The following is a 72,089-nucleotide window of genomic DNA, read 5'->3' on the forward strand; positions in this document are numbered from 1 at the left end:
CAATCCATCTGTGTGTAATCAAGTCTCCGTATAAATGCACCTGCACTGTGATAGTCTCAGAGGTCCGTTAAAAGCGCAGAGAGCATCATGAAGAACAAGGAACACACCAGCAGGTCCGAGATACTGTTGTGAAGAAGTTTAAAGCCGGATTTGGATACAAAAAGATTTCCCAAGCTTTAAACATCCCAAGGAGCACTGTGCAAGCGATAATATTGAAATGGAAGGAGTATCAGACCACTGCAAATCTACCAAGACCTGGCCGTCCCTCTAAACTTTCAGCTCATACAAGGAGAAGACTGATCAGAGATGCAGCCAAGAGGCCCATGATCACTCTGGATGAACTGCAGAGATCTACAGCTGAGGTGGGAGACTCTGTCCATAGGACAACAATCAGTCGCATATTGCACAAATCTGGCCTTTATGGAAGAGTGGCAAGAAGAAAGCCATTTCTTAAAGATATCCATAAAAAGTGTCGTTTAAAGTTTGCCACAAGCCACCTGGGAGACACACCAAACATGTGGAAGAAGGTGCTCTGGTCAGATGAAACCAAAATTGAACTTTTTGGCAACAATGCAAAACGTTATGTTTGGCGTAAAAGCAACACAGCTCATCACCCTGAACTCACCATCCCCCCTGTCAAACATGGTGGTGGCAGCATCATGGTTTGGGCCTGCTTTTCTTCAGCAGGGACAGGGAAGATGGTTAAAATTGATGGGAAGATGGATGGAGCCAATTACAGGACCACTCTGGAAGAAAACCTGATGGAGTCTGCAAAAGACCTGAGACTGGGACGGAGATTTGTCTTCCAACAAGACAATGATCCAAAACATAAAGCAAAATCTACAATGGAATGGTTCAAAAATAAACATATCCAGGTGTTAGAATGGCCAAGTCAAAGTCCAGACCTGAATCCAATCGAGAATCTGTGGAAAGAACTGAAAACTGCTGTTCACAAATGCTCTCCATCCAACCTCACTGAGCTCGAGCTGTTTTGCAAGGAGGAATGGGAAAAAATGTCAGTCTCTCGATGTGCAAAACTGATAGAGACATACCCCAAGCGACTTACAGCTGTAATCGCAGCAAAAGGTGGCGCTACAAAGTATTAACTTAAGGGGGCTGAATAATTTTGCACGCCCAATTTTTAAGTTTTTGATTTGTTAAAAAAGTTTGAAATATCCAATAAATGTCGTTCCACTTCATGATTGTGTCCCACTTGTTGTTGATTCTTCATAAAACAATACAGTTTTATATCTTTATGTTTGAAGCCTGAAATGTGGCAAAAGGTCGGAAAGTTCAAGGGGGCCGAATACTTTCGCAAGGCACTGTACCTGACCATCGCTCCGGCTAGCTAGCTTTTGCAATTAGTAATGTGATTTATTTTTATCTTACTGAACCATTTGTCTCAAAAAAAGGGAAGGGAAAAATAGCCATGGCGTCATCGAAAGTTGTGAATCGCAAGACCTTTATTGGCTGGCCTCTTTGGCTTCTATTTCTGTGGAGTTTTGCTATCTGTTTGTTTAACTGTTCTATTTCTGCTTTCTGACAGACCACAGAGACTGCTGAAAATAAGACGAGCAAATAGAACACAAAGAGCAAACTCTGATCTGGCCCTATGGCGACAAGAGCTCCACCAGGCGGCATGCTGTGATCATGTTTCTGCCTACTTTGCTTTTACACGTGCAGCAGATTCAACCTCCTCACACAGGGGGTGCTGTAGCAGATCCAGGGGGCTTTAAGTCAGCTACATTATTCCATATCTACAAACACAAGCATACAGGTCATTCCTCTTGCACATACAACGAAGCCCGTGTGCAACCCATGTGCAGATATCCCTTTAAAAACACACACACATGCACACAGACACAGTACACAGAGCCATGCTGGAGGAGACACAGCATCTGATCTGCAGAGCACAGGTGTCCACCGAGACAGAATACAGCCGTGGGCATGGTGACAGTAACTCATGTCAAGCCCAGTAGGGTGTATACCAAATACAGCTCAAGGATGAACCATATAAAGACTGGATTCACTCAAAACAAAAGCTGTCAATCAAAATGCATGTTCCCAGTGCCTGAACACAGAAACAGACAAGGCATTGGTTGGATATACAAAATCCTGTTTTTTTTGGCATCTACATTTAAATAAATATTCAAAAGATAGACACTTATAGTAGATAAGTGTGTACTGCAGGTCTATTTCCTGTAATGCACATTGTTAGTTCACGGAAGCATTATAATATATGTCACTGAGCAGATGCTTTTATCCAAAGCAACTTACATACCTATTCATTATGGGTGTTCCCTGGAATCAAACCCACGACCCTTAGCATTACAAACGCCATGCTCGACCATCTGAGCTACAAAGGACCACTCTATTGTACCATTTCCCCAATGATTTTGACTAAACTGAAGTATATTAACCATGCCATATCTCATTGTAGATCAAATACACCATGTATAGCAATAATCATAAAGCCATTCTAGTCACCCTAACATAAGCGCTGGAACATTTCACCATGTGTCAGCAACAGTGGAATATCACGACATTGCATAACGTCATAAAGAAACAGAATGTGCAGTATATTCACCAGCAGATGGCAACATTGAACAATACTTGTATGTACTTACTAGAGAGGATTTTCGTATTGCTTATACAGGTCATTATAAACAACACGGGATATATGTCCGTGGTAGTACATGTCATATACTATGTTAGGCGAAAAGATGGATGCATTATACACTGACATGTTTAGAGAGGGTCGTGTTGAGGAAATGGAAACGCAAGAGATGTTTTCACATTTATCTAACCCCTATAGAATGATTCAAAGTCAAGGAGACTCGATATGCTGTACATAACAATTTATTTGAATTAGCTATATTTTTTTTCATTTCTACTTCCTTCTGTCTGTATCTTTTTTAGTACTTTGATTGGATTATTTTATGATATAGAGCTACACAAATAAAGTTATTATTACAAATGTGGATCATTAACAAAAATGTATTAGGATAACATATTGTTTTCACATTATATTACACCCTTAGCCAGGCTTTATTCTATTTGTCAAATGCTCCAATGAATGCCCTGCAATTGAAAGTACTTCTCCTTTCAGCCCTTTAATTAAAAAGCACAGCAGAAGACCGAATAGCTGCATCAACAACGAGACGATGAGAAGCTCTGTAATGAATCATTCACAATGTAGTACAGTTCCAAGAAACCAATCTTTCCCCTTACTGAATATCAAACAGAGGGTTCAGCGGAGCGGCAGAACGTGTCTGTCACGGAGGTCACTTCTGAAGTCAGACGTTCGGTTTCCTTGAGAACCTGATGAAGAATAGCCTGGTCTCAGTGACCATTGTTGTTACGACGTACAAGCCACAGAGGCGTTGACGAAGCACAAACAGGTCTAGGACCAGGCTAGTTAAAGATCTATAAGGGTCTACACATTGTTACAGTAATCACAATTGGGATAATACTGTACTACTGTATATATCACAGTGAGCAGTCTTCTTTTCCTCATAGTTGTTAAACTGAATCCCCCTCCACTTTAGTACAGGTCTCTCATGATCTCCTGCAGTAGGGGATGCAGACACACCTCCAGCTCCTGCTTCTTGAGCAGGTGGATGAGGCGGACGTGGTTGGCCACCAGCTGCCGCAGGTCGGTCATCTTCTGCAGTAGCTTGGCGAACAGCTGGGGGCAGTCTGGGTGGATGGTCTTCAACTGCAGCTCCAGGGCCTGCAGCACTGTCTCCTGGAGGTCCTCAATGGGCTTCACGTTCACCAGGCCTGGACGGTCTACAGTAGAGTACAACGTGGTCAAGGTTAGTCACCAGAGAGTGGGAGAGGGAAATAGAGGAAGGTTGGACAAACAGTATACAGCAAATGATCTGAAGTTATAATGATCTACCCGATGAGCAAAGACCAAGTCCAATTGAAAGGATACAGCACAAAAGAGGACCCCATTACTTTATATCTGGTCTCAAGCCCAATCAAGTCGTCTCTGAACAATAAAAAAGGCAATCTTGCAGATCCTGCATATAAATGCATACATGAAAACTGAAAAACAATCACCTCCACTGAGGATGATGACGGCGAAGAAGAGCGCCATATCACTATCGTCCAGCTCCAGCACGTTGAACTTTACCGCAAACTCAAACTTGGGCTCCATCATCTCACAGAAAGGCTTCCTCAGGCTCTTGAGGAACTCTCGGGTCATGAAGATCTGTCCATAGGCAAACAGTGTGCCGTCCTTGTTCATGAGCGGCGCCAGCATGGTCGTCATGACCTCGATGACCCCGTACTTCAGCAGGATCACCTGGTCGTTCATGTCCAGCTCTGTGAACCCAGGGATGCTCTTGGCGAACTCTGTGACCTCTTGTACGGCCTCTGCGGAGCGGATCTGGATACGGCGGAAGACGGAGAGCTCCAGCTCCCCAGCAGGCTCCTCAGGGGGCAGGACGGACCTCTGGCGCTCCAGTACTGGGAGCTGTCTACAGTTTATAAAGTACTGACCCGCCGTCAGAGACTTCATGTCATGGATGACAAACGGCTGGAAGAAAAGAGATGCATCCCCATAGGTAATTAACCACGTAAAGAAGCATTTCCATCCATTGTCATTCATTCTCTCGGGATTTAGTAGTGATTCTAGTGTTAGGCACCTTGCTTGGTGCGCAAGGGGTTAATCTACCTAGGAAATAAAAGGTCAATTCAAATCCTGACTTTTGTGTTTGTTTCCTTGAGATCCAAAATTCAATCTGTTTCTCTAAAATATAAATAACGGTCTATTAGTCATTTCCTCTTAGACAAACTAACATGACCCAATATTACTGCTTCCTATAGAACTTTGATATTTTGCTACCAGTAAATCAGCACAGAGTGGATCTACCAAAAACTGTGATATTCAAATAAATAGAACCAAATGTCTGGTGTGTGTGTTTGAGTGTATGTGTGAGAGAGAGCGAGAGTGTTCGGTGAAGTGGCTTTCAATGGGTCTGTTCTGATTGATCTCACAAATTTCCCATGGACATCAATGCATCATTCCCGTAACACTGTGTGTGCATGTACAGTACCTCAAGTAACAACTGGGCCCTTACTGAGTTTCCGTGGGTCTTTCCAGAGAGGATGGCCTTGGCCTTGCTCTTGGTCAGGGGAAAGTGTCTGTGGTAGGACAAGCACAGCTGTCTGGACAGGGCTCTCAGTTCCGCTGACTCTGGGTTCCTGGGGTCCACATCCATAAACTCAGCCTGCAGCTTCTCTCTCTCCACCTGGGGCATCCGGCCGAAGCGGATGGCTGCATGGGGGCATCAGGGAGGTTTACAGTCAGTGCATTACATTCTAGCCTGGGCGCCAGTCAGACACTTTCTGTATTAAACCATGCTTGCCCGAACAAGACAATGACAAATAGGTTGGCTAAAGAAGGACTATACTTCATCCCACTGTGTAGAAAACTTTCCAAAGTCTAAAGGCCCTTTTCAGACAGACAACTGCTGTTGAAACAGTTCATATTGAATATGTGTAACACCCTTGACATTAAATAAGTGTTATCAAATAGGACAACTAACCCTGTCACCCCTTTGTGAGTGGGCGTTACTCAGATTGTGATTGTATAATAAATATGGCTGCAGAAGGGCTCATTAACTTTTACAATAGTTCTCATGGTCTCCATTTGGAGCCCAGCCCATCTGTCTAAGCATTTTATGTCGTGGCCACATTATCTGTCTTAATTCATCAATGATTACACTAAAAATATTTAACTGAACAAAAATGTGATGATTCCTCGACATTATATGGATGAGCTGAGTCAAAGTTGCGTGCACATTTTGTGTAACCGAGCAATGTCAACTGATGGTAAATCGAATCGAAGTTTACACAGATTTGCAGGTGTTATAGCAGGTGCAGTGAAACGCTGGCGTTAACAGCTCTAACAGTGCAGTAGAATGTCTAGCAAATACACACATTAAAAATCAAGTTAAGAACAAGAAACATCAGAACGACATGACAACATCTCCTGAGAGCTTTGCTGTGTCTGCCAGCAGTTGTCCCATCACAGGTAATAAAAGAGTACAAAGGTCACTGTTATACAAACTAACATATAAATCACCAATAGCAAGCTGTCGCTGAGATTGTGGACGGGCTGCATACCACTGACATACAAACAGATTTTTTCCCCCAACATAAGTAGGCTATATTTAAAAGCACATCAAATGCAATGTTCAAACACATCATGTGACCAGCTAAGGCAGACGGACAGGAATGTGCTTATGGTTGCTATCTATCTCTTCCAAATTTAGTGCAAGACAAGCAAAAGAAAATGTCTGAGCTTTAGGCAAAATGAATTGGAGCAGCCAAAAAACGTTACATAATGCTCAGCTTTGGCGTTATCATCTATGACAAATCATGACCCTTACAAACCTTTGTAGATTTTTTTTTTTTTTTTACATAACAATGCTTACCATCGTGTGACATGCCCACAAGCAGACATTTCTGAAAGCGACAGTACTGGCACTTATTCCGGCTCTTTTTGTGAATCCGACAGTGCAGCTCACAGTGGTCATACACCAGTTTTAACCGCACGGTTCTGCGGAAGAACCCCTGAGAGCAAGGCAGAGAACATGTTGATTGTAGAATCCTACAGCAGCAGTTGGCTGTAATTATTTTACAGGAAAAAATAGAAAGAAATGTTAACAAAAACCATGAGCTTTACACTAATCCAAGGGCCAAGGTGCGTGTTTAAGTTTCAGGGTAAATCCTTACTAATATGGCCCCATGGAGGTCACAGAGCAAGACATTTCTATACCTCAAAGCATTCACAAGCCAACAGAACCAAAGGAGGTAGGTCTCAGTCCTACCTTGCAGCCCTCACAGGCATGGACGCCATAGTGGAAGCCTGAGGCCTTGTCCCCACACACTCTACAGTCAATATTGAGCGGAGAGCTGGCGTCTGTGTAAGTAAGGGGATTGGAGTGAGGCCGGGGTCTGGACAGGCTGACAATGTGACAGTCGCTAGACTGAGAAGGCGATAAGGGCTTATCGTTTACTGAACCTAAACAATATACAGTGGGGCAAAAAAGTATTTAGTCAGCCACCAATTGTGCAAGTTCTCCCACTTAAAAAGATGAGAGAGGCCTGTAATTTTCACCATATGTACACTTCAACTATGACAGACAAAATTAGAAAAAAATTCCAGAAACTCACATTGTAGGATTTTTAATGAATTTATTTGCAAATTATGGTGGAAAATAAGTATTTGGTCAATAACAAAAGTTTCTCAATACTTTGTTATATACCCTTTGTTGGCAATAACAGAGGTCAAACATTTTCTGTAAGTCTTCACAAGGTTTTCACACACTGTTGCTGGTATTTTGGCCCATTCCTCCATGCAGATCTCCTCTAGAGCAGTGATGTTTTGGGGCTGTTGCTGGGCAACACGGACTTTCAACTCCCTCCAAAGACTTTCTATGGGGTTGAGATCTGGAGACTGGCTAGGCCACTCCAGGACCTTAAAATGCTTCTTACAAAGCCACTCCTTCGTTGCCCGGGCGCTGTGTTTGGGATCATTGTCATGCTGAAAGACCCAGCCACGTTTCATCTTCAACGCGCTTGCTGATAGAAGGAGGTTTTCATTCAAAATCTCACGATAAATGGCCCCATTCATTCTTTCCTTTACACGGATCAGTCGTCCTGGTCCCTTTGCAGAAAAACAGCCCCAAAGCATGATGTTTCCACCCCCATGCTTCACAGTAGGTATGGTGTTCTTTGGATGCAACTCAGCATTCTTTGTCCTCCAAACACGACGAGTTGAGTTTTTACCAAAGAGTTATATTTTGGTTTCATCTGACCATATGACATTCTCCCAATCTTCTTCTGGATCATCCAAATGCTCTCTAGCAAACTTCAGACGGGCCTGGACATGTACTGGTTTAAGCAGGGGGACACGTCTGGCACTGCAGGATTTGAGTCCCTGGCGGCGTAGTGTGTTACTGATGGTAGGCTTTGTTACTTTGGTCCCAGCTCTCTGCAGGTCATTCACTAGGTCCCCCCGTGTGGTTCTGGGATTTTTGCTCACCGTTCTTGTGATCATTTTGACCCCACGGGGTGAGATCTTGCGTGAAGCCCCAGATCGAGGGAGATTATCAGTGGTCTTGTATGTCTTCCATTTCCTAATAATTGCTCCCACAGTTGATTTCTTCAAACCAAGCTGCTTACCTATTGCAGATTCAGTCTTCCCAGCCTGGTGCAGGTCTACAATTTTGTTTCTGGTGTCCTTTGACAGCTCTTTGGTCTTGGCCATAGTGGAGTTTGGAGTGTGACTGTTTGAGGTTGTGGACAGGTGTCTTTTATACTGATAACAAGTTCAAACAGGTGCCATTAATACAGGTAACGAGTGGAGGACAGAGGAGCCTCTTAAAGAAGAAATTACAGGTCTGTGAGAGCCAGAAATCTTGCTTGTTTGTAGGTGACCAAATACTTATTTTCCACCATAATTTGCAAATAAATTCATTAAAAATCCTACAATGTGATTTTCTGGATTTTTTTTCATCATTTTGTCTGTCATAGTTGAAGTGTACCTATGATGACAATTACAGGCCTCTCTCGTCTTTGTAAGTGGGAGAACTTGCACAATTGGTGGCTGACTAAATACTTTTTTGCCCCACTGTACATGACATCGAAGGCAAAGGGAAAGAGTGTCATTCAAAATGTGTGGCAATTGCTTTAACACAAGATTCAATTGATGTGAATAGATAATTAAGATATTACACTTTTAGTTGTAGGAAATGACAGATTTATTGACAATCCCTTACAGTAGACTTACTTTGATACACACTGTATGTGTAGTTGTATGAGTGGCTTTTGTCTGGGCTGTGGTTAAATGAGTGGCTTCTGTCTGACCTGTGGTTGAATGAGTGGCTTCTGTCTGGGCTGTGGTTAAATGAGTGGCTTCTGTCTGGGCTGTGGTTAAATGAGTGGCTTCTGTCTGACCTGTGGTTGTATGAGTGGCTTCTGTCTGGGCTGTGGTTGATTGAGTGGTTTCTGTCTGGGCTGTGGTTAAATGAGTGGCTTCTGTCTGGGCTGTGGTTAAATGAGTGGCTTCTGTCTGGGCTGTGGTTAAATGAGTGGCTTCTGTCTGACCTGTGGTTGTATGAGTAGCTTCTGTCTGGGCTGTGGTTGATTGAGTGGTTTCTGTCTGGGCTGTGGTTAAATGATTGGCTTCTGTCTGGGCTGTGGTTAAATGAGTGGCTTCTGTCTGGGCTGTGGTTAAATGAGTGGCTTCTGTCTGACCTGTGGTTGTATGAGTAGCTTCTGTCTGGGCTGTGGTTGATTGAGTGGTTTCTGTCTGGGCTGTGGTTAAATGATTGGCTTCTGTCTGGGCTGTGGTTAAATGATTGGCTTCTGTCTGGGCTGTGGTGGTGGGGACTGTTGTGGCTGTACTCTAGAGAGGGGAGATACGGGTAGTCCAGCGTCGACAGGGTCTCCATGTCAAAACTATTCATCTTGTTGTCCATCTCTGCCAAGTCCAACGTGCCCAGCCCAAAACTCAGCAAGGACCACGCTGCTCTCCGTGTCCACCATCTCTGGAGAAGAAGACACTAGACAGCAGTGTTAAAAGAAAAAGGTCATCCAACAGTATAACCATCTCCATTCACTGTACATAGAGCTATCAAGGAGATAACAGAAAAGGAAAACCATTAATTACCTCCGCCGTTGTAACTGGACTCTAACTTTAGCCTGTTTAAGACTAAGAAACAGAACTGGACTAATTCTACACTCACGCTGATATGGATCTGGTTATGGACTGTACATTACATTCGGGGCGAAACACAGGAATTCAATTTAAGAATGGTTTCATTGAGCTTGCAGTAGTGCTTAACAGATAGTGACAACTTATTCGTCCGCCCCCCTGGTAGGAACTCTCAGCCCCACTGTCAGTGAACTCACCCTTCTGTATGATTTCAGCGGGACAGTAAGAATATCTTAGACGCTAGTAAAATGTCTCCTCTTTTATAGAACACACAGACAGATCTTTAGATGCATTAGTAGAGACAGGTCAATATATAGCCATGCTCACTTCAACTCAAAGAAAGACAGGTCTAACTACTCTATCTCTCTCTCTGCAGAAATCGAGATATGATTCAATAAAACATCTCTGATTGTAGGATGATAAATTCCCTTTCTGTTATATGTAGCTATTGTCTTTCAAAAGTCACGAGAGAACTTTAATGGGTGGCATTGGCCATAAATCAAGAGGCAATGCATCATTTGATAATACATTTGTGGGAAGAGGGCCAGGCTTTCAGTGTGATGCATCAAATGCTCATTCTAGTAGGTTTGTTTTCTAATAGACTTCCATTCCCAGTACAAGACCTAATTACAACCTCTAACAGGCTCAAATAGGTCTTGCACATGCTCAAACCTGTGTTGTGTGCAATATAAAATGTGTGTGTTTTTGGTTTTACTATCCTTGTGGGGACCAACAGTGAGGAAATTTCGCCACAAGGAAAAATGATATTTTAGGCTTAGGGGTTAGGTTTAGGGTAACAATTAAGGTTAGGGTTAGAATTAGGGTTAGGGGTTAGGTTTAGGAGTAAGGGTTAGGGAAAATAGGATTTTGAATGGGAATCAATTGTTTGGTCCCCACAAGGATAGTATAACAAACGTGTGTGTGTGTGTGTGTGTGTGTGTGTGTGTGTGTGTGTGTGTGTGTGTGTGTGTGTGTGTGTGTGTGTGTGTGTGTGTGTGCGTATGTGCATCATAATGATGATAAATGACCTACACATACCTAAACAGAAGACTGACAAAGTCCTGTGGAATAGTCTTGTTACCACAGTGGAATGATTTTAATAGTTAGTGTGTTGGAAGTTGGTAAACTAGGAAACACCTGCATTTTGGTGATCATATAGAGGTCTCGATTATACAATAATATAAAAATAGTAACATAAATTGAAATAAATGACATCTTTGTCAAACTGTCAAAAGTTGACAGTAGCCTTTTTCCAGTTTGAATTACAGACAAAGTTAACATTTACATTCACAACGGAAATCTTTATTATAATTCAACAACGTTTTTTTTTTATGCCAATGCAAATAGGTCTAGATAAATTGTCAAATTAAATAAATTAAAGCCTTTGATCAATCTAAGACCAGTATCAGTTTATGCAAAGCATTGTCAGAAAATCAGTTTCACTTGTTCACCTTTAGCCTGAGCCAGGCAGTCTACATTCTCACGTATCAGAATAATTCAAGGCTGATATAGCCTAGCCTACCTGTCCTGGTCTTCTACGCAAAAATAGCCTTATAACGCTTCACCGCGCACTTGTAGAGCTTCATTCACATATTCCACCATCTTTCTTCCTTTTTCTTGATCTCGTTGTAGCTGAATTATAGGCCAGGGCACTGCAGGTTGCATGTGGGTCATATGGCCAGTATCTGAATGACAGACGTTTCCTTCACCCAGTAACAGCCTGCATACTTCCCTTCCCCCATCAATTTGCGGGATGGACTTTGGAATCATTACTTCACGAAGACCGGAGACAAACCTGTTGCTCAAAGAGTGATTATCTGATTTGATAGGTAGGCTGGAAGTGTACAATGATGTAGGCTACTGTAGACTCCTTTATGAGAGTGTTTGATTCTCGTAAGGTGTGAAGCACTGTATTCAGAGCAGCAGTACACAGAAATCCATAGGCCAACAGGGGTCCATTTTGACATAAGTAAAAAAATAAAAAGTCATAATTTCAAAACAAATATTTTATCCTTCTGAAATGTTTTAACTTTGTCAAGCAATTACCCTGAAAAATTATATAAATGCAAGATGTAAAGTGTTTGTCCTATGTTTCATGAGCTGAAATAAAAATAAATTTTGTGCACAAATTTGTTTACATCCCTGTTAGTGAGCATTTCTCATTTGCCAAGGTAATCCATCCACCGGACAGGTGTGGCATATCAAGACGATGCACCTTGTGGTGCACCTTGTGCTGGGGACAATAAAAGGCCACTCTAAAATGTGCAGGTTTGTCACACATGCCACAGATGTCTGAAATTCTGATAGAGCGTGCAATTGGCATCATGACTGCAGGAATGTCCACCAGAGCTGTTGCCAGAGAATTCCATGTTAATTTCTCTACCATAAGCTGCCTCCAACGTCATTTTAGAGAATTTGGTAGTATGTCCAACCGGCGTCTCAACCACAGACCACGTGTATGGAGTACCCAATTGTGGCGGTGGGGTTATGGTATGGGCAGGCATAAGCCACGGACAATGAACACAATTGCGTTTTATCAATGGCAATTTGAATGCACAGAGATACCATGACGAGATCCTAAGGCCCATTGTCGTGCCATTCATCCACCGCCATCACCTCATGTTTCAGCATGATAGTGCACTGCCCCATGTCTCAAGGCTCTGTACACAATTCATGGAGACTGAAAATGTCCTAGTTCTTCCATGACCTGCCAGACATGTCAGTCATTGAGCGTGTTTGGGATGCTCTGGATCAACGTGTACCATGTACCTGCCAACATCAAGAAACTTCGCACAACCATTGCAGAGGACTGGGACAACATTTCACAGGCCACAATCAACAGCCTGATCAACTTTACGCTAAGGAGAAGGCAAACGGTGGTTACACCAGATGCTGACTGGTTTCTGATCCACGCCCCTACCTTTGTTTTTAAGGTATCTGTGACAAACAGATGACCATCTGTACTCCCAGTCATGTCAAATCCACAAATTAGGGCCTAATGAATTAATTTCAATGAACTGATTTCCTTATATGAACTGTAACTCAGTAAAATCTTTGAAATTGTTGCATGTTGCATTTATATTCTTGTTCAGTATACCGTTACCTGTCCAAAATTGAAATGAGTAACGATTAGCCAAACTCAGTAATGTAATCTTATTACTTTCTGTTACTTTTCTATTACTTTCCCCTTAAGTGGCATTAGGAGAAGACAAAAAGGATCCATCAAATGCATTTGATGTGTCATCACAGTGGTCTCTGACTTGAGGTCAGACTCTCTCAGGTGGAACAAACTTAAACTTGTGCCCTTTTTCAATGCTGAATTGAATGTCATTGATAAAATTGAAAGGTGTCATAATGTATTTTTTTCTCTCGCCGTAATCCTTTCTGGATTTAAAGGTAATCCAAGAAGTAATCATCTAGTTTTTCAAACGTATCTGTCATCTGCTTACAATATTTTAGCTGGTAATGTAACGGATTACAGTTACAATTTTTTTTGTAACCAGATTACATGTAATTGGTTACTCCCCAACCCTGATCGCCCATATCGGTGGGAATTTTAGGTCATACAGGTATGTCAGATTAGCTCAATCGCCAATTTCTGAGCCTATGAGTACCACAGAAACACAACTTTGAACGAATAACAGACAAGTTTTCATAACAAGTGGCCATGGATCCAATTGATAAAAAATACACGTTGAAACATATATTTTGAAACATCAGATTTGACTATAAAATGTGACATTTTTCAAATACAGTGCCTTGCGAAAGTATTCGGCCCCCTTGAACTTTGCGACCTTTTGCCACATTTCAGGCTTCAAACACAAATATATAAAACTGTATTTTTTTTGTGAAGAATCAACAACAAGTGGGACACAATCATGAAGTGGAACGACATTTATTGGATATTTCAAACTTTTTTAACAAATCCCCAAAGCCCCTTTACTTTCAGTGCAGCAAACTCTCTCCAGAAGTTCAGTGAGGATCTCTGACCGATCCAATGTTGACCTAAATGACTAATGATGATAAATACAATCCACCTGTGTGTAATCAAGTCTCTGTATAAATGCACCTGCACTGTGATAGTCTCAGAAGTCCGTTAAAAGCGCAGAGAGCATCATGAAGAACAAGGAACACACCAGGCAGGTCCGAGATACTGTTGTGAAGAAGTTTAAAGCCGGATTTGGATACAAAAAGATTTCCCAAACTTTAAACATCCCAAGGAGCACTGTGCAAGCGATAATATTGAAATGGAAGGAGTATCAGACCACTGCAAATCTACCAAGACCTGGCCGTCCCTCTAACCTTTCAGCTCATACAAGGAGAAGACTGATCAGAGATGCAGCCAAGAGGCCCATGATCACTCTGGATGAACTGCAGAGATCTACAGCTGAGGTGGGAGACTCTGTCCATAGGACAACAATCAGTCGTATATTGCACAAATCTGGCCTTTATGGAAGAGTGGCAAGAAGAAAGCCATTTCTTAAAGATATCCATAAAAAGTGTCGTTTAAAGTTTGCCACAAGCCACCTGGAAGACACACCAAACATGTGGAAGAAGGTGCTCTGGTCAGATGAAACCAAAATTTAACTTTTTGGCAACAATGCAAAACGTTATGTTTGGCGTAAAAGCAACACAGCTCATCACCCTGAACACACCATCCCCACTGTCAAACATGGTGGTGGCAGCATCATGGTTTGGGCCTGCTTTTCTTCAGCAGGAACAGGGAAGATGGTTAAAATTGATGGGAAGATGGATGGAGCCAAATACAGGACCATTCTGGAAGAAAACCTGATGGAGTCTGCAAAAGACCTGAGACTGGGACGGAGATTTGTCTTCCAACAAGACGATGATCCAAAACATAAAGCAAAATCTACAATGGAATGGTTCAAAAATAAACATATCCAGGTGTGAATGGCCAAGTCAAAGTCCAGACCTGAATCCAATCGAGAATCTGTGGAAAGAACTGAAAACTGCTGTTCACAAATGCTCTCCATCCAACCTCACTGAGCTCGAGCTGTTTTGCAAGGAAGAATGGGAAAAAATGTCAGTCTCTCGATGTGCAAATCTGATAGAGACATACCCCAAGCGACTTACAGCTGTAATCGCAGCAAAAGGTGGCGCTACAAAGTATTAACTTAAGGGGGCTGAATAATTTTGCACGCCCAATTTTTCAGTTTTTGATTTGTTAAAAAAGTTTGAAATATCCAATAAATGTCGTTCCACTTCATGATTGTGCCCCACTTGTTGTTGATTCTTCACAAGAAAATACAGTTTTATATCTTTATGTTTGAAGCCTGAAATGTGGCAAAAGGTCGCAAAGTTCAAGGGGGCCGAATACTTTCGCAATTTGATTATTTTAGGGATCATAAACCATTCACTGGGGTTTCAAAAGGCTTTGCAATCATTACTGCTTTGAAGCTAAACGTATGTTGCCTCTTTTAGGGGTTAATATAACTACAAGTGTAACCTATTAATTCCATGGGTTACATCTGCATTTCTAATGCAGAGAATGAGTAGGCCCTCTAGAGTCACATTGCTTATTGATGCATGGTAACTTTATTAAGAGTTGTAGGACTGCAGAAACCATCAGTGGATATACTCATGTCAACAATAATGTCTACAAACAAAGCCAAATGCCTATCACAATACCACTAAAATAGAACTCCAGATTGAACAGTTTATGTCGACACAGATAACCGGGAATTAGTAAATTATGGCTATGGATTCCCGTCTCTGTAGAAACATGCAGTTAGTTTAGTCAATTAGTGATTTGAGAGCATATGTCAAAATAGGAGAGACTTTAAATGAGTGTTGTAATCTCCTTATGCTAATGACAGACCGTACACATTCAAACTATTAAACACATTTACAATAAAGCTACAACATTCAAAAGTCATAAATGCACATTACAGATGGTTTGATCCTCTTCTGCCCAACAGTGACACCCACACTACTGCATGATCAACACAAACTTTACGTCTCTCGACTTGCATCTCAAGAAGTCCTACCATCAATTGTAGTGCTGTAATGATATAGCATGCACAGTACGTATGTATCTAGATAAACAGGAAGGAGGTTAACTGTAACACTTTGTGAAGTCGATGACACAGAGACAGGTTTCGGTACCTCATTTTTCATTCCCTCTGTTTCAGGGATTTTCAACCCACACTGCGTCTAGTCAGAGAACAGACTTACAAAAGACTTCCTCAAGTTGCGCATGGTCTCGGCTTTGGCCACGTCTTCACTGGCTGTACGAAAGAAGGATGTTTCCTTCAGACCAAAGGCATTGGTCAGGGACTGAGATTTACTGGAAAACAAAATAAAATAGTTGATTACAATCTGTAGAACGTCAAAGGTGTTGTCAGAACAAATAACCTCACAACTGGACTGTAGACCATTGTATTTATTAGATACAGGCTCTTCTTTTTGGCTAAAACTTTTAGTTATGTCGGAACTATGTTTTTTTTAAATGTTGCTGCCAATGTGTTCTTACTTCAGCGATGGATGTGCCTGTGCTTTTTCCTCTGCTGTTGGCTGCTCTACCACTGGAGGCTGGCTCTGCTCAGGGCTCAGGTCCTTCTGTTGTGCCCGAGTCGTTGGCTCATTTTGGGGTTGGGCCAGTGGCTCAGGCTGGGGCAGGGCTGAGGCCTGTGGAGGTGCCTTGAACTCGGGTTGGAGCTGAGGCGCTGAGTTGCGCTGTCTTGGGGGTGCAGGCTTGGCAGGCTGTGCTGGAGGTGTTTGTTGAGCCCCCAGGCCTCCTGGTCTGGGCTTTCCCTGACTCGCTGACTGGGGCTGCTGTGTGGTTGGGGTAGGCCTCTGGCTTGAGTCCTTAGCAGAAGCTTTAGGAGTTGACTTTGGATCAGGTCTGGGACTTTGGGGTTCCACCCGGCCCCCTAATTTTAGTACAAGAAACACTTTATGATATTATCACACTTTTGCTGTGGAGAGAGGATATTGAAAGTCTTTGAATTTGAGTCTGTATTTTTTCACAGTTGTATGTGAAATTTTGTCCCTCAAACCATCTGACAAAAACAGTAGACACAGTCTAAAATCGACACTGGTCAAGGGAGGAAGTAAAAGCTGCGAAATGAAGACACACAAAGCAGGAGGGGATACAATATTACAATACTGCAGATACATTATCTCTCATGCATTAGAAGCAATGCAATGTGGGGCACACATGCTTTGAGGGTATAGATGGAGGGGTTGTGACCAACCAATCAGTTTGCTCAATGATTCTCCACCTCAATAATATGACATGATAGATAAAGAGTTTAACTATCATTAGTGGGTCTAAAAATAGAAGTAAATGGATATTGTTTTCTGACCTTGCTTCACCTGTGTTTGTTGTCGGTCTTCTTGCTCCAAATATATTTCTATAAACTGACATTTTTAAGGAGTCTCTCTAGCTACTGTATGTACATAGTGCCACAATATAGGGTGATTTGCTCGTTAATATTGTCTTTTTATACAACCCTAACAAATATGGCGACACAGACTGAGCATATACCGCAAAGGAAGCTTTATTGCCAGTGACAGGGGCAAAATATCCAGTTAGGGAATTTTTTTCCACAATGTATTGTTATCTGTACTGAATTCTTTCAAACAATTCAACACTAGTTCCAAGAGAACACACTTAACAGTTGGTGGCCACCCTGGTCCCAAATAGCTGCAACCCAGCCGGTATGAAAAACTAAGCCAGCAAATGAGTTTCACCTGGGCAGGATGGCTGATTTTGAGTTTCCACTGACAATAGCGCCTTTGATCAATTAGTTACACAACAAATACCTCACCATGCAACTATTAAGGACCTTGGTGCCTCCACTCTATCCTCCCTTTTATAGGAACGTCATGGCAGTTTGCCCCACAAACCACAACACAAAGCCACAGGTAAGGCTTTTTAAACAGGGTTACTCTCTGGGTTATCTGCACAGACACAATGGCATTTCATACACGTTGGAACATAAATTGCACATAGAGCTTGCTAACATAGTTCATTTGTACAATTCTGTTAGTAACAAACAAAAGTGTGTTTTAGAATGTGACACACATTTACAATGGTGTTGATATAGCTGTATTCTTAGTTGTGCAGTATGACCATTGTACCAAATAGGAGACATGCATGGATTCTACATTATTTACTGCTACTTAATGCAGGTGTTTTTAATGGGAAAATGTTTGTAACCCACTTGTGAATGTAGCTGTATGAATAAATTATGGAATAATATCTGGTAATAAAAATATAAAGAATATAGAGTTAAAAACATATATATTGCACTCCATTAACTCAGAGGAGCATAAGGCAAATATGTCAAAGAATCCTTAAATGGCAGTAACATAAGCATAACTCCACGCACATCATCACTGCAAAACAGAGCACCATCACTGTTGTCATGGCAACACCAATATGGTTGTTGATATTCTGCACGGACGGTGCACTTATGGTAGAATCAGAAACCTCATACCTAATATTTCAGATATATTATGTAACACGTTGACCATTTAACTGAATCCCAGTTTCGTTTTTTGACTTGACAACATAATTTAAAGTGACAGAACTAATTTGACTACTTCCTGAAATATATATATATATATATATAAATAAAAACAGATTGACACATTAATCGTTGGCCAAAGAGGCAACGGTTGTTACTGGAATCTTATTAGTTGACAAACAAACCTCTATAGTCATTATGTTAATGTTTCTTAATTATTGGAATGAATGAGAGCGTTTGAATATATCATAGTTAGTTACTCTCTAACTCTATCACATAAAATCTCTCCTCTCACGATCGCAACTGCAGCTGCCACAAACCAATCCCATATACGTGCTTGCGTAATAAATGAGTCAAATATGTATTATTAGGCTAAAAAATGGTACACTAAATAACATCCTGTTGTTTTTACAGTAATTTACTGGCAGCCAGGTACCTGTAAGTTTCTGTAAAAAGAAAGTACACTATGTTGCCATCAATTCTAAAGAAACTGGTTTAACAGTGCATTACGGTAAAACATACTCATGTACTGTTAAACCAAAGTTTATTTTGAATTTACAGTAACATACTGTACTTTTGTTTTACAGTAACTTACAAGTAACTGTCTGCCAGTAAGTTACCATAAAAACAACAGGACTTTTTTTTTTTTTTTACAGTAGTCTATTGTAATTGTGTAAGTTATCTAATATGCTTGTCCTCATACACATGAAAACAGCTATGGCTGTGTTCTGTGCATAAGAGACAGGTTAATAAACTGTCAAAGAACTGTCTTTCTAAGCGTTGGTTGTTATAGCAACATTCACTGATGGAAGTATCTTGATGGGTAAGCTATCTGCTAATAATGGACAAAGACAAATCTATATATCATGTCCTTTCAAACAACGCATGGAATGAAAGTTTACATAGCAGTGATCTGGCTGGCTGTATGTATGCAGGTACTCATCAGCTTTCTTGGCTCTAACATTTGGTTGTTTATGCATACATCTATGTTGTTTAACTTTTACAATATGCATTTGTTATGACACATTCACAATGCATAAATCACAAGGACCATAGTTTGGATCAAAAGAATAATAGTGGTGTCACTAAAGAAACATCCAGAATGAGAAGGGAAAAAAAACATACTGTTACCTGCCTGAATATCATTCATGCAAAACAAAAATAAATATCTATTATATTAGTATATGTATGAAAATAATTACCACTACAGTCATACGCACCAACATGTACATATTGACATATACACAAACGTCAAACTGCACAACAAACCACAGTTTGAACAATATCTAAAAGTACACACCAAAATGGAGAAATAAATGGGGGGGAGGGGGGGGGGGGTTAGAGGGAGGGCAAATAATGAATAATGACTGAATCAAACATTGGGCACACACAGCAGCACTGGACTCAGTGTAGGCACAATCTGCTTATTACACTGTCAACAACAGCCCCAAAGAACCACGGCTACAGAGAAACAGAGGCGACCGTTACAAGCACACTAAATCAACAGGGAAACACGTTAACAGTACATCTTGACACTGCATAGAGGAAAAACACAGTCCAGGCCAGCACTACACTCTGGCCCAAACTAATACCAGCCAGATCTCAGTTCGTCTACCGTCTCTCCCCCCAACACCCTCCCCGCTTGTGTCCAGCTAATGTACGTCATCATCATTTCGATATTAGATAGACTTCCTCCCTGGCGGGCTACTCAGTTGGCCTGAACGGGTTTTGGCCCCACTGCAACGCCATTACAGTCGAGAATGTACTGCAGACAACCTTGAGGAGGGTGTGCAGTGCCAGTCTTGGGATCAACCACGAGGTCCTTCTGGCCACCACTCTGCAAACACACGAAACACAGTGATACTCCCAGGGACACTACAGTAATAGTGTCCACGACAAGTAACATTCTTTAATGCAGAAGTCATTATGTCCTTATGATACAATTCTGCTGTAAAGAATGTACTTTTTAAACAGGAATATATTTTATACAAATATAGCTATACTCTAGTTACTAAGAGACAGTAATACACAACCTGCTGCCCTATGTACATAGACATGGAATCACTGGTCACTTTAATAATGTTTACATACTGTTTTACCCACATCATATGTATATACTGTATTTTAGTCAATGCCACTCCGACATTGCTCGTCCTAATATTTATAGATTTCTTAATTCCATTATTTTAGATTTGCGTGCATTGTTAGATACTACTTCACTGTTGGAGCTAGGAACACAAGCATTTCGCTACACCTGCAATAACATCTGCTAAATATGTGTATGTGACCAATAACAATTGATTTGATTTAATATGGCTGTAACACAATAAACTCTCATATAGGCGGAGGCTCTCAAACCGGATTTCCTACAAAGCCTTCCTGTAAGACTATGACTGATCACATCCCCCCATACAGTGGTGTATGTAGCCTACTGCACCATACCTGTGATGGCTGCATGGTGGTGGGTCTGTTAGGGGACCCAGTGGGTGTCCGTCCTACTGCCTGGTTCATCTTGGCTACCACCATGTCAGTGATGAGCTGCCTGTCCTCTGCCTGATGCTCTCCTACCAGTGGCATGGAGGACCCCACCACCTGACACACACAGAAGATGGTATTATTACCAGAGGAAGAGAAGGTGGAAGTGGAGTAGGTTATGAAGGGTGGACACTTTTAGTTGAAATTAGGGAAAAACTGAATTGCTGGGAAAATAGGTAGCCCAACAGCTAAGGAGTTAGACCTGTAGCCAAAAGGTCACCTGTTCGAATCTTGTAGAGGCGTCGGAAAAAAAGGGACTGCTGGGTTCATATCCTAAAAACAATCCCCTACCGTTGGGCCCTTGAGCAAGGCCCTTAACCCCAAAACATGCTCTCCATCCAGGGGCACTGCAGCTTGACCCTGTGCTCCTCTCAACTGTGTGTCTGTGTGAGCATGAACATATAGTTACAACCATATCATGTGTAGGCTGCTGTTCCCATAGCAACCAGATAGACTCAAAATGACCTGACAAGGATGTGGAATACATCAATACATTGATTAGCAAAGATGTTGAATCTTCCATTATATTGCGTCGGTGTGTCGAGAGCAACTACATAATGAGGCAATACAGCATAAGAAATTTGTGCAATACGTCAAGCACTGTACATTGAAATATTTCCACGCTTACTCCAACTGCATGAAGCTCATACCTCCGTTATGTAATCTTTCCCATCCTTCCCATGAATGGCTTTGACAGCACAGATATCCAACCCTCCGAAGATCACTGAGCAGGTGTCAACCCACAGCTTGTACCTGAACACAGGGGGAAGACGGATAAGACGCTCACAAAAAGTGGTCTTACATAGTGTCACAGTCTATAGATTCATGCAAAAGACAAGTGTTATTGCTATTTAGCAGAAATAAATTGCATGTAGCAATGCAATTACTCAAATGGCTGTTGGTCAAGTGTGTACCATTCAGAGAGAACGCAATGCAGTGCTAACTCGGATCAATACACACGTTTACATGGTCTCTTAATGAGCTACGTGACTCTCGTAATGAGACAGGGCATTGTCCTATTAGAATGGATGCATTATCCGTGGTGCTGTACTGCTGTTGTTCAGGACTCATACCTGTCAGTCATGGCCACTTGTTCCAGCATGGCTGAGCCTGTGTTGGTCTTCCAGTTGCCAGAGATTGAGGTCCTCCTATAATGGATGAGGCAGACATTACACATGTATACATATTAAAGTCTCTGGCAAATTCAAATTGTGTTGGATTAATTTGATTACACTGCTGGATTATTTTGAGAAACGGACGATCCTTAAGGTACACTGTGGAAAATGTGAAGCTTTTCAGAAGCATATATCATACACATAAGACAGGTGAATAATTAGTACGTACATGTAAGCTTTGTAGTCATTGCCAATCTTCTGGATCCTGATGTCGTACTTGGAGTCGATGAGAGGCTCAGTGGTGGTGTAGGTTTGGGTGAGAGCCACCACACTGGCAATGTCCTGGAATTTACTGTGGTTATCTACCCTCACCTGGACACAGCACACACACACACACACACACACACACACACACACACACACACACACACACACACACAAAGTACAGTTAGAAACCCATGTATATTTTTTGCTAGTATAATCTTTTTTGTGAAGCAATTGTTTTTGTAAATGACAAGAATGACAAACATTCTTACCTTTCCTACTCCTGAGTGAGCGTGCCCAATTTTCACAACGACAGGAAACGTTGGCATGGCAACCTGGGTGATAAACCGTGTAGACGTTATTTTTTTACGTATGCGTGGTTTCAGCATACAACAAAGCAAAAGAAGTCACACATTAAATGCTACATTTCAGAGCAGGAGATGATTAGGTTCTTACCATATCCTTGTAGTTGGGATAGAAGGTCTGTTCAATCAGAGGGAACTTCTCTGCACCAAGCTTCCTGTAGGTGCTTATTAGCTGTGCAAACTAGAGTCAAACATCAGACATCCATTAGTCAAATTATGCAAACTATGTACTGTAGGCACAAATACACAAGCATCATGCATGGCACCCAGCCAGTCCTCTGTCTACCTACCGCCCAGGGCTTGTCACACAGGTTGTAGATGGACTCCAGGGAGTTGATACTGGGGATGCCCCCATACTGCAGACCAATGATCAGGTTACGGAAGTCCTCATTCTGGGTCATACTGAAGGCATGCTGGCGGATAAGGACAAAGTCAGGCTTGAATGACCTGCAAAAAAATGAATATACAGATGCTTTAGAGAGAAATGCGATCACATGTTGATTTTGTACCCCCACACCAGACACGATCAGCACACGCAGGTCGAACTATCAAAACAAACTCTGAGCCAATTATATGAATTTGGGGACTATCACGCTGTATAATGAAAGGAGACAGGAGCAGGAACATGTAATAGGGTTTTTTATTTCTCCACCCAAAATAAAGTACGTCATGAAAACAATGGGGACATATCCCAAAACAAACACGTACTTTTGTGTGTGTATATATGTGTAACGATGTGAGCTGAGATTCGGGAAGCAAGTTCAGGGAGTGAGTGTTAATCAAATAAATGGAACATAAAACAAAACAAGAACCTCGAAGAATGCACAGACATGAAACAGAAACAATGATGCCTGGGGAAGGAACCAAAGGGAGCGACAAACTCAGCAAAAAAAGAAATGTCCCTTTTTCAGGACCCTGAAAAGGACAGATCTTCATTGTAAAGGGTTTAAGCACTGTTTCCCATGCTTGTTCAATTAAACCATAAACAATTAATGAACATGCACCTGTAGAACGGTCGTGAACACACTAACAGCTTACAGACGGTAGGCAATTAAGGTCAAAGTTATGAAAACTTAGGACACCAAAGAGGCCTTTCTACGGACTCTGAAAAACACCAAAAGAAAGATGCAGGGTCCCTGCTCATCTGCATGAACATGCCTTAGGCATGCTGCAAGGTGGCGTGAGGACTGCAGATGTGGCCAGGGCAATAAATTGCAATGTCTGTACTGCGAGACGCCTAAGACAACGCTACAGGGAGACAGGACGGACAGCTGATCGTCCTCACAGCGGCAGACAACGTGTAACAACACCTGCACAGGATTGGTACACCCGAACATCACTCCTGCAGGACAGGTACAGGATGGCAACAACAACTGCCTGAGTAACACCAGGAACGCACAATCCCTCCATCAGTGCTCAGACTGCCCACAATAGGCTGAGAGGGGCTGGACTGAGGGCTTGTAGGCCTGTTGTAAGGCAGATCCTCACCAGACATCACCGGCAACAACGTCACCTACAGGCACAAACCCACCGTCGCTGGACCAGACAGGACTGGCAAAAAGGGCTCTACACTGACGAGTCCCGGTTTTGTCTCACCAGGGGTGATGGTCAGATTCGCGTTTATCGTCGAAGGAATGAGCGTTACACCGAGGCCTGTACTCTGGAGCGGGATTGATTTGGAGGTGGAGGGTCCGTCATGGTCTGGGTCGGTGTGTCACAGCATCATCGGACTGAGCTTCTTGTCTTTGCAGGCAATCTCAACGCTGTGCTCTACAGGGAAGACATCCTCTTCCCTCATGTGGTACCCTTCCTGCAGGCTCATCCTGACATGACCATCCAGCATGACAATGCCACCAGCCATACTGCTCGTTCTGTGTGTGATTTCCTGCATGACAGGAAAGTCAGTGTTCTGCCATGGTCAGCGAAGAGCCCGGATCTCAATCCCATTGAGCACATCTGGGACCTGTTGGATAGGAGGGTGAGGGCTAGGGCCATTCCCCCCAGAAATATCCGGGAACTTGCAGGCGCCTTGTTGGAAGAGTGGGGAAACATCTCATGGCAAGAACGGGCAAATCTGGTGCAGTCCATGAAGAGGAGATGCACTGCAATACTTAATGCAGCTGGTGGCCACACCAGATACTGACTGTTACTTTTGATTTTGATCCCCCCTTTGTTCAGGGACACATTATTCAATTTCTGTTAGTCACATGTCTGTGGAACTTGTTCAGTTCATGTCTCAGTTGTTGAATCTTGTTATGTTCATACAAATATTTACATGTTAAGTTTGCTGAAAATAAATGCAGATGACAGTGAGAGGAAGTCTCTTTTTTGCTGAGTTTATATAGGGCAGGTAATCAAGGAAGTGATGGAGTCCAGGTGAGTCTGACGAAGCGCATGTGTGCGTAACGATGGTGACAGGTGTGCGCCATAACGAGCAGCCTGGTGACCTAGATGCCGGAGAGAGAGCACACATGACAGTACCCTCTCCCCGACGGCGGCTCTATCTGCAGGGCGCTGACCGAAATGACGATCCAGGGGAACAGGAGCGGACCGGTCACCTCTGCAGAGGTGCAGGAAACCTGTCAATCCGGCTGAGACGCAGGAGTATGGTGACCTAGAGCGCCGGAGAGAGAGCGCATAGTTGATGGTACCCCCTCCCTTGGAACGTTTGGATCCAGCCTCAGGGACGATCCCGTGGATCAGGAGCGGACCGGTCACCCCATGCTGATGCGCGGGAACCTGTCGCCGGCTGGAAGCCTGGCGGGGGAGCCTGGCGATCCGGTTGAGGCATGAGAGCCTGACGAGGCAGTAGAAGCAGGGGAGCCTGGCAATCCAGTGAAGGCATGAAAGCCCAACGAGCTGGCTGAGGCAGGGGAGCCTGTTGATCCGGCTGAGGCATGAGAGCCTGTAGTGGCTCCCGGACCCGACGTCATTCCCACCTAGCCCAAAATACAAAAACCACTCCTTGATACTTCCCTTAGGTGCGGCGTCATTCTGTAACGATGTGAGCTGAGATTCGGGAAGCAAGTTCAGGGAGTGAGTGTTTAATCAAATAAACAGAACATAATACTTAACAAGAACCTCGAACAACACACAGACAAGAAACAGAAACAATGAAGCCTGGGTAAGGAACCGAAGGAAGTTACATATATAGGGCAGGTAATCAAGGAAGTGATGGAGTCCAGTCTCACGATGTGCAGGTGCGCGTAACGATGGTGACAGGTGTTTGCCATAACGAGCAGCCTGGTAACCTAGAGGCCGGAGAGGAAGCACACGTGACAACAGGGATGTAAACCCAAACTAAAGAGCAAGTTGTAAACCTCTAAATAATACACGGGACGAGACCCGTAATAACAAGTGCACAATAACACGTAGCAGGAAAGCCAATACAACAGAGCACAGGTACTCACAAGACCAAACGGCATGGGACAATAATCGACAAGGACAACGGGGAACAGAAGACACATACACATACTAATCTGGGGGGGAATGGGAACCAGGTGTGCGTAATGAGACAATCAATCCACAGATGAGAAAGGAATTCAGTTGACCGTTTTATCTGTCGGAGTAGAGGACCTTGTGCATTTCAGGTAAAATAACAACTCAACGTTTATATCCCAGGACAAATTAGCTAGCAACAGTAAGCTAGATAAATTGCCATAAATGTTACATGCGTTTCGACCTGTCCCCAAATTAATATCGTTGGTTCAGAGTTCGTTGAAATTCCTGCGTTGAAATATCAAATCTGGAAATTTGCCATGGTTCTCTTTACATGTGAAGGTCAACTAATGCTGACCACACCACTTGTGTCGCGTGCGCAAGCGTTGAAAATAACATACATGTTATTCAATCATTGTACCCACACTGCTCGCGCACCTCAGAGAGTCTGCGTGTGCTAAAATAGATTATATTTGCCTCTCCCATCTCCTCGTTGGTTTTTAGGAGCACATACCCACGTGCCATCATTGGTGTAATGCACCGTAAAGTTGGTTGCCAACCTCTATATAAAGTCCAAAGAAGTAAAAAAAAGAAGCCTGAGGGAGGAGAGATGATGAGTGAGGAATTTGGTTTACCATTTTGTCATCTCTCCTCCAACCTCAGGATTCTTTTTTATTTTTTTTAAACTTTGGACTCTATATGGTTGGCAACCAACTTTATGGTGCATTACTACTGGAGTGTGGACATCAGTTCATCTTTGAGAGGCAGGACTTGCAGCGCGTTGAGCGTCACAAATAGCACCAACTTGTCGCAATGTCATCGCTGTCGCAATGATTGAATAACATGTATGTGTACATTTATTTGGCAACGCTCTCGCATGCCACAGGAGCGGTGTGGTCAGCATGTAAGGCTTGAGTGTGTTGCTTAAATAGCCTCTCAGAGCAATGGTGAATTGTCAATGAGTTCAGATGCTACAGTTTGGCGTGTGTGTGTGTGTGTGGGCGGGCGGGCACGTGTGTCCACGAGTGTCTCACCTGGCCACCTTGGTACCATTTCTCAGAACCTGCATGTCCACATTACAGCTCCCATTGGCATGAGCTATGATGTTGATCTCACTGAACTCAGCCTGCAAGGCAGAAAAACAGACAGGTACATCTGAAGAACTGAACGTAGGCACTACAACAATAGGAGTCATATATACATATTCAGTTTCTAGGTAGAGAATTCTGAGACAGGTGCCAAAAGTTAATCTACGCAGTTTGCCTAATGAGGCTTACCTGTTCGACTTTGACGTCATAATCTCCATGCACTTTCTTCCCTCTGAAGAGTTTGGCCCTAGGCAATAGAGAAATTCATTGATTATCCTTTTGATGACATTATGAGATAACACTGTGACTCATTGTGATTGTGTTTCTCTGTGGATGCCTTCCATCAATTTACAATCAGGTACGGCTTCAGTCAATATTGAATAAGATACACTTCATTGAATTTAATATGCATCAATATACATTTTATGGCGCGAACACATGCATCTTAATGATTTAATTACACACCACACCGTTACCCAAACATTCCGTCTTTGTGGCACATATCCCCTCAGATAAATGTGACTTGGAGAACTGTTGCTAGTAATAAAGTCAAGGTGGTGATATATTCACTCCAGGGCCATACTAGCGAACATTTGAAAAACTACGTTTAGACTTTTTCTTAGTCTCAAAAATGTGCATCAGCCAATTGAAATCATTGACGTAGTCGCAAGTGATAAAGCGCTACAGGTTAGCTGCTACCATTACATAACCTGGCACATTGTAACGGCTGTCTTGGGAAGAAGGTGAGGACCAAAGCGCAGCGTGGTAAGTGTTCATCCTTTTTAATTTAAACTGAACAGCAAAACAACAAAGAAAACAACCGAAACAGTTCTGTCTGGTGCAGACACACAAAGACAGAAAACAAACACCCCTGAAACACAGGTGGAAAAAGGCTACCTAAGTATGATTCTCAATCAGAGACAACTAACGACACCTGCCTCTGATTGAGAACCATACCAGGCCAAACTCAAAAACTAACCAAGAAAAACAAACAGACTGCCCACCCCAACTCACGCCCTGACCATACTAAAACAAAGACAAAACAAAGGAACTAAGGTCAGAACGTGACACACATTTAGTCCTATGCTTACCTGAGCTTGTGGTGGTGATTATTTCCTGTAACACATTCGGAATCAGCCTGTCAAAAACACACACTTTATATCCACCAACCAATGTAATTTCTTAAAATACTGTAGGTCAATTTGACCACCAGAGGGATATTTTAAACCTCCTAATTCAAGTTTTCATTTTGTTCCACATGGAACAAATAGTAGAGTGCCAATATTGCATGATGCATCCTTGACTAGGCTACTAGCTAGTAACGTCAGACAAAATTCCAAAAGACAAAATCGCACATTTTGGAAGATAAAGGCCTATACAACATTCAAGTTGATATTTTTTTCCCGTTAAAGCACACGGATGGGTGTGAAACGGATTAGCAAAAATGTTGGATTTTGTATCAATTTATGCCATTGTTTGGTGGATAAAAAGTACAAGATCTCTGATAAACTGATGCAGAATTTGTTACAGAAATAATCACCACCACCTGCTCAGTTTAGCATGGGGCTTCATGTACCAGATTATATAATGGGAACAGCTTTCACGTGCGACTACGTCACAGATTTTAATTGGCTGATGCACATTTTTACAATGTTCTCAAGTATGGCCCCACACTGAACATTTTAATTTTTTTGTTCCGGTTTATATCCCTGTTATATGACATTTTAGTAGGCTACCCTGTTGCAGCAATTGCTGCCATCTGTTGGATCTTTACTGCCCTCTTGAAACAAGATACATTTTACAATTGCTGAAATTATCTGGTTCAATAGCTATGGTTTTTGTCCAAGATAAAAGCCTTTGTGGGGCCTAAAGCATTTGTTTGGTGTATCTTAGTCTACTGAGAGTCAGTTTAGCATCGAGCTACGTCTGTACAGACACTGCCACTCATTCCCTGTCGATAAACAGGCTGGGCACTATTTGAACCCACACACACTGCAGTTGTTGAATATACCCACGGACAAAGAGGGGAGAAAAAAAATCTTAAACCTTCCTCGGAAATGGTGCTGTACAGTTCAATGGCCAAAGTAATCAAAAGGTGCTGTGTACATGTATTTACAGTAGGGCCATACAAGGTTTCAATGGCCGGCCTTAACTTTCTATTGAAATTACACATCAATAACAGTGATTACTGAAGTCTACTAGCAGAAGAAAATTGCTCAGATTGTATTTATCACACACACAACAATGTTTTATTGTCCCATACACCAGATAGGTGCAGTGAAATGTGTTGTTTTACACGGTCAGCCAATGTAGTACAGCACCCCTGGAGCAAATAAGGGTTAAGTACAGTACCTTGATCAAGGAGCATGTTTCACCTCATTGGCCCGAATACTCGCACCAGCAACCTTTCGATTACTGGCCCAACGCTCTAGGCTACCTGCCACCCTCTGCTTGTTTATTTCACGTTGGTACTGTATGTCAAACACACCCTAATGAGGAACAGCTGAATAATTCATGGCTGATCTCATTTGAGTCTGGGATTTATCTGTGGCTGTGGAGGAAAACAAGCATCTGAATATGAATCACGCCAGCACAGTCACAGTAGAATGAAAACCTGTAGATACTTTGTGTTATGATAAATGGCCTCTGTGAATGGATATATGTAGGGCTGCCAAAGACATGACTCAGAGACAGAATTACAGTGACAATGCATTAAATTAAACCCTCTTCCTGGAGGTCTACTGTCCTGTAGGTTTCCAGTCCAACCCTAATATAGCGTATCTGATTCAGCTAGTTAACGGCTTTGTTGAGCCGCTAATTAGAAGAATCAGGTGTGTTAAATTAGGGTTGGACTGAAAACCCACAGGACGGTAGATCTCTAGGGAGAATGTTTGGCAGCCCTGGTTTAAGCATCACAACCGTCTCCCTGATTCAGTTCCTACTTCAACTTAGATTTCTTGTGGAGGATGTACTGAATATATTTGTAGAACAGAGGTGGTTCAGAACCAAACTCACGATTAACCTTCCCTGAGACCTGAATACTTGCATTAGCTCCCCGAGCTAATGCCTTGGCTTTGCTCAGCGAGTTAACAGTCTTGTGGCTCAGGTTGAAACTCCAGTTGGTTACATTACATAGCATGTAGGTCTATGCATTGAGGCAGAGATGATTAAACCTACAATCAACCGCCTGAGCTTAGGTTTTTTTGCTCTGTACCCTGACCATTGCACATGCTAATAAAGTCCACCTTCCTGCATTGAATGAAGTAGCCTACATGCCACTTGTCCAGGACCATATGGTGTCATCATCAATAATAACTGACCGTCTATAACAGAATTCAGGCGCCAGACATTTCAAAGCGATCCATGTAGAATTGCTGGTAAATTACCCATGCACGGAACAACAGATGCCGTGTACTGTAGATGGAGCCCTTTTTATGTTATTTATAAATCAGTGCAGTTCTCAAAGTGATGAGCCCAATTTGAGATCTAGATGGAGGTGGCTGGTGTTGTGATGAAGGTTGAGGTTTGTCTTCTAAGAGCGTGCAGTCTAATGTAGCTACTGATGAGTAAGATGACTACAGATCAAATGATGCATCATTACTGTGAGAGCTTTTATCTAGCTAAGGCTAGCTTTTTCAAACAGAAATGTGCTTCCTGTAGCACTAATTCCAAAAAGTTTAGGACACTGTAAAGTCCATGTCCAAGAACACCTCCTCCCAGCTGCCCACTGCACTGGGGATAGGAAACACTGTTACCACCGATAAATCTACGATAATCAACAATTTCAATAAGCATTTTTCCACTGCTGGCCATGCTTTCCACCTGCCTAACCCTACCCCGTCCAACATCTCAGCAGTCATGGGTGCACCTCAGCCACGCTGAAAGTCCTAAACGATATCATAACCGCCATCGATAAAAGACAGTACTGTGCAGCAGTCTTCATCGACCTGGCCGAGGCTTTCGAGTCTGTCAATCACCACGTTCTCATCGGCAGACTCAATTGCCTTGGCTTCTCAAATGACTGCCTCGCCTGATTTACCAACTACTTCTCAGAGTTCAGTGTGTCAAATCGGAGGGCCTGTTGTCCGGACCTCTGCCAATCTCTATGGGGGTGCCACAGGGTACAATTCTCGGGCAGACTCTTTTCTCTGTATATATCAATGATGTTGCTCTTGCTGTTGGTGATTCTCTGATCCACCTCTATGCAGATGACACCATTCTGTATACATCTGGCTCTTCTTTGGACACTGTGCTAACAAACATCCAAACGAGCTTCAAGGTCATACAACACTCCTTCTGTACACTCCTTCCGTGGCCTCCAACTGCTTTAAAATGCTAGTAAACCTAAGTGCATGCTCTTCAACCGATTTCTGCCCGCACCCTCCAAATCAACTAGCATCACTACACTGGACGGTTCTGACCTAGAATATGTGGACAACTACAAATACCTAGGTGTCTGGTTAGACTGTAAACTCTCCTTCCAGACTCACATTAAGCATCTCCAATCCAAAATTAAATCTAGAATCGGCTTCCTATTTCACAACAAAGCCTCCTTCACTCATGCCACCAAACATACCATTCTTTGCTTTATCTTGGCCAGATCGCAGTTGTAAATGAGAATTGGTTCTCAACTGGCCTACCTGGTTAAATAAAGGTGAATAAAAAAATCAAAAAAATTGGTGCCATCCATTATAATCCTATGAAGGTATAATTACAATCCACACTTTAAATATTAAGGGCCATATTATGTGAAGAAACATTTGTAAGAAAAGACACAATGGTGGAAATATCAATGTCCTGTAGTTATAACTCTCGTATTCAAATGATCTATACCCAAGTCTAAGATAGAAATGGGAGCAAAAAGACAGAGATTGAGTGAGTGAACGAGTCAGTGTTTGGGTCAATCAAATTGTATACATGAAAATGTGTTCCAAATATGTTCCACATTTCAGACATGCTAAAATGGCCTCTAAAAATGGATGTTTGTGTGAGAGTAAGATGATTCAGAGATGATCTTGACAGGTTGCGGTACGATGGGAGCAAGTATTACCTGAATACTAATGTTTCATCAGTATTCGCTTCCATCCATTGTGAAAACAACGCCAAACAAACAAATAGTCAAACTCTTTTAGTTTGTTTGATGAGTGATTTACAATTAACCGTTGATTGGTTGATTTAGATGTCAGACAAAGAGAAACGAAATTATGATCATGTCTTCATCTTCCTTCACCAATATCCTAGTCACTATATGTCTCCACTGCGCAACTGAAGTGATTGAGTGATGGCTGTCTGCCTTGCTACACTCTTAGAAAAAGGGTTCAAAAACGGTTCTTCGGCTGTTCCCATAGGAGAACCCTTTTTGGTTTGTTAGGTTCTAATTTTCAGAGTAAAAACTCTACGGCGACAATGAAAGCTTAACCAAGTTTATTCTTCCCAGAGGATCAATACAGCTGCATTAGACAAAAACCTTTTCACACAAGCACTGACATTTAACCCTTACTACACATCTGTACAAACATTGTATTTTTCCTACTAGGCAGGACAAGAAGTGATATGGACCATAAACTTGTATTTCTCCCTTAACATGACCTGACCTCGACCCCCTTCATCACTACTCCATGGCTCTCCCCCCTTATCAATCCATGCCGGCAACTGCTCCACCCACAACCACAGGGCTCTCCAGAGGGTGGTGAGGTCTGCACAACGCATCACCGGGGGAAAACTACCTGCTATCCAGGACACCTACAGCACCCGATGTCACAGGAGGCCAAAAAGATCACCAGGGACAACAACCACCAGAGCCAATAACATAGTGAGGCTGCTGCCTACATACAGACTTGAAATCATTGGCCATTTTAATAAATGGATGAGTAGCCACTTTAATAATGTTTACATACAGTATCTTGCATTATTCATCTCATATGTAAATACTGTATTTTATACCATCTATTGCATCTTGCCTGTGCCGCTCAGTCATTGCTCATCTATATATTCTTATTCCATTCCTATACTTAGATTTGTATGTATTAGGTAGTTGTTGTGGAATTGTTGGATTACTTTTTAGATATTGCTGTACTGTCAGAACTAGAAGCACAAGCATTTTGCTACACTCGCAATAACATCTGCTAACCATGTGACCAATAACATTTGAGCTTGTTTCTGAAACTAAGCAGGGCTGGTCAGGGTTTTTATTTAACTAGGCAAGTCAGTTAAGAACAAATTCTTATTTTCAATGATGGCCTAGGAACAGTGGGTTAAATGCCTGTTCAGGGGCAGAACGATAGAGTTGTACCTTGGCAACTCGGGGGTTTGAACTTGCAACCTTCCGGTTACTAGTCCAACACTCTAACCACTAGGCTACCCTGTCAGGGTTGATCCTGGTTGGTCCCTGGATGGGAGACCAGATGCTGCTGGAAGTGGTGTTGGAGGGCCAGTAGGAGGCACTCTTTCCTCTTGTCTAAAAAAATATCCCAATGCCCCAGGGCAATGATAGGGGACATTGCCCTGTGTAGGGTGCGGTCTTTCAGATGGGACTAAAATATCCCATGGCAATTCTTGTAAGAGTAGGGGTGTTACCCCTGGTGTCCTGGTTAAATTCCCAATCTGGCCCTCATACCATCACGGTCACCTAATCATCCCCAGCTTCCAATTGGCTCATTCATCCCCCCTCCTCTCCCCTGTAACTATTGTCCCCTGTAACTATTGTTGGTGTAAATGAGAATGTGTTCTCAGTCAACTTACCGGGTTAAATAAATAAAAAGGGGGATAAGTTATCTGATCCTGTATCAGAGGTTGGGGGAAGCTTCTGGTCCTGATTGACATGCTAACCTCCTATATCTGGGTTTATTCATCAAGTTAGTATCTCAAGAGGCCTCTGTAGCATGCCATATTTGTGACACTTCCAGAATAATGGTGATAGGTGATCTGGCCTATATGCTTCATTGCAATGCACAAAGTCAATACAGAACCACTAGTGAGTATGCAATTGAAAGCCTGTCAGTTGAGGGGAAATTGACATGCCACTCTGCCACTTCAAACAGGTAGCAAGCAAAGAACAGCTAGTGAATATAAGTGCTGCTTTGTTTCTCATATTTCCTTCTGAGGCAGGATGATATTGTACTGAGCAGCCATTCTGTGAGTGAGTGCTGTCCCAGTTCTGTTTAACAAAGGAAGACTGTTCCCACACTTTGTCTTGGTTCTTGGCTATAGTTTATCTATAGACAGTTCAACTCAAGTTCAACAACCTCTGACATCACAGTGTTGTCTTTATACACAGTTGTTCATGCACTCTTAGAGAAAAAGGTGCTATCTGGAACCTTAAAGGGTTCTTCGGCTGTCCCCATAGAATAACACTTTGAAGAACCCTTTTTTGTTGCAGATAGAATAATTTTGGTTCCATATAGAACCCATTTTGGCTCCCAACCAATTGTGCTATTTTCTGTGTTGTTTCGCATTGTTTGTAACTTATTTTGTACATAATGTTGATGCTACCATCTCTTATGACTGAAAATAGTTTCTGGATATCAGAACAGCAATTACCCACCTCAAACTGGACAAAGATTTTTTCTTGAATGAATCTGACACGAAGGATATAATGTTGCTCCTGGACAAGGCCCAAACCCCCATCATTCACATGTAGAAAATAAGGAGATACAGGGGTCGCAGATCAAGGTGCCTTGTGAGAATTTGTTTGGCGAGTGGGTAACCCGCCTCTACCATCCGTTCAATGTAATCACTGGAGAATAATCTGGATAAACTCCGTCCGAGATTATCCTACCAACTGGACATTAAAAATTGTAATCGAGTCGTGGCTGAACGATGACATGGATAATATACAGTTGGCTGGGTTTTCCGTGCATCGGCAGGACAGAACAGCTACGTCCGGTAAGATGAGGGGTCGGGATGTGTGTCTATTTGTCAATAACAGCTGGTGCGCAATGTATAATATTAAAGGTAGTCTTGAGGTATTGCTCGCATGAGGTAGAGTACCTCATGATAAGCTGTAGATCACACTATAAATGGAGATTTCATCTGTACTTTTGGAGCTGTCTATTTACCACCACAAACCGATGCTGGCTCTAAGACCACACTCAACGAGCCATAAACAAACAAGAAAATGCTCATCCAGAAGCGGCACTCCTAGTGGCCGGGGACTATAATGCAGGGAAACTTAAATTAGTTTTACCTAATTTCCACAAGGATGTGAAATGTGCAACCAAATGAAGAAAAAAAAACTCTAGACCACCTTTACTCCACACACAGAGACGCATACAAAGCTCTCCCTCGCCCTCCATTTGGAAAATCTGACCATAATTCTATACTCCTGATTCCTGCTTACGCAGATGACGCAGATGCTACGCTACAGGACTGTTTTGCTAGCATAGACTGGAATATGTTCCGTGATTCATCCAATGGCATTGAGGAGTATACCACCTCAGTCACCGGCTTCATCAATAAGTGCATCAACGACGTCGTCCCCACAGTGACCATAAGTACATATCCCACCCAGATGACATAGATCACAGGCAACATCTTCACCGAGCTAAATGTTAGAGCTGCCACCTTCAAGGAGTGGGACACTAATCTGGACGCTTATAAGAAATCCCGCTATACCCTCAGACCATCAAACAGACAAAGCTTCAATACTAAGATTGAATCCTACTACACCAGCTCTGGTGCTCGTCGGATGTGTCAGGGCTTACAAAACATGACGGACTACAATGGGAAACCCAGCCGCGAGCTGCCCAGCATAAAAGAGAGCATACCAGACAGGCCAAATGCCTTTTATGCTCGCTTCGAGTCAAGCAACACTGAAGAATGCTTGAGAGCACCAGCTGTTCCGGAAAGACTGTGTGATCACGCTCTCTGTAGCCGATGTGAGCAAAACCTTTAAACAGGTCAAAATTCACAAGTCCGCGGGGCCAGACGGATTACCAGGACGTGTACTCAGAGCATGTGCTGACTAAATGGCAAGCGTCTTCACTGACCGAGTCTGTTAGACCTACATGTTTCAAGCAGTCCCTGTGCCCAAGAAAGCGAAGGTATCCTGCTTAAATGGCTACCACCCTGTTGCACTCCTGTCAGTAGCCATGAAGTGCTTTGAAAGGCTGGTCATGATTCACATCAACACCATCAACACCATCATCCCGGAAACCCTAGATCAACTCCAACTTGCATACCACCTCAACACATCCTCAGACGAGGCAATCTCAACCACACTCCTCACTGCTCTTTCCCACCTGGACAAAAGGAACATCCATGTGAGAATGCATTTCCTTGACTACAGCCCAGTGTTCAACACCAAAATGCCCACAAAGCTCATCACTAAGCTAAGGACCCTGGGACCAAGACTAGATCCAAAAGGCTCCTTAACAGCTTTCACCCCCAAGCCATAAGACTGCTGAACAATTAAATAAATGGCCACCTGGCCTATTTGCATTGACACCCTCCCCCCCTTGTTTTTACGCTGCTGCTACTCACTGTTTATTATCTATCACTTTGAGGGTTGTGCTATTTTTTTTACTTTTGTTTGTTTAGTAAATATTTTCTGAACTCTATTTTCTTAAAATGGCATTGTTGGTTATGGGCTTGTAAGTAGGCATTTCACGATAAGGTCTACCTACATCTGTTGTATTCGGGCTGATGTTGAACCCTTTGATGTTGAACCCTTTGTACAGAGGGTTTGACATGTAACCCGAAAGAGTTCTACCTGGAACCAAAAAGGGTTATCCTATGGGGACAGCTGAAGAACCCTTTTGGAACCCTTTTTTTCTAAGAGTGTGGAGTCATGCTGAATGTATAAGATGCAGATGCAGATCATGTATTTTGACAAGGGAAACAACACTTCCTAATGTTATTTGCATTGTATGCAGAAAGAGGAGTTTGATATCATAAAGATTTGTACTTTGCACAGTAAATGTATAGGCTAATGTATAGGCTAATGGCATTAGAGGGTGGCAGTGTCAAACGGTTGATTTGATATACAGTCCTGGGGTCAGTCTTCAAGCCATGATCTCTGCTAAGAGGACAACACAATCTACAGTACCAGTCAAAAGTTTGGAGTCACTTACTTTATTTTTACTATTTTCTACATTGAAGAGAGCCCTATTTGGTAAAAGACCAAGTCCATATTATGGCAAGAACAGCTCAAAGGTCAGTCAAATCGGAACATTTCAAGAACTTTTACATTTTCTTCAAGTGCAGTCGCAAAAACCATCAAGCGCTATGGCTATGATGAAACTGGCTCATGAAAGGAAGACCCAGAGTTACCTCTGCTGCAGAGGATACGTTCATTAGAGTTACCAACCTCAGAAATTGCAGCCCAAATAAATGCTTCACAGAGTTCCAGTAACAGACACATCTCAACATCAACTATTCAGAGGAGACAGTGAATCAGGCCTTCATGGTCGAATTGCTGCAAAGAAAGGACACCAATAATAAGAAGAGACTTGCTTGGGCCAAGAAACACGAGCAATGGATATTAGACCGGTGGAAATCTGTCCTTTGGTCTAATGGTCCAAATTTGAGATTTTTCGTTCCAACCGCCTTTGTGAGACGCAAAGTAGGTGAACGGATGATCTCTGCATGTGTGGTTCCCACCGTGAAGCATGGAAGAGGAGGTGTGATGGTGTGGGGGTGCTTGCTGGTGATACTTTCAGTGATTTATTTAGAATTCAATGCACACTTAACAGCATGGCTACCACAGCGTTTAGTGGGGACTATCATTTGTTTTTTAACAGGACAATGACTCAAAACACAGGTTCCAGGCTGTGTAAGGGCTATTTGACCAAGGAGATTGATTGAGTGCTGCATCAGATGACCTGGCCTCCACAATCACCTGACCTCAACCCAATTGAGTTGGTTACTTTTTGGTCGCTACATGATTCCATATGTGCAATTTCATAGTTTTGATGTCTTCACTACTATTATACAATGTAGAAAATAGTAAAAAATTAAGAAAAATCCTTGAAGGAGTAGGTGTGTCCAAACTTTTGACTGGTACTGTATGTGGTGGACAATGGGAACAGCAGTGGGAGAGGGTCATGTCAGAACTGACACCATGTCCTCTCATACACCTAAAGAAGTCAGGACGTATTCACAAAAAGCTAGCATATCACCATCACTACACCACTTAAAAACAAAAATAATTTTTACAATAAACTGACACAGTGAAATATTTGACCCATTCTGGGAGCAATTGCTTCTAATTGCGTTTTCATTTCATTTGTTAAAAATATAATCACAATAACGGAGGGATGATTTGTCATAATCAGAGGCGAGCTTTGGTCATTATACTACTATGCTATTTATTCTCCAGGTTAATCATGCTTTCAGAACATTCCTATAGCACTGTTTTAATCTTTGTCTAGCGCTCCTTGGCAGCCACTAATTCAAATAGTCGAGAAGAGGAGAAAACGTTTCTTAAATGCCTGTAGTGATATTGCCAAGTTACAGGGACTGTCAGCACTGACATTCCCAGCCATAATAATAAGGACATAATAGGTGTAATTTGTGAGAAAAACATTGTGCATTGCTATCATTCAAAATTCAGAATGGTTTCTGTTTACCAGTGCTCATTGCCTAGTCTTTTTTTCTGTCAGTTGGTAGTGAGACTGGAGTATTCCTGCCTGGTTCCATTTTAGTGTCTGTGCTAAATGCAGGAGACACAGGATACACAAAAGTTATAGCCTGATACTGTATATTGTCTGTGGATATCTACCTAACCATTGTATGGGTTAAATACTGTTATTGTTGAAACATAATATCTGCTATTTTAGTATCCCAGACTCATAGACAATTAAGTGATTATGCATTCATCACATCCATGTCTGTAATTAGGCCTATGCTTTTCAAGGTGACAGCGGGAACACTTCTGAACAATGAATCACCACCACAGGCATTCTAATAAGATTTCGTTATTGGGCACTGAAAGAAAAGCTCATTTCTACACTCATCTGAGTAAAGGCCTGTAGTCAAACAACTAATCCTCATGAAATACAACCACAACCGAAAAGCCCAATGATTAACGATGGCCAATGATTCAACGATAAAATCAATTGCCTAGTTAAATAAAGGTTAAATAAAAATAATAAAATCAATAGGGCAATCAGACCGAGGCAAAACTCCCATAGCTCTCCTACTCCTCACACTCCCGACTCCCCTTCTGTTTGACTGACTGTTGTTTGAAAAAGAAAACAACAGATGCCAAATTACAAAGGCTGAAAAATAAATTGGAGGAGCAGCACAGAAAAATCGTCACACGAGTCAAAAGGCTAGTAAGAAGAGACAAACGGGTCTCCCTGGAGGAGCTGGCAAGGGCAGCTGAAAAAGCAGTGGCAAGTAACCAGCAAGGAACAGTATACAAATTCACTAACCTAATCTGTGGCACATCCAGAAGATTGAGACATAAACAATGGGAAAGGTTCAGGTTATGATAACCTAGGGCTAAAATCGGTCTTGGCTGCAAACATCCTTCTTCCACTCTTCACTGATATCTGGATGAATGGAAAGATACCTTCAGATTGGACAAAGGGAGTCGCCTAAGAAGGTCACACTACATGACTGCAACAACTGGAAGGGCATTGCACACTTCACAGTTCCCAGGAAGATCTTTTGCAAAATCCTCGTACAACGAATGTCTTCAGCTGTAGACAAAACGCTAAAGGAAACTAACAAGTGGGGTGTTAGGGGATGAAGGAGCTGTACAGACCATATCTTCGGGTTCAGGAGCATCATTGTGCAATGTAGTGAGTAGCAACGGCAGCTCTGCATCAACGTTATTCGCTTCTAGAAGGCTTATGACAGCATCCACCACGAAAGCCTGTGGAAGAACTTACGAATTCATGGAATCCCCACCCATGTTGTTAACATCATAATACAGTTGTACAGCAACTGTGGAAACAAACAACACAAGCGGCAGGGTAGCCTAGTGGTTAGAGCATTGAACTAGTAACCGGAAGGTTGCAAGTTCAAACCCCTGAGCTGACAAGCTCGTTCTGCCCCTAGGCCGTCATTGAAAATAAGAATTTGTTCTTAACTGACTTGTCTAGTTAAATAAAGGGAAAAAAAAGAAGCTTTGCTGTGAAGTCTGGAGTTGATCAAGGTTAGATTAGATTAGGTCATGTGGCGAAAATCAGACAAGAGAAATACTATGGACCTTGTATTCTATTCTAGAAGACCTACTCTAGAAGACTTCACTGATGGCCTGGTTCTTGCATCACACTAGAAGACTTCACTTGGACTGGACATTTTCTGAGAAAGAGTTCAGAGACTTGATCCCAAGAATAGATGTTCATTGGAATACAGAGGTGGAAACAGAGCTCCAACAACATCAGCAGAGATGGGACAGTGGAGAAGATGGTCAGAGACAGACAGAAATGGAGAGCCCAAACCCGGAAGCAGGCGTGACGTGATTTGGCCACCAATCCCAAAGAATGTAAAATGAGAGAGGGCCTCCGAACTGACTCAAATTGTAGACACATTAAATATGTATGTGGTGCTTGGCCTGAGGCAGGCTTTGAGACTGAGCGGCAGGTCTTTCTAGTGGCTAAGTGGTTGAAACATGAAACAGGGAAGCTTCAATACTGAGCTGCACAAATCTTTCAGCTGATGGCTATGGGTTTTTGGAAAAGGTTTAGGAGCCAGAAATTACTGAGGTTTTGAGGAAATTACTGAGGTCTAACAGAAAATAGCTGTTTTGTATTGATGTGGCCTGCTGGTTTCAACACTGACACACACTGTTGTTTTTAATGTCGTTTTAAAGGTTATGTAGTTTACTCAGATGTCTTCAATGTTTCCATAACTGTTAACCGTTTGATAAACTCTAGACTTTTGATGTTTCACATTATATGGTATTATTTAATGATTGCCAATACATTGACAAATTCTATAAGAAAACAATGATTTTATTTCCTCTTAGGCTGTTGACTGTCTGCTTTTATGTGGAGCCAAAAGACATGGCATCCTTTCAAATGAAATGAGTATGATCCTATTACCTAAATGGGCTAAATCACTCGTGATGCAACGTGACTTGAATTTAAATATCGAGCATTACTTAGACCTAGGCTACAGCATATCTGCAGTGCAAGCATAGTGGTCATTTTTGTTAAACGGAGCTTGCACGGATTTAACATACACACCAATATAATAAATGCATCTGCAGTATGCCAAATTCCAATAAATGTAATGTGTCCACTCTGCCCATGTTATTGTAGTAGCATCCATTTTGCATGGTGAGATGAATCATGCACATACACAGGACTCAACCTTGAATAGCCACTATCCATCAAGCAGCATGTCATCCAAACACAGCTATGTCCCTCAGGCTACAGTTGCCATCTGCATAGCCTACTGTGTACACACTATATCCAGTCCATTAGGATAGTATTTATACCCCTTGACTTTATCCACATTTTGTTATGTTACAGCCTTATTCAGAAATGGATTAAATCGTGTTTTCCCCTCATCAATCTACAAACAATACCCCATAATGACGAAGCAAAAATAGGTTTTTATACATTTTTGCAAATGTACAAAATAAAATAAACTGAAATATCAACTTTACACAAGTATTCAGACCGTTTACTCAGTACATTGTTTAAGCACCTTTGGCAACAATTACAGCCTCGTGTCTTCTTTGGTATGACTCTACAAGCCTGGCACACCTATATTTGAGGAGTTTCTCCTGTTCTGCTCTGCAGATCCTCTCAAGCTCTGCCAGGTTGAATGGGGAGCGTCACTGCACACTATTTTCAGGTCTCTCCGGAGATGTTTGATTGGATTCCAGTCCCCCTCTGGCTTGGCCACTCAAGGACATTCAGAGACTTGTCCCAAGGCCACTCCTGCATTGTCTTGGCTGTGTGCTTAGGGTCGTTGTCCTGTTGGAAGGTGAACCTTCACCCCAGTCTGAGGTCCTGAGTGCTCTGAAGCAGGATTTTTCTGTACTTTGCTCCGTTCATCTTTCCCTTGATCCTGACTAGTCTCCCAGTACATGCCGCTGAAAAACATCCCCAAAGCATGATGCTACCACCACCATGCTTCACCGTAGGGATGGTGCCAAGTTTCCATTCAGGCCAAATAGTTAAATCTTGGTAACGTGAGACCAGAGAATCTTGTTTCTCATGGTCAGAGTCCTTTAGGTGCCTCTTGGCAAACTCCAAGCGGGCTGTTGTGCCTTTTACTGAGGAGTGGCTTCCGTCTGGCCACTCTACCATAAAGGCTTGATTGGTGGAGTGCTGCAGAGATGGTTTTCCTTCTGGAAGGTTTTCCTATCTCCACAGAGCAATTCTAGAGCTCTGTCAGAGTGACCATCGAGTTCTTGGTCACCTCCCTGACCAAGGCCCTTCTCCCCTGATTGCTCAGTTTGGCCGGGCACCCACCTCTAGGAAGTCGGTGTTTCCAAACTTCTTCCATGTAAGAATGATGGAGGCCACTGTGTTCTTTGGGACCTTCAATACTGCAGAAAGTTTTTGGTACCCTTCCCCAGATCTGTGCCTCAACACAATCCTGTCTCGGAGCTCTACGGACAATTCCTTTGACCTCATGGCTTGCTTTTCGCTCTGACATGCACTGTGGGATCTGTGGGATCTTATATAGACAGGTGTGTGCCTTTCCAAATCATGTCCAAACAATTTAACTTACCACAGGTGGACTCCAATCAAGTTGTAGAAACATCTCAAGGATGATCAATGGAAACCAAATTTCGAGTCTCATAGCAGAGGGTCTGAATACTTATCTAAATAAGGTATTTCAGTTTTTTATTTTTAATACATTTGCAAAAGAATCTGAGTAGATGGATGAGGATAAAAAATAAAACATTTTTTTAGAATAAGGCTGTAACGTAACAAAATATTGAAAAAGTCAAAGGGTCTGAATACTTTCCGAAGGTGCTGTATACAAAAGTATGTGGACACCCTTTCAAATGAGTGGATTTGTCTATATCTGCCACACCCGTTGCTGACAGTTATATAAAATTGAGCTCACAGCCATGCAATCTCCATAGACAAACATTGTCAGTAGAATGGCCTTACGGAAGAGCTCAGTGACTTTCAACATGGCACCGTCATAGGATCGCACCTTTAGCAGGGCAGTTCATCAAATTTCTGCCCTGCTAGAGCTGCCCCAGTCATCTACAAGTGCTGTTAATGTGAAGTGGAAACATCTAGGAGCAACAACGGCTCAGCCGCGAAGTAGTAGGCTACACAAGCTCACAGAATGGGACCGCCGAGTGCTGAAGTACGTAGCATGTAAAAAATAGTCTGTCCTCGGTTGTAACACAAACTACCAAGTTCCAAACTGCCTCTGGAAGCAACATCAGCACAAGAACTGTTTGTCGGGAGCTTAATGAAATGGGTTTCTATGGCCGAGCAGCCGCACACAAGCCTATAATCACCAATGCCAATTGTCAGCTGGAGTGGTGTAAAACTCGCCGCCATTGGACTCTGGAGCAGTGGAAACGCATTCTCTGGAGTGATAAATCACGCTTCACCATCTGGCAGTCTGACAGACGAATCTGGGTTTGGCGGATGCCAGGAGAAAGGCATCTGCCTCAATGCCTAGTGCCAACTGTAAAGTTTTGTGGAGGAGGAATAATGGTCTGGGGCTCTTATTCATGGTTCGGGATAGGCCCCTTAGTTCCAGTGAAGGGAAATGTTAACACCACAGCATACAATGAATGACGTTCTAGACGATTCTGTGCTTCCAACTTTGTGGCAACAGTTTGGGGAAGGCCCTTTCCTGTTTCAGCATGACAATGCTCCCGTGCACAAAGCAAGATCCATGGTTTGTCGAGATTGGTTTGGAAGAACTTGACTGGTCTGCACAATGCCCTGACCTTAACCCCATCGAACACCTTTGGGATGAATTGGAACATCGACTGCGAGCCAGGCCTAATCGCCCAACATCAGTGCCCGACCTCACTAATGCTCTTGTGGCTGAATGGAAGCAAGTCCCCGCAGCAATGTTCCAACATCTAGTGGGAAAGCCTTCACAGAAGAGTGCAGGCTGTTATATCAGCAAAGGGGGGACCAACTCCATACTAATGCCCATGATTTTGGAATGAGATATTTGACAAGCAGGTGTCCACATACATTTGGTCATGTAGTGTAGCTACATATAGTATGTCTGAGGAGAATCAGCAGAGGACCCAAGTAACAAGAGCAAAGTCATGCTCTTGCAGCAACCAGCAGCAAGGTGTTTCTTTGACTGTTTGTCCAGTTTTAGATTACTGTTTTAAATCACTTAATGCAATTATTTATATATAGAGCCATGTTGAACTAGTCCTCTAATTTCTTTCAGGAATATGGAGTTAGCTGTCTTTTTTTTTATGGACACCTGGCACAAAGTCATCAATATCTTTCAACACAGATCCAGTACAGCAGGGAGTTTCTTCTCCAATGGAATAATCCCCCAAATGCCAATCCTCCCTCGGATTTAATTTACCCAAACCTTGACGCATTTGATCCTTTATTTAACTAGGCAAGTCAGTTAATGAACAAATTATTATTTACAATGACGGCCTAGGAACAGGGGGTTAACTGCCTTGTTCAGGGGTAGAACAACATATTTTTACCTTGTCAGCTCTGGGACTTGATCTAGCAACCTTTTGATTACTGGCCCAACGCTCTAACCACTAGGCTACCTGCCACCCCCATAATACTGGTCAAAGGGATTCTACCAGCGAGCTACACCGCAAGGTGAGAACTGGGTAAGAGGGTTAGTCCAGGAAAGGGCTCAGCGTCAGTCTCTGTTGCGCATTCCTCTGGCCATTCCAGCAAATGGCAATTATTTTCCTAACAAAACTGATGAACTGCAAGCCCCTGTTCGTTTCAACATGTATTCAGAGATGCCTGTATTCTGTCTCTCACTGAGACATACTGTAGCTTAAGGATAAGGATTTGGACTCGGAGCTGGTGATTGAAGGGCTTACATCCACTCAAAACTCTTTTTGATGAATGCAGTGTCTTTAGATGAAACAAACCCAGAAAAAGCCCCAGACCTGACAACATACTGTAGGTATCCATCCGCCTGCTCACCTCCTGTGCAGAGGAGTTAGGCCCTATCTTTAATTATATCTTTACGTTATCACTCAGCCAACAGTCTACTGTGATTCCAGTCACCAAGAACAACCACCCAAAGGTTCTTAATGACTCTGAGTTCAGATTCACAAAACCTTCTTAAGAAGAAATTTCTTCTCAACTGCCATTTTTTCCTTAACTATAGATTTAAGAAGAAAGTTAAGCAAAGTTGCTATTCTTTAAAAAGGTTATTGGAAATGTTTTTGAGCCATTTCTTATGCTCCTCCTTGAGCAAAAAGTTAATAGGAAATTAGATTCTTGAAAATGAAGTTATTGGAAATGTTCTTAATTCCAAAATAGCTAAACCCCTTGACTTACCTGGAATTTGTATTCAAAACAAAGGTTGTAAAAGTATGCTAGACATTTATAGAATAAATCCTATCTTGTTTGATGATTCTGTGACAAACGGTGAATTAGTTATTGATTTATACAGCTTTAAATTGCATTTTTAAGATATTATGTATTTCCATCAAATCAGAACTGGATTTTTTAAATATAAAAAAACATTGTAAAAGTATGCTAGACATTTATAGAATAAATCATATCTATTTTTCTGTTTCTGTGAATGAATTAGTTATTGAATTTTACCATTTTAAATGGCTTTTGGTGAATGTCTGTTAAATGTCTGATGAATGTCTGATGAATGTCCGAATGTGTGAATATAAAACCAACTTTAGCTTGGTGTTAAAATGTAGTTAGTGTTACTCATGCACTAATCAATATGTCTTGCTTTACACTGTAGCTGGCTAACAATACAGCCCTTACTTTATGCATTGATTCAGTATGCTCCTCCTCTGTCAATGCAATTTTCTTCTTGTCATTAGTCCAAATTTGCGCTTAGTCGATTAACAAAGTGTCAAGTTACTTTTCAATGTATTCCCGAAAACCTGAAGTCGCCATCCAAGTACAAGGTAGCCAGGGGGTGCGGGTGCACCCAGGTGAAACACCACCAACATCATTGCTTGCTTGCATGACCTTTGTGCAGTGAAAGGAAAATGCCAGGCTTGCTAACTTGGTTAGCTATGTGACTGTCAGCTCTTTTTTATAACCAAGTAAGACAAAAAATAAACGTTCAATCAGTACTGAGTAAATAAACAACAACAAAAACATCCTGTCATCACTATACTGTCCATTTAAATTGGGTCAAGAGAATGCATTCATGAGAGGGTTCATAGCGTAAGCGTTAATGTCACTGCCATGGAATCTGATGGGTTTCCACTAGTTACCACAGCCACACAGTAAAAAAGGTCTATATCGTAAAAATGTGTCTTAATATAAGGCTAGGGTTGGGCACAAGGTTAGCAGTGTGGTTAGGTTTTAAATCAGATTTTAAGAAGAGAAATGTTAGAAATAGATGGGATTTATGACTTTGTGGCAGTGGTAACCAGTGACGACCAATACAAAGGTCCTGGGTTCGCTTCTCGGATGAGACATTTTAGCATTCCCTTTCGTGTATAGTTTTGACACCTCCTCCCTGTCCCAACACACACATACCAGCCCGCATACGCACGCACGGTGTGTGCTTATTTTCATTGATTAGGTTGTTGAGTGGCAATGGACAGGGACTGTGGGGTGTGTACTACTGTGCGCGTTTGCTAATAGTGTGTGATTGCGGACCGTAATTTGGGGCGTTCCTGCAACCCATTGGTCCCTGCATAACCCCCTCCCCAGGCTGTAACACAAGAAAATGTGGAACACGTCAAGGGATATGGATACTTTCTGAAAACACTGTATACATCATTTTAATAGCCATTATTCCATTGAAGAGTGTGAATTAGGCAGTTTGAGAAGGTTTGAATCCTAAGCAACCTGCACAGACGTTGTTTGAAGTACAATATATTAACATAGCTACTGTAGTAAGTCAAAGTTGTGTGCTGGAAAACCTTGGTAGAGGATGGGTGGAGTAGGCATTGGTGCTCATGTAAATGTCCTTTCTTTTTCGGGACCAATACCTACTTCTCACTTAAAATGTAATGGTTTGTTTTTAATATATCATAAGGGTGATCCCCAAAGCAGAGGTCCAGCCCCTTGGGTTGTGCCGTGGCGGAGGTCTTTGTGGGCTATACTCAGCCTTGTCTCAGGATGGTAAGTTGGTGGTTGAAGATATCCCTCTAGTGGTGTGGGGGCTGTGCTTTGGCAAAGTGGGTGGGGTTATATCCTTCCTGTTTGGCCCTGTCCGGGGGTGTCCTCGGATGGGGCCACAGTGTCTCCTGACCCCTCCTGTCTCAGCCTCCAGTATTTATGCTGCAGTAGTTTATGTGTCGGGGGGCTAGGGTCAGTTTGTTATATCTGGAGTACTTCTCCTGTCCTATTCGGTGTCCTGTGTGAATCTAAGTGTGCGTTCTCTAATTCTCTCCTTCTCTCTTTCTCTCTCTCGGAGGACCTGAGCCCTAGGACCATGCCCCAGGACTACCTGAGATGATGACTCCTTGCTGTCCCCAGTCCACCTGGCCGTGCTGCTGCTCCAGTTTCAACTGTTCTGCCTTATTATTATTCGACCATGCTGGTCATTTATGAACATTTGAACATCTTGGCCATGTTATGTTATAATCTCCACCCGGCACAGCCAGAAGAGGACTGGCCATCCCACATATGCTCTCTCTAATTCTCTCTTTCTTTCTCTCTCTCGGAGGACCTGAGCCCTAGGACCATGCCCCAGGAATACCTGACATGATGACTCCTTGCTGTCCCCAGTCCACCTGACTGTGCTGCTGCTCCAGTTTCAACTGTTCTGCCTTATTATTATTCGACCATGCTGGTCATTTATGAACATTTGAACATCTTGACCATGTTCTGTTATAATCCCCACCCGGCACAGCCAGAAGAGGACTGGCCACCCCACATAGCCTGGTTCCTCTCTAGGTTTCTTCCTAGGTTTTGGCCTTTCTAGGGAGTTTTTCCTAGCCACCGTGCTTCTACACCTGAATTGCTTGCTGTTTGGGGTTTTAGGCTGGGTTTCTGTACAGCACTTTGAGATATCAGCTGATGTACGAAGGGCTATATAAATAAATTTGATTTGATTTGGAACTTTGATATACCCATAGAGTATATTATGTGCAACTTTATAGAAGAATTTGCCAAACTGGTAAAGCTTCATATGACACCAATTTTTGGTTTGTAGCACATATAAATGAAAAATGATGGAGTCTTAAAGGAGGCCTGGGTAAGGCCAAAATGTTACAAATATTCCAACTTCAATTAACTATTTCTCAATTTTGCTTTAAGATACAAATGTAAAATATTTCAACAATCCTTCCCCCAAAGAACCCTTCCATGGATTACATTTTGTAATAAAATAAAATGTAAGCATTTCTTTGGTTCTAGTTTCAAGAGGAATCAACCATAAGTCAACCTTTTCACTCACAACACTGCAGTTGCCTTAAATTATGCAGAACGTTAGAAAAAGAGGCTTGATTTAAAGTAGATCTCGATCTGCCTCCTCCCCTGCCTCCCCCTCCCCAACACACAGCATTAGAGAGTCTGTCTGAACTAACATTGTCATTTTCCACTCAATGTTTCAAGTGCTACTCCTAGCCTATGTATCACTTATGTTTTCCATTAATGCATCCTATAACGATGCCATGTCTGTGGGAAAGGGAATCCTCATTGGTGACTGGACATCACTGCAGTCTTTACTTAATCAAGAAAACACAAATGCATTTCCCATGCACTCACTGGTTGTTGAAGATTCATGGCATTGGCTTTCTCCGCAATGATGCAAATCTATGTTTGAGTTCACTGAGTTGATTAGACTAATCAAATTAAATTGGTTTATATCGTACGCACACTCACAGGTGGTTGCAGGAAACGGAGCTAATATGCAAAATAGCGGCAGAATGCACACTGGTTTCTTGGAATACCAAGTCAAACCAATGATTGAGTTTAAAAACAACAACTCCTCAAAATATATTGGATTTTCGTCCTGCTGCAAGGCCAATCTGTAATTTAGAAAAATGTCATGTCAAAGGGGGCATAAACCAACAAATTCAATTACTGCAGGAACCACAGTATATGGGTGAGGCAAGCCATAAAAAGACTTCCCGGTGCTGTAATATCATTACGATGGTGAGTCAGTCAGTGGACCTTGTTTCCTCCTCTCCTCCTGAGCACTGCATCTGTTTTTTGTCATTAGATAGACATGCACTGGCATCAGACGACCCGTGCAAGTACCCTGATCAAATCTGACCTGCAGAGCTTGATGGACACCAGACCTGTTGGCTGACAGGTTGTTTGAACCTTTACTTTACCACAAGCTAGGTCCAACTGAGAGCTCCTCTTTTCAAAAAGGATGCTCAGCAGAATATCTATTTTACAACAGTGACCTGGCCAAGAGGACAGCTTCGGGTTTACAAAACAACAAACAACATGTACATCAACACATTAATAATTCACATCTTCACATCACATCTTTCTACAGCAAGACACAGCTTGTTGCTCACCATTCCTGCTGTGGTTCATCGATGACCAGAAGGATCTTGAACTTCTTGGGTGTCGTGACCGCGGACTGCTCCACCAGCCCTGCTGAGGCAGCAGTCTGCTTGACTACGTTGGTTATGGAGCTGAAGAAGCCTGCCCCGCTGGACTGGGACGGCTGGGGTTTCCTCTCCGGGGCCGGGGAGGGGGTAGGGGAGGTGACGGGCGGCGTCGACCCCACCGTGGGAGATTTGGGTGGGGCTGCTGTAGCTGGGGAAGGCGGCTGAGCGGGATCAGGCCTCTGGAGGTCCGTCATGTAGCCATTGGGCAGGTTGGAGATGAAGGTGCTGTCAGAGAGACGCCGGCGCAGGTAGTTCATAGTTGGAGAGCTGTTAGAGCAGACGGATCAACGACGGCTGGATATGAAGAGTCCTTGAGGGGATGGTTGAGTCCAGACGATATCACCTGAGGGTCGTATTAATTTGTAGAAGATGCCACTTCCCAGTGTGCAGCTGGTTGAAGGCTCAGCTCTTCTCCATGCAAACTCCCAGTGAATGTAATGTGTTTCCTCCCAGCTCAGCCGTGCATCCTCAGAGCTCCCCTCACTGTGGCCGTGACGCTATTCTTCCCCTCAGCCAATCGAACTGCCTCTCTGCCAGCCTGAACGACTGCAAAAGATGCTCACACTCTCCACCCCTCCTCCACTCTCTCCTCCCTACTCCCACTCACTCGTATCGTATGCGTGCCTGCCTCCTCTACCCCTCCCCCATTCTTTACTGCCTCACAAGCGTTACATCTTTTCGTACTTCTGCAAAAAAAAGGGGGGGAAGAGGGGTTTCCAATGGAAATGCCTGGGGTAGTAATATAGAGGAAACCTCCAATACAGACTGCACCCTTCTCTCTCCTTATGTTGCCTCCCTGTCCTTAGCTGCCTGTGCCTAATACAGCTTTGGGGATGTAGAGAGAAAATGGCTGTTTGGTCTGGTGTCGGTGTGGACAATCGTGCATGCTGTTAAAACCCCTTCCTTCACGTTGTCATGTGATGGATTTATCCTTCATCATCAAACAGCCGATTTAACTGAGGAAAGTCCCCATGCAGCCATTCGGATTCATCCAAGTGGACTTAGAGTTGTTTTCAATATTTACATTTAAAACATTTTTGGTAAATATTGACATATCTTTACTATTGCACATGACCAGCATGATTTTTTAAATATAATGTGGGTGTGTGGAGGTCTGCATAATGTATGATTGGGGAGCTTTGCTCCTGCTGCAAATAGATTAATTCCCATAATGCCATGCTATCTAATACATTTTTCATATAGGCTCACACAGTTATTTCTATGGCTTTGATGGTGTAATAAAATATAAATTAATAGGTCAAATAGTTGACAATAGACTACAGCAATTGTAATAGTGTTTAGGAAAAGCTACATAAAAAAAAAAATATATATCATGGTTTGCATACAAAAAGTAAAAAGACTCAAATGTCAGATAGGCCTACCTAAAGTGCAGAGTATCAAAATCCTGAGACATTTGTAAAATCAGTTTTTTTTAGGGGTTGCAATTGCAGATAGAACCTTATAGTTCTGAAATGTCAATCTGGGTTTAGTAATAATGTTCTATCTGGCACAAAAATGTGATTTCCATGTGTAGGTTGAAATAAGGTTGGAATAATACTGTGAAATTGTGAACAGTTTGATAAGGCCCTTTTAGGGTAAGAGCTATTTGAAAAGGTCGCCTGAAATTTCAGTCTGTTTGGTAGTTTATACTTCAATGACTTCAAAAAATGTATTCATATATAGTTTGAATTGTTATTGTCATGTATTGTCATGTTGTGTCTTTCTGTCCTTTCCTTTCACCTTGTCTCCCTCTGCTGGTCGTATTAGGTTACCTTTTCTCCCCCGCTTTCCCCCAGCTGTTCCTTGTCTCCTCTTGACTACCTCGTCACCCCTTCTCCCACCTGTTCCCCTTTTCCCTCTGATTAGTCCCCTATATCTCTCTCTGTTTTTGTTCCTGTCCTTGTCGGATTCTTGTTTGTTGTGTTTCATGCCTGAGCCAGACTATCGTCATGTTTGCTGTAACCTTGTCCTGTCCTGTCGGAATCTGCCGGTCTATCTGAGCCTACCACAGTTTGGTTATTAAAGAAGCTCTGTTTAAGTTAGTTCGCTTTTGGGTCCTCATTCACTCACCGTAACAGAAGAATCCGACCAAGAATGGACCCAGCGACTTCGGATCCTCTCCACTCAGCCGTCCAGATCCAGGGAGCGATGCTAGGCAGACACGAGCAGGAATTGTCTGCTGCTCGACATGCCGTTGAGACCCTGGCCACCCAAGTCTCCAACCTCACAGAACAGGTTCACCATCTCCGCCTCGATCCACCGGCCACTTCCAGGGCTTTCGAATCTCCGGAGCCCAGAATCAATAACCCGCCGTGTTACTCTGGGGAGCCCACTGAATGCCGCTCGTTCCTCACCCAGTGTGATATTGTGTTTTCTCTCCAGCCCAACACTTACTCCAGGAGCACTGCTCGTGTCGCCTACGTCATATCTCTCCTTATTGGACGGGCTCGTGAGTGGGGCACGGCAATCTGGGAGGCAAGGGCTGAGTGTACTAACCAGTATCAGGACTTTTAGGAGGAGATGATACGGGTTTTTGATCGATCTGTTTTTGGGGAGGAGGCTTCCAGGGCCCTGTCTTCCCTATGTCAAGGTAATCGATCCATAACAGACTACTCTATTGAGTTTCGCACTCTTGCTGCCTCCAGTGGCTGGAACGAGCCGGCTTTGCTCGCTCGTTTTCTGGAGGGTCTCCGCGCAGAGGTAAAGGATGAGATTCTCTCCCGGGAGGTCCCTTCCAGCGTGGATTCCCTGATTGAACTCGCTATTCGCATTGAGCGACGGGTTGATCTTCGTCACCGAGCTCGTGGAAAGGAGCTCGCGTTCTCCGTTGCCCCCCTCTCCGCATCACTACCATCTTCCTCTGCCGGCTCGGGAGCTGAGCCTATGCAGCTGGGAGGTATCCGCATCTCGACTAAGGAGAGGGAACGGAGAATCACCAACCGCCTCTGTCTCTATTGCGGTTGTGCTGGTCATTTTGTCACTTCATGTCCAGTAAAAGCCAGAGCTCATCAGTAAGCGGAGGGCTACTGGTGAGCGCTACTACTCCTGTCTCTCCTTCAAGATCCTGCACTACCTTGTCGGTCCATCTACGCTGGACCGGTTCGTCAGCTTCCTGCAGTGCCTTAATAGACTCTGGGGCGGAGGGCTGTTTTATGGACGAGACCTGGGCTCGGGAACATGACATTCCTCTCAGACAGTTAAGGGAGTCCACGGCCTTGTTCGCCCTGGATGGTAGTCCTCTCCCCAGGATTCAGCGTGAGACGCTACCTTTAACCCTCACTGTTTCTGGTAATCATAGCGAAACCATTTCTTTTTTGATTTTTCGTTCACCTTTTACACCTGTTGTTTTGGGCCATCCCTGGCTAGTTTGTCATAATCCTTCCATTAATTGGTCTAGTAATTCTATCCTCTCCTGGAACGTCTCTTGTCATGTGAAATGTTTAATGTCTGCTATCCCTCCTGTTTCCTCTGTCTCTTCTTCACAGGAGGAGCCTGGTGATTTGACAGGGGTGCCGGAGGAATATCACGATCTGCGCACGGTGTTCAGTCGGTCCAGGGCCACCTCTCTTCCTCCACACCGGTCGTATGATTGTAGTATTGATCTCCTTCCGGGAACCACTCCCCCCCGGGGTAGACTATACTCTCTGTCGGCTCCCGAACGTAAGGCTCTCGAGGATTATTTGTCTGTAGCTCTTGACGCCGGTACCATAGTCCCCTCCTCCTCTCCCGCCGGAGCGGGGTTTTTTTTTGTCAAGAAGAAGGACGGGTCTCTGCGCCCCTGCATAGATTATCGAGGGCTGAATGACATAACAGTTAAGAATCGTTATCCGCTTCCTCTTATGTCTTCAGCCTTCGAGATCCTGCAGGGAGCCAGGTTTTTCACTAAGTTGGACCTTCGTAACGCTTACCATCTCGTGCGCATCAGGGAGGGGGACGAGTGGAAGACGGCGTTTAACACTCCGTTAGGGCACTTTGAATACCGGGTTCTTCCTTTCGGCCTCGCTAACGCTCCAGCTGTCTTTCAGGCATTAGTCAATGATGTCCTGAGAGACATGCTGAACATCTTTGTTTTCGTTTACCTTGACGATATCCTGATTTTTTCACCGTCACTCCAGATTCATGTTCAGCACGTTCGACGTGTCCTCCAGCGCCTTTTAGAGAATTGTCTTTTTGTGAAGGCTGAGAAGTGCACTTTTCATGCCTCCTCCGTCACATTTCTCGGTTCTGTTATTTCCGCTGAAGGCATTAAGATGGATCCCGCTAAGGTCCAAGCTGTCATTGATTGGCCCGCCCCTAAGTCACGCGTCGAGCTGCAGCGCTTTCTCGGCTTCGCGAACTTCTATCGTCGTTTCATCCGTAATTTCGGTCAGGTGGCAGCTCCTCTCACAGCCCTTACTTCTGTCAAGACGTGCTTTAAGTGGTCCGTTTCCGCCCAGGGAGCTTTTGATCTCCTCAAGAATCGTTTTACATCCGCTCCTATCCTTGTTACACCTGACGTCTCTAGACAGTTCGTTGTCGAGGTTGACGCGTCAGAGGTGGGCGTGGGAGCCATTCTTTCTCAGCGCTCCCTCTCTGACGACAATGTCCACCCATGCGCGTATTTTTCTCATCGCCTGTCGCCGTCGGAACGTAACTATGATGTGGGAAACCGCGAACTGCTCGCCATCCGGTTAGCCCTAGGCGAATGGCGACAGTGGTTGGAGGGGGCGACCGTTCCTTTTGTCGTTTGGACTGACCATAGGAACCTTGAGTACATCCGTTCTGCCAAACGACTTAATGCGCGTCAGGCGCGTTGGGCGCTGTTTTTCGCTCGTTTCGAGTTCGTGATTTCTTATCGTCCGGGCTCTAAGAACACCAAGCCTGATGCTTTATCTCGTCTCTTCAGTTCTTCAGTAGCCTCCACTGACCCCGAGGGGATTCTCCCTGAGGGGCGTGTTGTCGGGTTGACTGTCTGGGGAATTGAGAGGCAGGTAAAGCAAGCGCTCACTCACACTCCGTCGCCGCGCGCTTGTCCTAGGAACCTTCTTTTCGTTCCCGTTCCTACTCGTCTGGCCGTTCTTCAGTGGGCTCACTCTGCCAAGTTAGCCGGCCACCCTGGCGTTCGGGGTACGCTTGCTTCCATTCGCCAGCGTTTTTGGTGGCCCACCCGGGAGCATGACACGCGTCGTTTCGTGGCTGCTTGTTCGGTCTGCGCGCAGACTAAGTCCGGTAACTCCCCTCCTGCCGGCCGTCTCAGGCCGCTTCCCATTCCCTCTCGACCGTGGTCTCACATCGCCTTAGATTTTGTCACCGGACTGCCTTCGTCAGCGGGGAAGACTGTTATTCTTACGGTTGTCGATAGGTTCTCTAAGGCGGCTCATTTCATTCCCCTTGCTAAGCTTCCTTCTGCTAAAGAGACGGCACAAATCATCATCGAGAATGTTTTCAGAATTCATGGCCTTCCGTCAGACGTCGTTTCGGACAGAGGTCCGCAATTCACGTCTCAATTTTGGAGGGAGTTTTGCCGTTTGATTGGGGCTTCCGTCAGTCTCTCTTCCGGCTTTCACCCCCAGTCTAACGGTCAAGCAGAACGGGCCAATCAGACTATTGGTCGCATCTTACGCAGTCTTTCTTTTCGCAACCCTGCGTCTTGGTCAGAACAGCTCCCCTGGGCAGAATACGCCCACAACTCGCTTCCTTCGTCTGCGACCGGGCTATCTCCTTTTCAGAGTAGCCTCGGGTACCAGCCTCCGCTGTTCTCATCTCAGTTCGCCGAGTCCAGCGTCCCCTCAGCTCAGGCTTTTGTCCAACGTTGCGAGCGCACCTGGAAGAGGGTCAGGTCTGCACTTTGCCGTTATAGGACGCAGACTGTGAGGGCTGCTAATAAGCGAAGAACTAAGAGTCCTAGATATTGTCGCGGTCAGAGAGTTTGGCTCTCCACTCAGAACCTTCCCCTTAAGACGGCTTCTCGCAAGTTGACCCCGCGGTTCATTGGTCCGTTCCGTATTTCTCGGGTCATTAATCCTGTCGCAGTTCGACTTCTTCTTCCGCGATACCTTCGTCGCGTCCACCCGGTCTTCCATGTCTCCTGTATTAAGCCCGTTCTTCGCGCCCCCGCTCGTCTCCCCCCCCCCCCCCCATCCTTGTCGAGGGCGCACCCATCTACAGGGTCCGCAGGATTTTGGACATGCGTCCTCGGGGCCGTGGTCACCAGTACCTCGTTGATTGGGAGGGGTACGGTCCTGAGGAGAGGAGTTGGGTTCCCTCTCGGGACGTGCTGGACCGTGCGCTGATCGAGGATTTCCTCCGTTGCCGCCAGGTTTCCTCCTCGAGTGCGCCAGGAGGCGCTCGGTGAGTGGGGGGGTACTGTCATGTATTGTCATGTTGTGTCTTTCTGTCCTTTCCTTTCACCTTGTCTCCCTCTGCTGGTCGTATTAGGTTACCTTTTCTCCCCCGCTTTCCCCCAGCTGTTCCTTGTCTCCTCTTGACTACCTCGTCACCCCTTCTCCCACCTGTTCCCCTTTTCCCTCTGATTAGTCCCCTATATCTCTCTCTGTTTTTGTTCCTGTCCTTGTCGGATTCTTGTTTGTTGTGTTTCATGCCTGAGCCAGACTATCGTCATGTTTGCTGTAAACTTGTCCTGTCCTGTCGGAATCTGCCGGTCTATCTGAGCCTACCACAGTTTGGTTATTAAAGAAGCTCTGTTTAAGTTAGTTCGCTTTTGGGTCCTCATTCACTCACCGTAACAGTTATATCTGTGTCTATATTGTCCATGAGTTTCTAGTGGTTAATTAATGAAAAAAGCAACTAAGCAACAATTGCATTATTTTCAATTAAATCTCAACTATAATGAACAAAAATACAAATGCAACATGTAAAGTGTTGGTCCTATGTTTCATAAGCTGGAATAAAAGATCCCAGAAATCTTCCATACGCACAAAAAAGGTTATTTCTCTAAAATGTTGTGCACAAATTTGTTTACATCCCTGTTAGTAAGCATTTCTCCTTTGCCAAGATAATCCATCCACCAGACAGGTGTGGCATATCAGGAAATTGACTTGATTAGATAAGTGCACCTTGTACTGGGGACAAGAAAGGCCACTTTAAAATGTGCAGTTTTGTCACACAACACAATGCAACAGATGTCTCAGGTTTTGAGGGAGAATGCAATTGACTGCAGGTATGTCCACCAGAGCTGTTGCCAGGAAATTGAAAGTTAATTTCTCTACCATAAGCTGCATCCAACATTGTTTTTAGAGAATTTGGCAGTATGTCCAACTGGCCTCACAACCACAGACCACGTGTAAACACGCCAGCCCAGGACCTCTACATCCGGCTTCTTCACCTGCGAGATCGTCTGAGACCAGCCACACGGACAGCTGATGAAACTGCAGAGTATTTCTGTCTGTAATAAAGCCCTTTTGTACAGAAAAAAAAAAACAAATTCCGATTGGCTGGTCCTGGCCCCCAAGTATGCCCAGTCATGTGAAAGCCATAGATTAGGGCCTAATGAATATATTTCAATTAACTGATTTCCTTATATGAACTGTAACTTGGTAAAATCTTTGAAATTGTTGCATGTTGCGTTTATATTTTTGTTCAGTATATTTACTGATTTCCCAACTGCCACCAGTTTGGCGTCAAAACATTTACAATAAAGGCATATTGACAGTGAATAAAATAAATGAAAGTGTAAAAAAATATAAATTATATTTAATACTGAAACCCTCATATTTCACACCAGTGATATTCACTAAATAGATGGTTTATATTTAGGATATTTAACAGTTTTGCCATTCAATTTTTTACATTTTAAAATCATCATATTTTATTATTTTATGTATTGTGACAAGGCCCCCAAAAACCACACACAGCACCTTCAGAATGTATTCACAAACCTTGACTATTTCCACATTTTGTTGTGTTACAGCCTGAGTGAAACATGTATTACATTTAGATGTTTTTTTGTCACTAGCAATACCCCATATTGCCAAAGTGTGTCGTGGAAATTTCCTGTATTTAACAAATCATGAGAGCAAACCACACACAAGTCAGAGTTATCATAAAGTCCATCTTTAATTATATGAGCTCCATCACAACCCTGTGACTCTCAGATCAATTCAGTGTCTATAAATGAATTCTCTGAGAGTCCTTACACATTGCAACTGAGATCCTTTATAGCAAAGACACACATAGCCAGACAGCATTGGCTATAAATTATCGTTCAGCTTTGTCTCCTAAACTATGTTCTCATCTCGCTCTCAGGACCATAAAACAAATCCCCATGAACAGGCATATATCAAATACACCCCTCCTGGACAAGATCACAGAGACACAGTGACTGGCACACAGACATTGTGAAGCCAAGAGATAATTGATTTAAAAGATATGTTTACATATGAAGACAAACTTGACCCCTCCCCTCTCTGCGGCCCAAGTAACTTACCCCATGACAGAGAACAGATAACTGCAACCGGCCAACAGTATTATACAAAAATAGACATTCTGATGAGAAGTAACTCACAAGCATATAATGAAAATAAAACATCTTAGCTATGTTACCCAACTAATTCTGATTATTCCCCAGCAAGTGGAATTATGTTTTTAAAATATTTTTTTGAAACAAATGAATTCAAAATGAAAAGTTGAAATGTCTTGAGTCAATATTCAACCCCTTTGTGATGGCGAGCCTAAAAATGTTCAGTAAAATATGTGCTTAACAAGTCACGGACTCCCTCTGTGTGCAATAATAGTGTTTAACATGCCTCATCTCTGTACCCCACACATAGGGATCTGTATGGTCCCTCAGTTGAGCAGTGAATTTCAAACACAGATTCAACCACAAAGACCAGGGAGGTTTTGCAATGCCTCACCAAGAAGGGCACCTAGTGGTAGATGGGTACAAATAATAAAGGCAGGCATTGAATATCCCTTTGAGCATGGTGAAGTTATTAATTACACTTTGGATGGTGTATCAATACACCCACTCACTACAGATATACAGTTGTCCTTCCTAACTCAGTTACTGGAGAGGAAGGAAACCACTCAGGGATTTCACCATGAGGCCAATGGTGACTTTAAAATAGTTTAATGGCTGTGATTGGAGAAAACTGAGGATGGATCAACAACATTGTAGTGTCTCCACAATACTAAACTAAATGACAGAGTGAAAAGAAGGATGGAAGCCTGTATGGAATACAAATATTCCAAAACATTAACCCTGTGTCATGTACTGTCATGTTGTGTCTTGTCTCTGTCCTTTCCCTTCACCCTGTCTCCCTCTGCTGGTCGTTGTTAGGTTACCTTTTCTCCCCCGCTTTCCCCCAGCTGTTCCTTGTCTCCTCTAACTACCCATTCACCCCGTTTCCCACCTGTTCCCTTTTTCCCTCTGATTAGGTCCCTATATCTCTCTCTGTTTCTGTTCCTGTCCTTGTCGGATTCTTGTTTGTTGTGTTTCATGCCTGAGCCAGACTATCGTCATGTTTGCTGTAACCTTGTCCTGTCCTGTCGGAATCTGCCGGTCTATCTGAGCCTACCTATGTTTGGTTATTAAAGAAGCTCTGTTTAAGTTAGTTCGCTTTTGGGTCCTCATTCACTCACCATAACAGAAGAATCCGACCAAGAATGGACCCAGCGACTTCGGATCCTCTCCACTCAGCCGTCGGGATCCAGGGAGCGATGCTAGGCAGACACGAGCAGGAAGTGTCTGCTGCTCGACATGCCGTTGAGACCCTGGCCACCCAAGTCTCCAACCTCACAGAACAGGTTCACCATCTCCGCCTCGATCCACCGGCCACTTCCAGGGCTTTCGAATCTCCGGAGCCCAGAATCAATAACCCGCCGTGTTACTCTGGGGAGCCCACTGAATGCCGCTCGTTCCTCACCCAGTGTGATATTGTGTTTTCTCTCCAGCCCAACACTTACTCCAGGAGCACTGCTCGTGTCGCCTACGTCATATCTCTCCTTATTGGACGGGCTCGTGAGTGGGGCACGGCAATCTGGGAGGCAAGGGCTGAGTGTACTAACCAGTATCAGGACTTTAAGGAGGAGATGATACGGGTTTTTGATCGATCTGTTTTTGGGGAGGAGGCTTCCAGGGCCCTGTCTTCCCTATGTCAAGGCAATCGATCCATAACAGACTACTCTATTGAGTTTCGCACTCTTGCTGTCTCCAGTGGCTGGAACGAGCCGGCCTTGCTCGCTCGTCTTCTGGAGGGTTTCCGCGCAGAGGTGAAGGATGAGATTCTCTCCCGGGAGGTTCCTTCCAGCGTGGATTCCTTGATTGAACTCGCTATTCGCATTGAGCGACGGGTTGATCTTCGTCACCGAGCTCGTGGAAAGGAGCTCGCGCTCTCCGTCGCCTCCCTCTCCGCATCACTACCATCTTCCTCTGCCGGCTCGGGTGCTGAGCCCATGCAGCTGGGAGGTATCCGCATCTCGACTAAGGAGAGGGAACGGAGAATCACCAACCGCCTCTGTCTCTATTGCGGTTCCGCTGGTCATTTTGTCACTTCATGTCCAGTAAAAGGCCAGAGCTCGTCAGTAAGCGGAGGGCTACTGGTGAGCGCTACTACTCCTGTCTCTCCTTCAAGATCCTGCACTACCTTGTCGGTCCATCTACGCTGGACCGGTTCGTCAGCTTCCTGCAGTGCCTTAATAGACTCTGGGGCGGAGGGCTGTTTTATGGACGAGACCTGGGCTCGGGAACATGACATTCCTCTCAGACAGTTAAAGGAGCCCACGGCCTTGTTCGCCCTGGATGGTAGTCCTCTCCCCAGGATTCAGCGTGAGACGCTACCTTTAACCCTCACTGTTTCTGGTAATCATAGTGAAACCATTTCTTTTTTAATTTTTCGTTCACCTTTTACACCTGTTGTTTTGGGCCATCCCTGGCTAGTTTGTCATAATCCTTCCATTAATTGGTCTAGTAATTCTACCCTCTCCTGGAACGTCTCTTGTCATGTGAAATGTTTAATGTCTGCTATCCCTCCTGTTTCCTCTGTCTCTTCTTCACAGGAGGAGCCTGGTGATTTGACAGGGGTGCCGGAGGAATATCACGATCTGCGCACGGTGTTCAGTCGGTCCAGGGCCACCTCTCTTCCTCCACACCGGTCGTATGATTGTAGTATTGATCTCCTTCCGGGAACCACCCCCCCCCCGGGGTAGACTATACTCTCTGTCGGCTCCCGAACGTAAGGCTCTCGAAGATTATTTGTCTGTAGCTCTTGACGCCGGTACCATAGTCCCCTCCTCCTCTCCCGCCGGAGCGGGGTTTTTTTTTGTCAAGAAGAAGGACGGGTCTCTGCGCCCCTGCATAGATTATCGAGGGCTGAATGACATAACAGTGAAGAATCGTTATCCGCTTCCTCTTATGTCTTCAGCCTTCGAGATCCTGCAGGGAGCCAGGTTTTTCACTAAGTTGGACCTTCGTAACGCTTACCATCTCGTGCGCATCAGGGAGGGGGACGAGTGGAAGACGGCGTTTAACACTCCGTTAGGGCACTTTGAATACCGGGTTCTTCCTTTCGGCCTCGCTAACGCTCCAGCTGTCTTTCAGGCATTAGTCAATGATGTCCTGAGAGACATGCTGAACATCTTTGTTTTCGTTTACCTTGACGATATCCTGATTTTTTTCACCGTCACTCCAGATTCATGTTCAGCACGTTCGACGTGTCCTCCAGCGCCTTTTAGAGAATTGTCTTTTTGTGAAGGCTGAGAAGTGCACTTTTCATGCCTCCTCCGTCACATTTCTCGGTTCTGTTATTTCCGCTGAAGGCATTAAGATGGATCCCGCTAAGGTCCAAGCTGTCATTGATTGGCCCGTCCCTAAGTCACGCGTCGAGCTGCAGCGCTTTCTCGGCTTCGCGAACTTCTATCGTCGTTTCATCCGTAATTTCGGTCAGGTGGCAGCTCCTCTCACAGCCCTTACTTCTGTCAAGACGTGCTTTAAGTGGTCCGTTTCCGCCCAGGGAGCTTTTGATCTCCTCAAGAATCGTTTTACATCCGCTCCTATCCTTGTTACACCTGACGTCTCTAGACAGTTCGTTGTCGAGGTTGACGCGTCAGAGGTGGGCGTGGGAGCCATCCTTTCTCAGCGCTCCCTCTCTGACGACAAGGTCCACCCATGCGCGTATTTTTCTCATCGCCTGTCGCCGTCGGAACGTAACTATGATGTGGGTAACCGCGAACTGCTCGCCATCCGGTTAGCCCTAGGCGAATGGCGACAGTGGTTGGAGGGGGCGACCGTTCCTTTTGTCGTTTGGACTGACCATAGGAACCTTGAGTACATCCGTTCTGCCAAACGACTTAATGCGCGTCAGGCGCGTTGGGCGCTGTTTTTCGCTCGTTTCGAGTTCGTGATTTCTTATCGTCCGGGCTCTAAGAACACCAAGCCTGATGCTTTGTCTCGTCTCTTCAGTTCTTCAGCAGCCTCCACTGACCCCGAGGGGATTCTCCCTGAGGGGCGTGTTGTCGGGTTGACTGTCTGGGGAATTGAGAGGCAGGTAAAACAAGCGCTCACTCACACTCCGTCGCCGCGCGCTTGTCCTAGGAACCTTCTTTTCGTTCCCGTTCCTACTCGTCTGGCCGTTCTTCAGTGGGCTCACTCTGCCAAGTTAGCCGGCCACCCTGGCGTTCGGGGTACGCTTGCTTCCATTCGCCAGCGTTTTTGGTGGCCCACCCGGGAGCATGACACGCGTCGTTTCGTGGCTGCTTGTTCGGTCTGCGCGCAGACTAAGTCCGGTAACTCTCCTCCTGCCGGCCGTCTCAGGCCGCTTCCTATTCCCTCTCGACCGTGGTCTCACATCGCCTTAGATTTTGTCACCGGACTGCCTTCGTCAGCGGGGAAGACTGTTATTCTTACGGTTGTCGATAGGTTCTCTAAGGCGGCTCATTTCATTCCCCTTGCTAAGCTTCCTTCTGCTAAAGAGACGGCACAAATCATCATCGAGAATGTTTTCAGAATTCATGGCCTTCCGTCAGACGTCGTTTCGGACAGAGGTCCGCAATTCACGTCTCAATTTTGGAGGGAGTTTTGCCGTTTGATTGGGGCTTCCGTCAGTCTCTCTTCCGGCTTTCACCCCCAGTCTAACGGTCAAGCAGAACGGGCCAATCAGACTATTGGTCGCATCTTACGCAGTCTTTCTTTTCGTAACCCTGCATCTTGGTCAGAACAGCTCCCCTGGGCAGAATACGCCCACAACTCGCTTCCTTCGTCTGCGACCGGGCTATCTCCTTTTCAGAGTAGCCTCGGGTACCAGCCTCCGCTGTTCTCATCTCAGTTCGCCGAGTCCAGCGTCCCCTCCGCTCAGGCTTTTGTCCAACGTTGCGAGCGCACCTGGAAGAGGGTCAGGTCTGCACTTTGCCGTTATAGGACGCAGACTGTGAGGGCTGCTAATAAGCGTAGAACTAAGAGTCCTAGATATTGTCGCGGTCAGAGAGTTTGGCTCTCCACTCAGAACCTTCCCCTTAAGACGGCTTCTCGCAAGTTGACCCCGCGGTTCATTGGTCCGTTCCGTATTTCTCGGGTCATTAATCCTGTCGCAGTTCGACTTCTTCTTCCGCGATACCTTCGTCGCGTCCACCCGGTCTTCCATGTCTCCTGCATCAAGCCCGTCCTTCGCGCCCCCGCTCGTCTTCCCCCCCCCCCCCATCCTTGTCGAGGGCGCACCCATCTACAGGGTCCGTAGAATTTTGGACATGCGTCCTCGGGGCCGTGGTCACCAGTACCTCGTAGATTGGGAGGGGTACGGTCCTGAGGAGAGGAGTTGGGTTCCCTCTCGGGACGTGCTGGACCGTGCGCTGATCGAGGATTTCCTCCGTTGCCGCCAGGTTTCCTCCTCGAGTGCGCCAGGAGGCGCTCGGTGAGTGGGGGGGTACTGTCATGTACTGTCATGTTGTGTCTTGTCTCTGTCCTTTCCCTTCACCCTGTCTCCCTCTGCTGGTCGTTGTTAGGTTACCTTTTCTCCCCCGCTTTCCCCCAGCTGTTCCTTGTCTCCTCTAACTACCCATTCACCCCGTTTCCCACCTGTTCCCTTTTTCCCTCTGATTAGGTCCCTATATCTCTCTCTGTTTCTGTTCCTGTCCTTGTCGGATTCTTGTTTGTTGTGTTTCATGCCTGAGCCAGACTATCGTCATGTTTGCTGTAACCTTGTCCTGTCCTGTCGGAATCTGCCGGTCTATCTGAGCCTACCACAGTTTGGTTATTAAAGAAGCTCTGTTTAAGTTAGTTCGCTTTTGGGTCCTCATTCACTCACCATAACACCCTGTTTGCAATAAGGCACGAAAGTAAAACTGAATACAAAGCGTTATGTTTGGGGCAAATCCTACACACCACTGAGTACCACTTTTCAAGCGTGGTGGTGGCTGCATCCTGTTATGGGTATGATTGTCATCGGCTAGGACTATGGATTTTTTTTAGGAGAAAAATAAACAGAATAGAGCTAAGCTCAAGAAACATCCCAGTGGAAAACCTGGTTCAGTATGCGTTCCAAAAGACACTGGGAGACAAATTCACCTTTCAGAAGGACAATAACCTAAAACTCAAGGCCAAATATACAATGGAGTTGCTTACCAAAACAACATTGACTTGAAAAAGACTTAAAAATGGCTAACAATGAGTAACAACCAACTTGACAGAGCTTGAAGAATTTTAAATGGAACAATGTGCAAATATTGTACAATCCAGGTTTTCAAAGCTCTTAGAGACCTACCTAGAAAGACTCACAGCTGTAATCGCTGCCAAAGGTGCTTCTAGAAAGTATTGAGTCAGGGGTGTGATTTATGTATTTCACTTCCAATAGATTTGCAAAAATGTGCGAAATCATGTTTCCACTTTGTCATGATGGGGTATTGTGTGTCGATGGGTGAGATTTTTCATTTTACTTAATCAATTTGAATTCAGGCTGTAATACAACAAAATGTGTAATAAGTTAAGGGAATACTTTCTGAAAGCACTGAATGTGCTGAAGATACAGTATGTGCACCACGTCATTGCTCTCTCGCTGTGCTTTGTGTGCATGATGTGCCTCTTGCAAACTGTCACTCAAATGGCAAGGGGCCGAAGCTCATTGGTTGAACTCTAATTGCTAGGGGGTTGGCTCACGTGGGGGAAAATGTAGGTAAAATGCTTCCAGAAAAACTGTTGCTTTTAAACTAGGGATTTCGTGGCTAATTGAGGTAAAACCGTAATTCTGCTCATAGATTATGAATGAATGAATTACACATTGACACATCCAGCCCAATAAAACATGAGGTTCAAAAAAATATTTAGTAGTTTCCATAGTTCTGGAGCATGTCTTTAATAGTTAACCAGAAATTATTTTATATAAAAATAGATAAAAACATATGCATTGGACTGTTAAAATTATTTACTTTCCAATAGAAAAGTACAGACATTTAATTATTAAATAAAGAGAATACCTTTCTTTTTATTCCTATCACATCATCAAATGTAGAAATTCATGTACATCACACATTTGTTCAAGCGATAATTCACTAAAATGACGAATACACTATATTCTATGGATAACTAGCTTGGCTTTGGATAAGTAAACTTAACTTACTTGCCATCATCCTTCGGGATGCAGCCTATTATGGCTGAATTGTGTGAAAACTTTTGTAGGTGACAGGTGGCTTGGGAGTGCCGGAAGTCTGCTGTGTAGAGAGTGAAGAGGAATGGTGACAAAACCATCCCTTGTGGTGCACCTACAGAGTGATTCTGTAGTCTGACGACCCACTGCAGCCTGTCAGTGAGGATGTCCATTATCCTGGTGATGGTGGAAGGATGTAACTGCACGACCTGGAGTTTGCGAGTTAGATAATGGGGCTAGATGGTGTTGAAGGCACTAAAAAAGCCAAAGAATATGATGACCACCTAAGGAGCAACTCTATGTGAATAACTCATTTCACATTGTCATACGTTGACCTAAGAGGTGCTCTTTCCTTCAGGTAATGTTATTAAATGTCATGCTGCTCCGCCACAGCTCTAGGCTACATTCTGCACAGAGTGTAGAACACATTGTAACTAGTGGCAGAAAATGTATCTCCATGGAAACTGGGGTTAGAAATCTGCTATTATCTCAGGTAGGGTGATAAGTGTAGAGATGGTGGATCGTAAGTGTAGTCAAGCCTGATTTATCCAGAAAGGAAGGACACAAGTCTTAATGAGTAGGAGCACAACAGTGGTTAATGCGAGGGTAGATAATTCTGCAAACAACACTAGTTAATTACAGTATAATATTATGATCATCCCTAATCACAGCGCAATAACGCATTGCCTACATTGGATGATGGGGGGGGGGGGGGGGGGGGTCCTGTGACTGTCAAGCCAAAACCTTAACAGATTAACCAAGAGGTCCAAACCTCTTGACAAGGTTGCTAGGTGTTGGGTTAAAGTTGCTACATTGTAGTTATGTCTTCATTTAAAACACGCTCTAAAAACATAATCCATCATGATGCAGTATCTCTATGAGTTAAACACACAATAAACCAGAGCATAACGGACCTATTATTATTATTTTTATTTATTTACCCATATCCCCGGATTCCTCTGAACATTTTCATCTGGATCTTCGCAACTAGCTAACCGCAATCCCGGGTGACTACTCCTGGCTAGCGTTTCCATCCCGGAGCAAGCGCCAATTAGCCTGAAGCTAACCCGGCCAGGGCTCCTGTGCTACCACGGAAGCCCACTCCTGGGCTACAATATCCGGACCCCTTCTACTGCCGGTACGGGCACGGGAGCCCACTGATCCTCTACGACTGGAATACCGACATAATCTGCCCGAGGATTTCAACAGGTCCCTCAGGCGAGTCATCCGCTGAAGGCCCATTCTGCTAACCGCGGCCTACTAGCTACCTAGAGCTACTTGGACCCCTACTAATTCCACGACTGGTCTGTCGACGTCACCGCACGAAGAAGCAAAAACAGATTTACCCCCATCGCGACGTCCCCCAAAGGCTAACTTGCTAGCACCGGTCTGTTAACTGCTAGAAGGCTTGCCCCGGTCTGCTAACTGATAGCTTGCCTTCCCCGGTCTGCTAACTGCTAGCCCCGGTCTGCTAACTGCTAGCTTGCCAGCCCCAGTCTGCAACTGCTAGCTTGTTTAGCCTCGGTCTACTAACTGTTAGCTTGTTAGCATCAGCCTGCTAACTGTCTGAATCGCCATGTCCCCAGTCAGCCCAATCACTCTCTGGACCCATATGTTCACTTGGCTACGCATGCCTCTCTCTAATATCAATATGCCTTGTCCATCACTGTCCTGGTTAGTGATTACTGTCTTATTTCACTGTAGAGCCTCTAGCCATGCTCAATATGCCTTAACCAACCATGTTGTTCCACCTCCTACAGATGTGATGACATCACCTTGTTTAAATGTCTCTAGAGACTATATCTCTCTCATCATTACTCAATGCCTAGGTTTACCTCCAATGTACTCACATCCTACCTTACCTTTGTCTGTACACTATGCCTTGAATCTATGCTATCGTGCCCAGAAACCTACTCCTTTTACTCTCTGTTCCGAAAGTGCTAGACGGCCAGTTCGTATAGTCTTTATCCGTACCCTTATCCTACTTCTCCTCTGTTCCTCTGGTGACGTGGAGGTTAATCCAGGTCCTGCAGTGCCTAGCTCCACTCCTACCCCCCAGGTGCTCTCATTTGGTGACTTCTGTAAACGTAAAAGCCTTGGTTTCATGCATGTTAACATTAGAAGCCTACTCCCTAAGTTTGTTTTACTCACTGCTTTAGCACACTCTGCCAACCCAGATGTCTTAGCCGTGTCTGAATCCTGGCTTAGGAAAACCACCAAAAACCCTGAAATCTCCATTGCTAACTATAACGTTTTCCGCCAAGATAGAACTGCAAAAGGGGGCGGTGTTGCAATCTTCTGCAAAGATAGCCTGCAGAGTTCTGTATTACTTTCTAAGTCTGTACCCAAACAATTTGAGCTTCTACTTCAAAAAATGTACCTTTTCAGAAACAAGTCTCTCACTGTTGCCGCTTGCTATAGACCTCCCTCTGCCCCCAACTGTGCCCTCGATACTATATGTGAACTGATTGCCCCCCATCTATCTTCTGAGCTCTTGCTACTAGGTGACCTAAACTGGGACATGCTTAAAACCTGTTGTGACTCGGGGGAAGTATTTTCATTTTTGGAAAAAAAACGTTCCCATAGTGAACGGGATATTTTGTCAGGACAAGATGCTAGAATATGCATATAATTGACAGCTTAGGATAGAAAACACTCTAACGTTTCCAAAACTGTAAAGATATTGTCTGTGAGTATAACAGAACTGATGTTGCAGGCGAAAGCCTGAGAAAAATCCAATCCGGAAGTGCCCCAGGTTTTGAAGGCGCTGCGTTTCAATGAGTCCCTATTGAGCTGTGAATGGGCTATCAACCAGATTACGCTTTCTACGTATTCCCCAAGGTGTCTACAGCATTGTGACGTAGTTTTACGCATTTATGTTGAAGAAGAGCCGTAGGCGGCTACATTGCGCAAGTGGTCACCTGATGCCTCCAGAGAGATTCTCGAGTAAAATACAGAGGTAGCCATTACTCCAATCGGTCCTACTGAAAAACTAATTGTCCCGATGGATATATTATCAAATAGATATTTGAAAAACACCTTGAGGATTGATTATAAACAACGTTTGCAATGTTTCTGTCGATATTATGGAGCTAATTTGGAATATTTTTAGCAGTCTTCGTGACTGCAATTTCCGGGCAATTTCTCAGCCAAACGTGAAGAACAAACGGAGCTATTTCACCTACAAAAATAATATTTTTGGAAAAAAGGAACATTTGCTATCTAACTGGGAGTCTCGTGAGTGAAAACATCCGAAGCTCATCAAAGGTAAACTATTTAATTTGATTGCTTTTCTGATTTCCGTGACCAAGTTACCTGCTGCTAGCTAGACAAAATGCTATGCTAGGCTATCGATAAACTTACACAAATGCTTGTCTAGCTTTGGCTGTAAAGCATATTTTGAAAATCTGAGATGACAGGGTGATTAACAAAAGGCTAAACTGTGTCTCAATATATTTCATTTCTGATTTTCATGAATAGGAATATTTTCTAGGGATATTTATGTCCGTTGCGTTATGCTAATTAGTGTCAGGCGATGATTATGCTCCCGCATGTGGGATGGGGAGTCAGTAGAGGTTTTTAACACCCCGGCCATCCTACAAACTAAGCTTGATGCCCTCAATCTCACACAAATTATCAATGAACCTACCAGGTACAACCCCAAATCAGTAAACATGGGCACCCTCATAGATGTCATCCTAACTAATTCGCCCTCCAAATACACCTCTGCTGTTTTCAATCAAGATCTCAGCGATCACTGCCTCATTGCCTGCATCCGTAATGGGTCTGCGACCAAACGACCACGCCTCATCACTGTCAAACGCTCCCTGAAACCATTCTGCGAGCAGGCCTTTCTAATCGACCTGGCCGGGGTATCCTGGAATTACATTGACCTCATCCCGTCAGTAGATGATGCCTGGATGATGCCTATTCTTTAAAAGTGCCTTCCTCACCATCTTAAATAAGCATGCCTGTAACGGTTTTCTATATGAGAAGGAGAGTCGGACCAAAATGCAGCGTGTCGATTGCGATTCATGTTTAATGAAAGACACACTAAACACAAACACTAAAAAAACAATAAACGTAACGAAAACCTAAACAGCCTATCTGGTGAAAACACATAGACAGGAACAATCACCCACAAACACACAGTGAAACCCAGGCTACCTAAATATGGTTCCCAATCAGAGACAATGACGAACACCTGCCTCTGATTGAGAACCATATCAGGCCGAACATAGAACTGGACAAACTAGACATGTAACATAGAATGCCCACTCAGATCACACCCTGACCAACCAAAACATAGAAACATACAAAGTCAACTATGGTCAGGGTGTGACAGTACCCCCCCCCCCCCCCCCCCAAGGTGCGGACTCCGGCCGCAAAACCTGAACCTATAGGGGAGGGTCTGGGTGGGCATCTGTCCGCGGTGGCGGCTCTGGCGCTGGACGTGGACCCCACTCCATAATAGTTTTAGTCCACCTCCTTAGCGTCCCTAGATAGGTTACCCTCCTAAATGACAGCTCGGGACAGAGGGGCAGCTCGGAACAGAAGGACAGCTCGGGACAGAAGTAGCTCGGGACTGATGGGTAGCTCAGCACTGAGAGGAAGCTCAGCACTGAGAGGAAGCTCAGCACTGAGAGGAAGCTCAGCACTGAGAGGAAGCTCAGGCAGGTAGTTGGATCCGGCAGATCCTGGCTGGCTGGCGGTTCTGGCAGATCCTGGCTGGCTGGCGATTCTGGCAGATCCTGGCTGGCTGGCGGTTCTGGCAGATCCTGGCTGACTGGCGGTTCTGGCAGATCCTGGCTGACTGGCGGATCTGGCAGATCCTGGCTGACTGGCGGATCTGGAAGAGTCTGGCTGACTGGCGGATCTGGAAGAGTCTGGCTGACTGGCGGATCTGGAAGAGTCTGGCTGACTGGCGGATCTGGAAGAGTCTGGCTGACTGGCAGATCTGGAAGAGTCTGGCTGACTGGCAGATCTGGAAGAGTCTGGCTGACTGGCAGATCTGGAAGAGTCTGGTCGCCTGGCAGATCTGGAAGAGTCTGGTCGACTGGCAGATTTGGAAGAGTCTGGTCGACTGGCAGATCTGGAAGAGTCCGGTCGACTGGCAGCTCTGGCTGCTCCATGCTGACTGGCTGCTCCATGCTGACTGGCAGCTCTGGCTGCTCCATGCTGACTGGCTGCTCCATGCTGACTGGCAGCTCTGGCTGCTCCATGCTGACTGGCTGCTCTGGCTGCTCCATGCTGACTGGCTGCTCTGGCTGCTCCATGCTGACTGGCTGTTCCATGCTGACTGGCTGCTCTGGCTGCTCCATGCTGACTGGCGGCCCTGGCTGCTCCATGCTGACTGGCGGCCCTGGCTGCTCCATGCTGACTGGCGGCTCTGGCTGCTCCATGCTAACTGGCAGCTCTGGCGGCTCCTTGCAGACTGGCAGCTCTGGCGGCTCCTTGCAAACTGGCAGCTTTGGCGGCATCCTGCAGACAGGCAGCTCTGGCGGCTCCTTGCAGACTGGCAGCTCCTTGCAGACTGGCAGCTCTATGCAGACTGGCAGCTCTATGCAGACTGGCAGCTCCTTGCAGACTGGCAGCTCCTTGCAGACTGGCACCTCCTTGCAAACTGGCAGCTCTATGCAGACTGGCAGCTCTATGCAGACTGGCAACTCCTTGCAGACTGGCAGTTCTGAACAGGCGGGAGACTCCGGCAGCGCTGTAGAGGCGGAAAGCTCTGACAGCGCTAAACAGGCGGGAGACTCCGACAGCACTGGAGAGGAGGAGGGCTCCGACAGCGCTGGACAGGCGAGGCGCACTGTAGGCCTGATGCGTGGTGCTGGCACTGGTGGTACTGGGCCAAGGACACGCACAGGAAGCCTGGTGCGGGGAGCTGCTACCGGAGGGCTGGGGTGTGGAGGTGGTACTGGAAAAACCGGACCGTGCAGGCGCACTGGAGCTCTTGAGCACCGAGCCTGCCCAACCTTACCTGGTTGAATGCTCACGGTCGCCCTGCCAGTGCGGCGAGGTGGAATAGCCCGCACTGGGCTATGCAGGCGAACCGGAGACACCGAGCGCAAGGCTGGTGCCATGTGAGCCGGCCCAAGGAGACGCACTGGGGACCAGCTGCGTAGAGCCGGCTTCATGGCATTAGGCTCGACGCTCAATCTAGCCTGGCCGACACGCGGAGCTGGAATATACCGCACCGGGCTATGCACCCGCACTGGAGACACCGCTTTCCACATGGCTACCCCTACCCCGGTCAACTGCCCGGCACCCTCCACAGCAACCCGCCAAAGCCCCCACCATTTCTCCTTTACCCAAATCCAGATAGCCAATGTTCTGAAAGAGCTGCAAAATCTGGACCCCTACAAATCAGCCGGGCTAGACAATCTGGACCCTCTCTTTCTAAAATGATCTGCCGAAATTGTTGCAACCCCTATTACTAGCCTGTTCAACCTCTCTTTCGTATCGTCTGAGATTCCCAAAGATTGGAAATCTGTGGTGGTCATCCCCCTCTTCAAAGGGGGTGACGCTCTAGACCCAAATTGCTACAGACCTATATCTATCCTACCCTGTCTTTCTAAGGTCTTCGAAAGCCAAGTTAACAAACCGATTACTGACCATTTCGAATCCCACCATACCTTCTCCGCTATGCAATCTGGTTTCAGAGCGGGTCATGGGTGCATCTAAGCCACGCTCAAGGTTCTAAACGACATCATAACCGCCATCGATAAGAGACATTACTGTGCAGCCGTATTCATCGACCTGGCCAAGGCTTTCGACTCTGTCAATCACAACATTCTTATTGGCAGACTCGACAGCCTTGGTTTCTCAAATGATATCCTTGCCTGGTTTACCAACTACTTCTCTGATAGAGT

At 44.4% G+C, this 72,089-nt stretch overlaps 2 protein-coding genes across 4 annotated transcripts; both read right to left on the reverse strand.

The window, feature by feature from the left end:
- Positions 1-2,843: 2,843 nt before the first annotated feature.
- On the reverse strand, positions 2,844-11,491 carry LOC100505416 (peroxisome proliferator activated receptor gamma). Of its 3 annotated transcripts, NM_001197212.1 has the most exon segments (8): positions 3,545-3,792; positions 4,069-4,546; positions 5,091-5,287; positions 6,450-6,588; positions 6,846-6,937; positions 8,810-9,126; positions 9,277-9,556; positions 9,558-9,586. In NM_001197212.1, coding segments are annotated over 8 exon segments (1,761 nt in total). In that variant the 5' UTR covers positions 9,568-9,586.
- A 3,778-nt stretch (positions 11,492-15,269) lies between these two features.
- Positions 15,270-50,564, reverse strand: LOC110531996 (synapsin-2). Its single transcript, XM_021615559.3, has 13 exons — positions 49,550-50,564; positions 27,226-27,283; positions 26,983-27,074; positions 22,801-22,957; positions 22,602-22,691; positions 22,418-22,480; positions 22,111-22,253; positions 21,840-21,914; positions 21,417-21,519; positions 20,674-20,823; positions 20,008-20,068; positions 16,230-16,629; positions 15,270-16,043 (listed from the first exon to the last, which is right to left on the reverse strand). The coding sequence occupies exons 1-13, from the start codon at positions 49,900-49,902 to the stop codon at positions 15,911-15,913; spliced, it is 1,878 nt and encodes a 625-aa protein (XP_021471234.2). The 5' UTR covers positions 49,903-50,564; the 3' UTR covers positions 15,270-15,910.
- Between the last annotated feature and the right edge of the window lie 21,525 nt (positions 50,565-72,089).

This window comes from Oncorhynchus mykiss, chromosome 9 (assembly GCF_057628025.1).
Source record: "Oncorhynchus mykiss isolate SJ-2025 chromosome 9, ASM5762802v1, whole genome shotgun sequence".
In the NCBI taxonomy this organism is placed as follows: Eukaryota; Metazoa; Chordata; class Actinopteri; order Salmoniformes; family Salmonidae; genus Oncorhynchus; species Oncorhynchus mykiss.

Coding starts and splice junctions, on each gene's coding strand:
- LOC100505416 (XM_036986927.2), bottom strand. CDS start 9,500: ATGGACAACAAGATGAATAGTTTTGACATGGAGACCCTGTCGACGCTG. Junction 5,288..6,449: donor TGTGGGCATGTCACACGATG/GTAAGCATTGTT, acceptor GCCCCCATGCAG/CCATCCGCTTCGGCCGGATG. Junction 3,793..4,068: donor CGTCATCATCCTCAGTGGAG/GTGATTGTTTTT, acceptor ACTCTACTGTAG/ACCGTCCAGGCCTGGTGAAC.
- LOC110531996 (XM_021615559.3), bottom strand. CDS start 49,902: ATGAACTACCTGCGCCGGCGTCTCTCTGACAGCACCTTCATCTCCAAC. Junction 27,284..49,549: donor GATGAACCACAGCAGGAATG/GTGAGCAACAAG, acceptor TCTATTGCCTAG/GGCCAAACTCTTCAGAGGGA. Junction 27,075..27,225: donor ATGACGTCAAAGTCGAACAG/GTAAGCCTCATT, acceptor TCTGCCTTGCAG/GCTGAGTTCAGTGAGATCAA.